At 40.6% G+C, this 72,089-nt stretch overlaps 1 protein-coding gene across 3 annotated transcripts; it reads left to right on the plus strand.

Moving 5' to 3' along the window:
- The first annotated feature begins 36,893 nt into the window (after window positions 1-36,893).
- LOC133645893 (intraflagellar transport protein 20 homolog) lies at window positions 36,894-41,910 on the plus strand. Of its 3 annotated transcripts, none has more exons than XM_062040822.1 (2): window positions 36,894-36,950; window positions 41,401-41,910. In XM_062040822.1, exon 2 carries the CDS (start codon window positions 41,412-41,414, stop codon window positions 41,808-41,810), a length of 399 nt encoding a protein of 132 aa, XP_061896806.1. In that variant the 5' UTR covers window positions 36,894-36,950; window positions 41,401-41,411; the 3' UTR covers window positions 41,811-41,910. The 3 variants fall into 3 exon arrangements, with proteins under 3 accessions (XP_061896806.1, XP_061896805.1, XP_061896807.1); XM_062040821.1 differs by lacking the exon at window positions 36,894-36,950 and adding an exon at window positions 37,015-37,050; XM_062040823.1 differs by lacking the exon at window positions 36,894-36,950 and adding an exon at window positions 38,658-38,924.
- The last annotated feature ends 30,179 nt before the right edge of the window (window positions 41,911-72,089 follow it).

The following is a 72,089-nucleotide window of genomic DNA, read 5'->3' on the forward strand; positions in this document are numbered from 1 at the left end:
TACATAAATAAATAAATGACGGTATATATCCAACTCTAAATAAATAAATAAATGACGGTATACATCCAACCCTAAATAAATAAATAAATGACAGTATACATCCAACCCTAAATAAATAAATAAATGACGGTATACATCCAACCCTAAATAAATAAATGAATAAATGACGGTATACATCCAACCCTAAATAAATCAATAAATGACGGTATACATCCAACTCTAAATAAATAAATAAATAAATGACGGTATACATCCAACCCTAAATAAATAGATAAATAAATGCCAGTATACATCCAACCCTAAATAAATAAATAAATGATGGTATACATTTAACCCTAAATAAATAAATAAATGACAGTATACATCCAACCCTAAATAAATAAATAAATGACTGTATACATCCAACCCTAAATAAATAAATAAATAAATAAATAAATGACGGTATACATCCAACCCTAAATAAATAAGTAAATGACGGTATACATCCTACCCTGAATAAATAAATGAATGACAGTATACATCCAACCCTAAATAAATAAGTAAATGACGGTATACATCCAACCCTAAATAAATAAGTAAATGACGGTATACATCCAACCCTAAATAAATAAGTAAATGACAGTATACATCCAACCCTAAATAAATAAGTAAATGATGTATACATCCAACCCTAAATAAATAAATAAATAAATGACAGTATACATCCAACCCTAAATAAATAAATAAATGATGGTATACATCCAACCCTAAATAAATAAATAAATGACAGTATACATCCAACCCTAAATAAATAAATAAATGACTGTATACATCCAACCCTAAATAAATAAATGAATAAATAAATGACGGTATACATCCAACTCTAAATAAATAAATAAATAAATGACGGTACACATCCAACCCTAAATAAATAAATAAATAAATGACGGTATACATCCAACCCTAAATAAATAAATAAATGACGGTATACATCCAACCCTAAATAAATAAGTAAATGACAGTATACATCCAACCCTAAATAAATAAGTAAATGACGGTATACATCCAACCCTAAATAAATAAATGACAGTATACATCCAACCCTAAATAAATAAATAAATGATGGTATACATCCAACCCTAAATAAATAAATAAATGACAGTATACATCCAACCCTAAATAAATAAATAAATGACTGTATACATCCAACCCTAAATAAATAAATGACGGTATACATCCAACTCTAAATAAATAAATAAATAAATGACGGTATACATCCAACCCTAAATAAATAAGTAAATGACAGTATACATCCAACCCTAAATAAATAAATAAATGACGGTATACATCCAACCCTAAATAAATAAATTACAGTATACATCCAACTCTAAATAAATAAATAAATGATGGTATACATCCAACCCTAAATAAATAAATAAATGACAGTATACATCCAACCCTAAATAAATAAATAAATGACTGTATACATCCAACCCTAAATAAATAAATAAATAAATAAATGACGGTATACATCCAACTGTAAATAAATACATAAATAAATGACGGTATACATCCAACCCTAAATAAATAAATAAATAAATGACGGTATACATCCAACCCTAAATAAATAAGTAAATGACGGTATACATCCAACCCTGAATAAATAAATACATGACAGTATACATCCAACCCTAAATAAATAAGTAAATGACGGTATACATCCAACTCTAAATAAATAAATAAATGACGGTATACATCCAACCCTAAATAAATAAGTAAATGACAGTGTAAATCCAACCCTAAATAAATAAATAAATAAATAAATAAATGCCAGTATACATCCAACCCTAAAAAATAAATAAATGATGGTATACATCCAACCCTAAATAAATAAATAAATGACAGTATACATCCAACCATTGTACACATCATTGTACATGCCATTTTACACGCCATCGTACACACCATTGTACACGCTATTGTACACACCCTTGTACACACCATTGTACACACCATTGTACACGCTATTGTACACGCCATTGTACACACCATTGTACACACCATTGTACACACCCTTGTACACGCCATTGTACACGCCATTGTACTTGCCATTGTACACACCATTGTACACACCATTGTACACACCTTTGTACACGCCATTGTACACGCCATTGTACACATAATTGTACACATCATTGTACACACCCTTGTACACACCCTTGTACACACCCTTGTACACACCATTGTACACACCCTTGTACACGCCATTGTACACGCTATTGTACACATCATTGTACACATCATTGTACACATCATTGTACACATCATTGTACACACCCTTGTACACACCCTTGTACACACCATTGTACACACCCTTGTACACGCCATTGTACACCCCATTGTACACATCATTGTACACATCATTGTACACATCATTGTACACACCCTTTTACACACCCTTGTACACACCCTTGTACACACCATTGTACACACCATTTTACACACCATTTGGGGCGGCATGGTGTAGTGGGTAGAGCAACTGTGCCAGAAACCTGAGGGTTGCAGGTTCGCTCCCCGCCTCTTACCAGCCAAAAATCGCTGCCGTTGTGTCCTTGGGCGGGATGCTTCACCCTTTGCCCCCGGTGCCACTCACACCGGTGAATTGAATGATGAATGATAGGTGGTGGTCGGAGGGGCCGTTGGCGCAAATTGCAGCCACGCTTCCGTCAGTCTACCCAGGGCAGCTGTGGCTATGAAAGTAGCTTACCACCACCAGGTGTGAATGAATGATGGCTTCTACATGTAAAGCGACTTTGGGTACTTAGAAAAGCGCTATATAAATCCCAGGTATTATTATTATTATTGTACACACCCTTGTACACACCCTTTTACACGTCATTGTACACGCCCTTGTACACACCTTTGTACACACCCTTGTACACACCATTGTACACACCATTGTACACACCATTGTACACACCCTTGTACACACCATTGTACACGCCACTGTACACGCCATTGTACACACCATTGTACACGCCATTGTACACGCCATTGTACACATCATTGTACACGCCCTTGTACACGCCATTGTACACACCCTTGTACACACCCTTGTACACACCATTGTACACAGCCTTGTACACACCATTGTACACACCATTGTACACACCCTTGTACACGCCATTGTACACGCCATTATACACGCCATTGTACACGCCATTGTACACACCATTGTACACGCCATTGTACACGCCATTGTACACACCATTGTACACACCCTTGTACACGCCATTGTACACACCCTTGTACACACCCTTGTACACACCATTGTACACACCCTTGTACAAACCATTGTACACACCATTGTACACACCCTTGTACACGCCATTGTACACATCATTGTGCACATCATTGTACACGTCATTGTACACACCATTGTACACACCCTTGTACACACCCTTGTACACACCATTGTACACGCCATTGTACACACCATTGTACACACCCTTGTACACACCATTGTACACGCCATTGTACACACCATTGTACACGCCCTTGTACACGCCCTTGTACACGCCATTGTACACACTGTTGTACACACCCTTGTACACACCATTTTACACACCCTTGTACACACCATTGTACACACCATTGTACACACCCTTGTACACGCCATTGTACACGCCATTGTACACGCCATTGTACACACCATTGTACATACCATTGTACACAACATTGTACACACTCTTGTACACACCATTGTACACACTCTTGTACACACCATTGTACACACCATTGTACACACCATTGTACACAAGTGTGTCCCCACATCTCCACACATGATTTCAAATATGGTGAAACAGGAAAGATGTCCAGAATGTGAAGTGGCCTATTTTGCTTTATTCAACATTTATGCAACTTTTTCTTGAGACTGAGTCTGCAAAAGTCTCAAGTGAAGTTTCCAAGTCAAATCAGTCAATTATTCCTCAAAGAAATGTGCTTTGTGTCACAAAGTGTCCACTAATTTCAACATTTATGTTTGTGTCCTTTTTCAGCCATTTCCAAAAGACATTTGAGTTTGACACAGATGTACTGATGCTTTATTCATGAATGTGCAAAACAAAACAGCTTTTATTACATTGCATGTATCATTATTGTATACAATAGGCAGTTTGGGGCCCAGCATTGACCCCTGGGGGACACCCCAAACAAAGTCAAAGCGAGACATATTTTGTTCTGTTTTCCAGAACTGCTTCCATGTGGTTTCATCTTAAAATGTACTATTTGATGAGGCAGGGCACAGGTGTCCATCTGGCCTGCAAAAGCCTCCACATAATAGTCATTTAAATTTTCTTACCAAATGTAAATGTTGTTCTTAAACAATTTGCTCAGGCATTTGTTGACAAAGTGGTGCCCCTCGCCCCGTCCTTGTTTGTGAATGACTGGAAGCTACTTTTATAGCCAATCATGGCACCCACCTGTTCCCAATTAGCCTGTTCACCTGGGGGATGTTCCAAATAAGTCTTTGATGAGCATTCATCAAATTTCTCACTCTTTTTTGCCACTTGTGCCAGCTTTTTTGAAACATGTTGCAGGCATCAAATTCCAAATGAGCTAATACCGTATTTCCTTGAATTGCCGCATGGAATATAGTATTCACCTGCCTAGAATCACAGCCGGGTCAAACTCGTTTCGCAAAATAACTAGCGCATGCTTGGCACTTCCGCCGGGTCAAGTATGAGTCAACAAATGACTTCCGCCTCCTGGTGGTAGAGGGCGCTATTGATCCTTCTTGCGACTGCTGGTACTGCAGAAGAGCGGTGCTGCAGAAGAAGACAACAAGCAGCAAGAGTGAGGAGCCATTGTTTGCTTGCACTTTTACCATGGAGGATTACATATCTAAAATAAAACAGTTTTCTAAACTGGACTTTCAATGGAAGCAGGAGGTAATACTTAAAGGAAGATCTCCATCGAGACAGAGAGACTTTTAAAACTGAAGAAAGATAAGGAAGACTTCTATAGGAGCTGCACATGGACTCATTTATACCTAAAGGTAAGACCATAATAACGTGTAATGTGCTTTTCATGATAAGGTAAGCGCCGGAGTGAGAAGAGGTTTTAAAATAATTAACACATGCTTGCCAATCCTGCATGCTTTTGGTAAACGCAGGAGTGAGAAGAGGTTTTAAATTAATTAGCGCCCCTGCGGCTATTCAAGGAAATACGGTATTTGCAAAAAATAACAAAAGTTTCTCAGTGTGAACATGAAATATCTTGTCTTTGCTGTCTTTTCAATTGAATATAAGTTGAAAAGGATTTGCAAATCTTTGTTGTCAGGTTCAAACACTGATGACATCTATTAAACAAGACAAGAGGCAAAGAATTAAACAGAGACATCATTCAATTTGGACTCAATTGAGGAGACACGTCTGGACACACTGTACCCTTGTACAGTATCTCAGCACGCTCTGCCAAAACATTGGATAACTCCTTTTATTTTGGCTTTCTCCCCCCACCTGACCACAGCTGCTTCCAGAGGGAAGTGGGTCGTAAACAGCGTTGCCTTTGGTTACCGAACAGTTCAAAAGAAGAGGTCATAAAATAGTTCAAAAAGAGTTCCATAAAAACATTCAAAGAGAGGTCGTAAAATACTTCAAAAAGAGTTCGTCTGGAAATTGGGCAGATCCTGCCATCTGTCCGCTTTGAAGTCACAGTGGAGTTTTACGAGCCTTCCTCCTGGTAGGCCCCAAAGACAGCTCCCGTCCCCCTGCCAGGAACTCAGTGTAATACAAAGCTTTTGTGATCATTTAGAAACAATTATTCTAACAATTGTATTCTGTTTGTATTTACCATTTACAAAATGGGGGCAACTTTAATGCTGTTGGGGTTTGTAGTATATTGCTCTAACTTCTCCAGACATGCTTGTCCTTTTACGCTTTTGTGTCCGTAGAGTTTTCTCCTTCTCTACCAGGTCTATAATACTGCTCTGCTCTCAGAAATATCCTCAGAAACCAAATTCAGCGACTTTGGTCACCTGGTCACCTGCAAATTGTCCCTTTGGCCCCATTGCAATTATTATCTGATAGCATCCACTTGGTCTGGCGACTGCTTTGTTGAATAGCAACCATTTCTGTCACCAACTTGATGAACCCGAGCTGTAATCAGGTCGGTCTTCAACAAGACTTCTGTAGCTGTAATCAGGTCGGTCTTCAACAAGACTTCTGTAGCTGTAATCAGGTCGGTCTTCAACAAGACTTCTGTAGCTGTACTCAGGTCGGTCTTCAACAAGACTTCTGTAGCTGTAATCAGGTCGGTCTACAACAAGACTTCTGTAACTGTACTCAGGTCGGTCTTCAACAAGACTTCTGTAGCTGTAATCAGGTCGGTCTTCAACAAGACTTCTGTAGCTGTAATCAGGTCGGTCTACAACAAGACTTCTGTAACTGTACTCAGGTCGGTCTTCAACAAGACTTCTGTAGCTGTACTCAGGTCGGTCTTCAACAAGACTTCTGTAGCTGTAATCAGGTCGGTCTACAACAAGACTTCTGTAGCTGTAATCAGGTCGGTCTTCAACAAGACTTCTGTAGCTGTAATCAGATCGGTCTTCAACAAGACTTCTGTAGCTGTAATCAGATCGGTCTTCAACAAGACTTCTGTAGCTGTAATCAGGTCGGTCTTCAACAAGACTTCTGTAGCTGTAATCAGGTCGGTCTTCAACAAGACTTCTGTAGCTGTAATCAGGTCGGTCTTCAACAAGACTTCTGTAGCTGTACTCAGGTCGGTCTTCAACAAGACTTCTGTAGCTGTACTCAGGTCGGTCTACAACAAGACTTCTGTAGCTGTAATCAGATCGGTCTTCAACAAGACTTCTGTAGCTGTACTCAGGTCGGTCTACAACAAGACTTCTGTAGCTGTAATCAGGTCGGTCTTCAACAAGACTTCTGTAGCTGTAATCAGGTCGGTCTTCAACAAGACTTCTGTAGCTGTAATCAGGTCGGTCTTCAACAAGACTTCTGTAGCTGTAATCAGGTCGGTCTTCAACAAGACTTCTGTAGCTGTACTCAGGTCGGTCTTCAACAAGACTTCTGTAGCTGTAATCAGGTCGGTCTTCAACAAGACTTCTGTAGCTGTACTCAGGTCGGTCTACAACAAGACTTCTGTAACTGTACTCAGGTCGGTCTTCAACAAGACTTCTGTAGCTGTACTCAGGTCGGTCTTCAACAAGACTTCTGTAGCTGTAATCAGGTCGGTCTACAACAAGACTTCTGTAGCTGTAATCAGGTCGGTCTTCAACAAGACTTCTGTAGCTGTAATCAGATCGGTCTTCAACAAGACTTCTGTAGCTGTAATCAGGTCGGTCTTCAACAAGACTTCTGTAGCTGTAATCAGGTCGGTCTTCAACAAGACTTCTGTAGCTGTAATCAGGTCGGTCTTCAACAAGACTTCTGTAGCTGTACTCAGGTCGGTCTTCAACAAGACTTCTGTAGCTGTAATCAGGTCGGTCTTCAACAAGACTTCTGTAGCTGTAATCAGGTCGGTCTTCAACAAGACTTCTGTAGCTGTACTCAGGTCGGTCTTCAACAAGACTTCTGTAGCTGTACTCAGGTCGGTCTACAACAAGACTTCTGTAGCTGTAATCAGATCGGTCTTCAACAAGACTTCTGTAGCTGTACTCAGGTCGGTCTACAACAAGACTTCTGTAGCTGTACTCAGGTCGGTCTTCAACAAGACTTCTGTAGCTGTAATCAGGTCGGTCTTCAACAAGACTTCTGTAGCTGTAATCAGGTCGGTCTTCAACAAGACTTCTGTAGCTGTAATCAGGTCGGTCTTCAACAAGACTTCTGTAGCTGTACTCAGGTCGGTCTACAACAAGACTTCTGTAGCTGTACTCAGGTCGGTCTTCAACAAGACTTCTGTAGCTGTACTCAGGTCGGTCTACAACAAGACTTCTGTAGCTGTAATCAGATCGGTCTTCAACAAGACTTCTGTAGCTGTACTCAGGTCGGTCTACAACAAGACTTCTGTAGCTGTAATCAGGTCGGTCTTCAACAAGACTTCTGTAGCTGTAATCAGGTCGGTCTTCAACAAGACTTCTGTAGCTGTAATCAGGTCGGTCTTCAACAAGACTTCTGTAGCTGTAATCAGGTCGGTCTTCAACAAGACTTCTGTAGCTGTACTCAGGTCGGTCTTCAACAAGACTTCTGTAGCTGTAATCAGGTCGGTCTTCAACAAGACTTCTGTAGCTGTAATCAGGTCGGTCTTCAACAAGACTTCTGTAGCTGTACTCAGGTCGGTCTTCAACAAGACTTCTGTAGCTGTACTCAGGTCGGTCTACAACAAGACTTCTGTAGCTGTAATCAGATCGGTCTTCAACAAGACTTCTGTAGCTGTACTCAGGTCGGTCTACAACAAGACTTCTGTAGCTGTACTCAGGTCGGTCTTCAACAAGACTTCTGTAGCTGTAATCAGGTCGGTCTTCAACAAGACTTCTGTAGCTGTACTCAGGTCGGTCTACAACAAGACTTCTGTAGCTGTACTCAGGTCGGTCTTCAACAAGACTTCTGTAGCTGTACTCAGGTCGGTCTACAACAAGACTTCTGTAGCTGTAATCAGATCGGTCTTCAACAAGACTTCTGTAGCTGTACTCAGGTCAGTCTACAACAAGACTTCTGTAGCTGTACTCAGGTCGGTCTTCAACAAGACTTCTGTAGCTGTAATCAGGTCGGTCTTCAACAAGACTTCTGTAGCTGTACTCAGGTCGGTCTACAACAAGACTTCTGTAGCTGTACTCAGGTCGGTCTTCAACAAGACTTCTGTAGCTGTAATCAGGTCGGTCTTCAACAAGACTTCTGTAGCTGTACTCAGGTCGGTCTACAACAAGACTTCTGTAGCTGTAATCAGGTCGGTCTTCAACAAGACTTCTGTAACTGTAATCAGGTCGGTCTTCAACAAGACTTCTGTAGCTGTAATCAGGTCGGTCTTCAACAAGACTTCTGTAGCTGTAATCAGGTCGGTCTTCAACAAGACTTCTGTAGCTGTAATCAGGTCGGTCTTCAACAAGACTTCTGTAGCTGTAATCAGGTCGGTCTTCAACAAGACTTCTGTAGCTGTACTCAGGTCGGTCTTCAACAAGACTTCTGTAGCTGTAATCAGGTCGGTCTTCAACAAGACTTCTGTAGCTGTAATCAGGTCGGTCTTCAACAAGACTTCTGTAGCTGTACTCAGGTCGGTCTTCAACAAGACTTCTGTAGCTGTACTCAGGTCGGTCTACAACAAGACTTCTGTAGCTGTACTCAGGTCGGTCTTCAACAAGACTTCTGTAGCTGTAATCAGGTCGGTCTTCAACAAGACTTCTGTAGCTGTACTCAGGTCGGTCTACAACAAGACTTCTGTAGCTGTACTCAGGTCGGTCTACAACAAGACTTCTGTAGCTGTAATCAGATCGGTCTTCAACAAGACTTCTGTAGCTGTACTCAGGTCGGTCTACAACAAGACTTCTGTAGCTGTACTCAGGTCGGTCTTCAACAAGACTTCTGTAGCTGTACTCAGGTCGGTCTTCAACAAGACTTCTGTAGCTGTACTCAGGTCGGTCTACAACAAGACTTCTGTAGCTGTACTCAGGTCGGTCTTCAACAAGACTTCTGTAGCTGTACTCAGGTCGGTCTACAACAAGACTTCTGTAGCTGTACTCAGGTCGGTCTTCAACAAGACTTCTGTAGCTGTACTCAGGTCGGTCTACAACAAGACTTCTGTAGCTGTACTCAGGTCGGTCTACAACAAGACTTCTGTAGCTGTAATCAGATCGGTCTTCAACAAGACTTCTGTAGCTGTAATCAGATCGGTCTTCAACAAGACTTCTGTAGCTGTAATCAGGTCGGTCTTCAACAAGACTTCTGTAGCTGTACTCAGGTCGGTCTACAACAAGACTTCTGTAGCTGTACTCAGGTCGGTCTTCAACAAGACTTCTGTAGCTGTACTCAGGTCGGTCTACAACAAGACTTCTGTAGCTGTAATCAGGTCGGTCTTCAACAAGACTTCTGTAACTGTAATCAGGTCGGTCTTCAACAAGACTTCTGTAGCTGTAATCAGGTCGGTCTTCAACAAGACTTCTGTAGCTGTAATCAGGTCGGTCTTCAACAAGACTTCTGTAGCTGTAATCAGGTCGGTCTTCAACAAGACTTCTGTAGCTGTAATCAGGTCGGTCTTCAACAAGACTTCTGTAGCTGTACTCAGGTCGGTCTTCAACAAGACTTCTGTAGCTGTAATCAGGTCGGTCTTCAACAAGACTTCTGTAGCTGTAATCAGGTCGGTCTTCAACAAGACTTCTGTAGCTGTACTCAGGTCGGTCTTCAACAAGACTTCTGTAGCTGTACTCAGGTCGGTCTACAACAAGACTTCTGTAGCTGTACTCAGGTCGGTCTTCAACAAGACTTCTGTAGCTGTAATCAGGTCGGTCTTCAACAAGACTTCTGTAGCTGTACTCAGGTCGGTCTACAACAAGACTTCTGTAGCTGTACTCAGGTCGGTCTACAACAAGACTTCTGTAGCTGTAATCAGATCGGTCTTCAACAAGACTTCTGTAGCTGTACTCAGGTCGGTCTACAACAAGACTTCTGTAGCTGTACTCAGGTCGGTCTTCAACAAGACTTCTGTAGCTGTACTCAGGTCGGTCTTCAACAAGACTTCTGTAGCTGTACTCAGGTCGGTCTACAACAAGACTTCTGTAGCTGTACTCAGGTCGGTCTTCAACAAGACTTCTGTAGCTGTACTCAGGTCGGTCTACAACAAGACTTCTGTAGCTGTACTCAGGTCGGTCTTCAACAAGACTTCTGTAGCTGTACTCAGGTCGGTCTTCAACAAGACTTCTGTAACTGTAATCAGGTCGGTCTTCAACAAGACTTCTGTAGCTGTAATCAGGTCGGTCTTCAACAAGACTTCTGTAGCTGTAATCAGGTCGGTCTTCAACAAGACTTCTGTAGCTGTAATCAGGTCGGTCTTCAACAAGACTTCTGTAGCTGTAATCAGGTCGGTCTTCAACAAGACTTCTGTAGCTGTACTCAGGTCGGTCTTCAACAAGACTTCTGTAGCTGTAATCAGGTCGGTCTTCAACAAGACTTCTGTAGCTGTAATCAGGTCGGTCTTCAACAAGACTTCTGTAGCTGTACTCAGGTCGGTCTTCAACAAGACTTCTGTAGCTGTACTCAGGTCGGTCTACAACAAGACTTCTGTAGCTGTACTCAGGTCGGTCTTCAACAAGACTTCTGTAGCTGTAATCAGGTCGGTCTTCAACAAGACTTCTGTAGCTGTACTCAGGTCGGTCTACAACAAGACTTCTGTAGCTGTACTCAGGTCGGTCTACAACAAGACTTCTGTAGCTGTAATCAGATCGGTCTTCAACAAGACTTCTGTAGCTGTACTCAGGTCGGTCTACAACAAGACTTCTGTAGCTGTACTCAGGTCGGTCTTCAACAAGACTTCTGTAGCTGTACTCAGGTCGGTCTTCAACAAGACTTCTGTAGCTGTACTCAGGTCGGTCTACAACAAGACTTCTGTAGCTGTACTCAGGTCGGTCTTCAACAAGACTTCTGTAGCTGTACTCAGGTCGGTCTACAACAAGACTTCTGTAGCTGTACTCAGGTCGGTCTTCAACAAGACTTCTGTAGCTGTACTCAGGTCGGTCTACAACAAGACTTCTGTAGCTGTACTCAGGTCGGTCTACAACAAGACTTCTGTAGCTGTAATCAGATCGGTCTTCAACAAGACTTCTGTAGCTGTAATCAGATCGGTCTTCAACAAGACTTCTGTAGCTGTAATCAGGTCGGTCTTCAACAAGACTTCTGTAGCTGTACTCAGGTCGGTCTACAACAAGACTTCTGTAGCTGTACTCAGGTCGGTCTTCAACAAGACTTCTGTAGCTGTACTCAGGTCGGTCTACAACAAGACTTCTGTAGCTGTAATCAGGTCGGTCTTCAACAAGACTTCTGTAACTGTAATCAGGTCGGTCTTCAACAAGACTTCTGTAGCTGTAATCAGGTCGGTCTTCAACAAGACTTCTGTAGCTGTAATCAGGTCGGTCTTCAACAAGACTTCTGTAGCTGTAATCAGGTCGGTCTTCAACAAGACTTCTGTAGCTGTAATCAGGTCGGTCTTCAACAAGACTTCTGTAGCTGTACTCAGGTCGGTCTTCAACAAGACTTCTGTAGCTGTAATCAGGTCGGTCTTCAACAAGACTTCTGTAGCTGTAATCAGGTCGGTCTTCAACAAGACTTCTGTAGCTGTACTCAGGTCGGTCTTCAACAAGACTTCTGTAGCTGTACTCAGGTCGGTCTACAACAAGACTTCTGTAGCTGTACTCAGGTCGGTCTTCAACAAGACTTCTGTAGCTGTAATCAGGTCGGTCTTCAACAAGACTTCTGTAGCTGTACTCAGGTCGGTCTACAACAAGACTTCTGTAGCTGTACTCAGGTCGGTCTACAACAAGACTTCTGTAGCTGTAATCAGATCGGTCTTCAACAAGACTTCTGTAGCTGTACTCAGGTCGGTCTACAACAAGACTTCTGTAGCTGTACTCAGGTCGGTCTTCAACAAGACTTCTGTAGCTGTACTCAGGTCGGTCTTCAACAAGACTTCTGTAGCTGTACTCAGGTCGGTCTACAACAAGACTTCTGTAGCTGTACTCAGGTCGGTCTTCAACAAGACTTCTGTAGCTGTACTCAGGTCGGTCTACAACAAGACTTCTGTAGCTGTACTCAGGTCGGTCTTCAACAAGACTTCTGTAGCTGTACTCAGGTCGGTCTACAACAAGACTTCTGTAGCTGTACTCAGGTCGGTCTACAACAAGACTTCTGTAGCTGTAATCAGATCGGTCTTCAACAAGACTTCTGTAGCTGTAATCAGATCGGTCTTCAACAAGACTTCTGTAGCTGTAATCAGGTCGGTCTTCAACAAGACTTCTGTAGCTGTACTCAGGTCGGTCTACAACAAGACTTCTGTAGCTGTACTCAGGTCGGTCTTCAACAAGACTTCTGTAGCTGTACTCAGGTCGGTCTACAACAAGACTTCTGTAGCTGTAATCAGGTCGGTCTTCAACAAGACTTCTGTAGCTGTACTCAGGTCGGTCTACAACAAGACTTCTGTAGCTGTACTCAGGTCGGTCTTCAACAAGACTTCTGTAGCTGTAATCAGGTCGGTCTTCAACAAGACTTCTGTAGCTGTAATCAGATCGGTCTTCAACAAGACTTCTGTAGCTGTAATCAGGTCGGTCTACAACAAGACTTCTGTAGCTGTACTCAGGTCGGTCTACAACAAGACTTCTGTAGCTGTACTCAGGTCGGTCTTCAACAAGACTTCTGTAGCTGTACTCAGGTCGGTCTTCAACAAGACTTCTGTAGCTGTAATCAGGTCGGTCTTCAACAAGACTTCTGTAGCTGTAATCAGGTCGGTCTTCAACAAGACTTCTGTAGCTGTAATCAGGTCGGTCTTCAACAAGACTTCTGTAGCTGTACTCAGGTCGGTCTTCAACAAGACTTCTGTAGCTGTAATCAGGTCGGTCTTCAACAAGACTTCTGTAGCTGTAATCAGGTCGGTCTTCAACAAGACTTCTGTAGCTGTAATCAGGTCGGTCTTCAACAAGACTTCTGTAGCTGTAATCAGGTCGGTCTTCAACAAGACTTCTGTAGCTGTAATCAGGTCGGTCTTCAACAAGACTTCTGTAGCTGTAATCAGGTCGGTCTTCAACAAGACTTCTGTAGCTGTACTCAGGTCGGTCTTCAACAAGACTTCTGTAGCTGTAATCAGGTCGGTCTTCAACAAGACTTCTGTAGCTGTAATCAGGTCGGTCTTCAACAAGACTTCTGTAGCTGTACTCAGGTCGGTCTTCAACAAGACTTCTGTAGCTGTACTCAGGTCGGTCTACAACAAGACTTCTGTAGCTGTACTCAGGTCGGTCTTCAACAAGACTTCTGTAGCTGTAATCAGGTCGGTCTTCAACAAGACTTCTGTAGCTGTACTCAGGTCGGTCTACAACAAGACTTCTGTAGCTGTACTCAGGTCGGTCTACAACAAGACTTCTGTAGCTGTAATCAGATCGGTCTTCAACAAGACTTCTGTAGCTGTACTCAGGTCGGTCTACAACAAGACTTCTGTAGCTGTACTCAGGTCGGTCTTCAACAAGACTTCTGTAGCTGTACTCAGGTCGGTCTTCAACAAGACTTCTGTAGCTGTACTCAGGTCGGTCTACAACAAGACTTCTGTAGCTGTACTCAGGTCGGTCTTCAACAAGACTTCTGTAGCTGTACTCAGGTCGGTCTACAACAAGACTTCTGTAGCTGTACTCAGGTCGGTCTTCAACAAGACTTCTGTAGCTGTACTCAGGTCGGTCTACAACAAGACTTCTGTAGCTGTACTCAGGTCGGTCTACAACAAGACTTCTGTAGCTGTAATCAGATCGGTCTTCAACAAGACTTCTGTAGCTGTAATCAGATCGGTCTTCAACAAGACTTCTGTAGCTGTACTCAGGTCGTCTCCAACAAGATTTCAGACAGCCACAAATATAGAAAAGCATAGAAGTGCTTCTTTCAACGTTAATGATGTTTATTCAACACTGCTCTTGTTTTTGAGACTTTGATAAAAACAGATGTCTTAATGACTGAAACTGTGAAGTCAGACAGTATTGTTGTCTTAGTGTGTTGTTGTTGTTGTTGTCGCTGCCTTTTTACATCCAAAACAGAAGTGCAGGCCATTCCAGAGGATCCAGTATTGTTGGAGCACTCCCAGCTAAGTGGAAGCTTGGTGAAAAACTGAATAATTCACCACAGTCCCAGTACAAGGAAAGTCTCTCTTTATAATTTAGCTTGAATCTGACAGGACTAAAACTAACCCACAATCCTGAATTTTTTTTTATAACCAATGTTAGCCATTGCTAACACTTTTTACAGTAAGTCAACATAGTTTAACCCTCATTTATTTACTACAGATGTACAATACTACAACAATGTACAATACTACAACAATGTACAATACTACAACAATGTACAATACTACAACAATGAGCAATACTACAACAATGTACAATACTACAACAATGTACAATACTACAACAATGAGCAATACTACAACAATGTACAATACTACAACAATGAGCAATACTACAACAATGTACAATACTACAACAATAGAAAATACTACAACAATAGACAATACTACAGCAATGGACAATACTACAACAATGGACAATAATACAACAATGGACAATACTACAACAATGGAACATAATAAACAAAGGAACATACTACAACAATGTACAATACTACAACAATGTACAATACTACAACAATAGACAATACTACAACAATAGACAATACTACAACAATGTACAATACTACAACAATGTACAATACTACAACAATGGACAATACTACAACAATGGAACATACTACAACAATAGACAATACTTCAACAATGGACAATACTACAACAATGGACAATACTACAACAATGGACATTACTACAACAATGGAAAATACTACAACAATAGACAATACTACAACAATGGACATTACTACAACAATAGAAAATACTACAACAATAGACAATACTACAGCAATGGACAATACTACAACAATTGACAATACTACAACAATGGACAATACTACAACAATGGAACATAATAAACAATGGACCATACTACAACAATGTACAATACTACAACAATGTACAGTACTACAACAATAGACACTACTACAACAATGGACAATACTACAACAATGGACAATACTACAACAATGGAACATACTATAACAATGTACAATACTACAACAATGGACAATACTATAACAATGGACAATACTACAACAATGGACAATACTACAACAATGGAACATACTACAACAATGTACAATACAACAACAATGTACAATACTACAACAATGGGCAATACAACAACAATAGACAATACTACAACAATGGACATTACTACAACAATGGAAAAACTACAACAATAGACAATACTACAACAATGGACAATACTACAACAATGGACAATACTACAACAATGGACAATACTACAACAATGGACAGTAATACAACAATGTACAATACTAAAACAATGGACATTACTACAACAATGGGACATACTACAACAATAGACAATACTACAACAATGTACAATACTACAACAATGTACAATACTACAACAATGTACAATACTACAACAATGAGCAATACTACAACAATGTACAATACTACAACAATAGACAACACTACAACAATGTACAATACTACAACAATAGACAATACTACAACAATAGACAATACTACAACAATGGACAATACTACAACAATGTACAATACTACAACAATGTACAATACTACAACAATGGACAATACTACAACAATGCAACATACTACAACAATAGACAATACTACAACAATGGACAATACTACAACAATGGAAAATAATACAACAATGGACATTACTACAACAATGAAAAATACTAAAACAATAGACAATACTACAACAATGGACATTACTACAACAATAGAAATTACTACAACAATAGACAATACTACAGCAATGGACAATACTACAACAATGGACAATACTACAACAATGGAACAGAATAAACAATGGAACATACTACAACAATGTACAATACTACAACAATGTACAGTACTACAACAATAGACAATACTACAACAATGGACAATACTACAACAATGGACAATACTACAACAATGGAACATACTACAACAATGTACAATACTACATCAATGGACAATACTACAACAATAGACAATACTATAACAATGGACAATACTACAACAATGGACAATACTACAACAATGGAACATACTACAACAATGTACAATACAACAACAATGTACAATACTACAACAATGGACAATACTACAACAATAGACAATACTACAACAATGGACAATACTACAACAATGGAAATACTACAACAATAGACAATACTACAACAATGGACAATACTACAACAATAGACAATACTACAACAATGGACAATACTACAACAATAGACAATACTACAACAATGGACAATACTACAACAATGGACAATACTACAACAATGGACAATAATACAACAATGTACAATACTAAAACAATGGACATTACTACAACAATGGGACATACTACAACAATGGACAATACTACAACAATGGACAATACTACAACAATGGACAATACTACAACAATGTACAATACTACAACAATGGACAATACTAAAACAATGGATAATACTACAACAATGTACAATACTACAACAATAGACAATACTTCAACAATGGACAATACTACAACAATAGACAATACTACAACAATGGACAATACTACAACAATAGACAATACTACAACAATGGACAATACTACAACAATAGACAATACTACAACAATGGACAATACTAAAACAATGGACATTACTACAACAATGGAAATACTACAACAATGGACAATACTACAACAATGGACAATACTACAACAATGGACAATACTACAACAATGTACAATACTACAACAATGGACAATACTAAAACAATGGATAATACTACAACAATGTACAATACTACAACAATAGACAATACTTCAACAATGGACAATACTACAACAATGGACAATACTACAACAATAGACAATACTACAACAATAGACAATACTACAACAATGGACAATACTACAACAATGGACAATACTACAACAATAGACAATACTACAACATTAGACAATACTACAACAATGGACAATACTACAACAATGTACAATACTACAACAATAGACATTACTACAACAATGTACAATACTACAACAATAGACAATACTTCAACAATGGACAATACTACAACAATGGACAATACTACAACAATGGACAATACTACAACAATAGACAATACTACAACAATGGACAATACTACAACAATGGACAATACTATAACAATGTACAATACTACAACAATAGACAGTACTTCAACAATGGACAATACTACAACAATAGACAATACTACAACAATGGACAATACTACAACAATAGACAATACTACAACAATGGACAATACTACAACAATAGACAATACTACAACAATGGACAATACTAAAACAATGGACATTACTACAACAATGGGACATACTACAACAATGGACAATACTACAACAATGGACAATACTACAACAATAGACAATACTATAACAATGGACAATACTACAACAATGGACAATACTACAACAATGGAACATACTACAACAATGTACAATACAACAACAATGTACAATACTACAACAATGGACAATACTACAACAATAGACAATACTACAACAATAGACAATACTACAACAATGGACAATACTACAACAATGGACAATACTACAACAATAGACAATACTACAACAATGTACAATACTACAACAATAGACATTACTACAACAATGTACAATACTACAACAATAGACAATACTTCAACAATGGACAATACTACAACAATGGACAATACTACAACAATGGACAATACTACAACAATAGACAATACTACAACAATGGACAATACTACAACAATGGACAATACTATAACAATGTACAATACTACAACAATAGACAGTACTTCAACAATGGACAATACTACAACAATGGACAATACTACAACAATGGACAATACTACAACAGTAGACAATACTACAACAATGGACAATACTACAACAATAGACAATACTACAACAATGGACAATACTACAACAATAGACAATACTACAACAATGGACAATACTACAACAATGGACAATACTACAACAATGGACAATACTACAACAATGGACAATATTACAACAATGGACAATACTACAACAATGGACAATACTACAACAATGGACATTACTACAACAATGGAAAATACTAAAACAATAGACAATACTACAACAATGGACATTACTACAACAATAGAAAATACTACAACAATAGACAATACTACAGCAATGGACAATACTACAACAATGGACAATAATACAACAATGGACAATACTACAACAATGGAACAGAATAAACAATGGAACATACTACAACAATGTACAATACTACAACAATGTACAGTACTACAACAATAGACAATACTACAACAATGGACAATACTACAACAATGGACAATACTACAACAATGGAACATACTACAACAATGTACAATACTACAACAATGGACAATACTACAACAATAGACAATACTATAACAATGGACAATACTACAACAATGGACAATACTACAACAATGGAACATACTACAACAATGTACAATACAACAACAATGTACAATACTACAACAATGGACAAAACTACAACAATAGACAATACTACAACAATGGACATTACTACAACAATAGACAATACTACAACAATGGACAATACTACAACAATAGACAATACTACAACAATGGACAATACTACAACAATAGACAATACTACAACAATGGACAATACTACAACAATGTACAATACTACAACAATGGACAATACTAAAACAATGGATAATACTACAACAATTTACAATATTACAACAATAGACAATACTTCAACAATGGACAATACTACAACAATGGACAATACTACAACAATAGACAATACTACAACAATGTACAATACTACAGCAATGGACAATACTACAACAATAGACAATACTACAACAATAGACAATACTACAACAATGGACAATACTACAACAATGTACAATACTACAACAATAGACATTAGTACAACAATGTACAATACTACGACAATAGACAATACTTCAACAATGGACAATACTACAACAATGGACAATACTACAACAATAGACAATACTACAACAATGGACAATACTACAACAATGGACAATACTACAACAATGGACAATACTACAACAATGGACAATACTACAACAATAGACAATACTACAACAATGGACAATACTACAACAATGGACAATACTACAACAATGGACAATACTACAACAATGGACAATACTACAACAATGGACAATATTACAACAATGTATAATACTACAACAATGGACAATACTACAACAATGGACAATACTACAACAATAGACAATACTACAACAATGGACAATACTACAACAATGTACAATACTACAACAATGGACAATACTACACCAATGGACAATACTAAACAATGGACAATACTACAACAATGTACAATACTACAACAATGGACAATACTACAACAATGGACAATACTACAACAATGTACAATACTACAACAATAGACAGTACTTCAACAATGGACAATACTACAACAATGGACGATACTACAACAATGGACAATACTAAAACAATAGACAATACTACAACAATGGACAATACTACAACAATGGACAATACTACAACAATAGACAATACTACAACAATGGACACTACTACAACAATAGACAATACTACAACAATGGACAATACTACAACAATGGACAATACTACAACAATAGACAATACTACAACAATGGACAATACTACAACAATAGACAATACTACAACAATGGACAATACTACAACAATGGACAATACTACAACAATGTACAATACTACAACAATGGACAATACTACAACAATGTACAATACTACAACAATGGACAATACTACAACAATGTACAATACTACCACAATAGACAATACTACAACAATGGACAATACTACAACAATGGACAATACTACAACAATAGACAATACTACAACAATGGACAATACTACAACAATGGACAATACTACAACAATGTACAATACTACAACAATGGACAATACTACAACAATGTACAATACTACAACAATGGACAATACTACAACAATGTACAATACTACAACAATGGACAATACTACAACAATAGACAATACTACAACAATGGACAATACTACAACAATGGACAATACTACAACAATGGACAATACTACAACAATGGACAATACTACACTGCAAAAAGTCAGTGTAGAAAAACAAGAGAAAAAAAGAGGGGTATTTTACTTGAACTAAGCAAAAATGATCTGCCAATACAACAAGAACATTTGGCTTGTCAAGACTTTCCAAAACAAGTAAAGTTAGCTAACCTCAAAGAAAACCAAAAATAGCTTCAAATAAGTATATTCTCACTAATAACTAGTGCACTTTTATTGGTAGAATTTTTTTTAAAAAGTACATTTTTCTCAATATGTTGAAAATTGTTCTTAAATGAAGTAAATGCTAGTGCCATTATCTTGACATAATGATAAGCACTCGGCATTACTTTTCTTCAAACCAGCAAACTTGTACTAAAAACTAGTTTATTGTTCTTAATGGAAAGGAAGCAGTTAAGAATACATTTCTTAACAGCGAGACATCATTTAGGAGCAAAACACTTCAAACAAGTAAAACACTCTAAAATCTGCTTAGTGAGAAGAATGATCTTATCAGACCAAAAATAAGCAAATATCAGCCTTATTTGACATATTTCATCTTACTTGGATTTCAGTGTTTGCCGTGTACAACAATGGACAATAAACTGGGCATGTTTTGTTTTGCCAAGTAGAACAACTCTATCCATCTTGAATGTTGAAACACTTCCAATGTAAACACATTTTCAACAACGCCACAGAAGAGTGTTGGAATAAGTTTCAACACAGTCAACAAACGTGGTGGCCTCATGTTCAACTTCCTCTCTTCAATAATCCAAGGGATGATGACTCAGGATTGGAACTCAAGAAGAAAAACTAAAGTGATAGAAGAAGGCGTCTCCACCAAATGTTTGTTTTATTTCAATATGTCCACTTGAAAACGTGAAAAAGAACACAACAATTGTAACACGTTGCTGCTGATCCTTTCTTAAGGAGTTTGTTGGTTCTGTGGGGGGACTCAATTTGTAATGGATGTTGTTGGGAGGGACTAATAGTAACACATCCATCTAACAATACTAAATACATAAGCAGTGAAGTTGTCACGTTGTGTAAAAGGTAAATAAAAAGAGAATACAACAAATCCTTTTCAACTTATATTCAATTGAATAGACTCTCAAGACAAAATATTTCATATTTCATATTTAATTCATATATATATATATATATATATATATATATATATATATATATATATATACATATATATATATATATATATATATATATATATATATGTATATATATATATATATATATATATATATATATATATATATATATATATATATATATATATATATATATATATATATATATATATATATATATATATATATATATATATATATGTACTACCGTTCAAAAGTTTGGGGTCACCCAAACAATTTAGTGGAATAGCCTTCATTTGTAAGAACAAGAATAGACTGTCGAGTTTCAGATGAAAGTTCTCTTTTTCTGGCCATTTTGAGCGTTTAATTGAGCCCACAAATGTGATGCTCCAGAAACTCAATCTGCTCAAAGGAAGGTCAGTTTTGTAGCTTCTGTAACGAGCTAAAGTGTTTTCAGATGTGTGAACATGATTGCACAAGGGTTTTCTAATCATCAATTAGCCTTCTAAACCAATGAGCAAACACATTGTACCATTAGAACACTGGAGTGATAGTTGCTGGAAATGGGCCTCTATACACCTATGTAGATATTGCACCAAAAAGCAGACATTTGCAGCTAGAATAGTCATTTACCACATTAGCAATGTATAGAGTGTATTTCTAGACACATATAATATACATTATATATATATATATATATATATATATATATATATATATATATATATATATATATATATATATATATATATATATATATATATACTGTCAAGTTCTTTTTTCCTGGCCCCAGACTGAGTCCCTCCTAGTCTGGGATCAACTTTTTCCCCCCTACGCATCCTCTCCCCTTTGCATGTACATTTCTGTAGGTGTGGCGACCCATCAGCGTTCTTATTCTGTCGCCCTGGCAATGTTGCGTCTGCTCTTGAACATGTGACTCTGTTGTACATGTGACTCTGTTGTACATGTGACTCTGTTGTACTTGTGACTCTGTTGTACATGTGACTCTGTTGTACTTGTGACTCTGTTGTACATGTGACTCTGTTGTACATGTGACTCTGTTGTACATGTGACTCTGTTGTACTTGTGACTCTGTTGTACATGTGACTCTGTTGTACATGTGACTCTGTTGTACTTGTGACTCTGTTGTACTTGTGACTCTGTTGTACATGTGACTCTGTTGTACTTGTGACTCTGTTGTACATGTGACTCTGTTGTACTTGTGACTCTGTTGTACATGTGACTCTGTTGTACTTGTGACTCTGTTGTACATGTGACTCTGTTGTACTTGTGACTCTGTTGTACTTGTGACTCTGTTGTACTTGTGACTCTGTTGTACATGTGACTGTTGTACATGTGACTGTTGTACATGTGACTCTGTTGTACATGTGACTCTGTTGTACTTGTGACTCTGTTGTACATGTGACTGTTGTACATGTGACTGTTGTACATGTGACTCTGTTGTACATGTGACTCTGTTGTACTTGTGACTCTGTTGTACTTGTGACTCTGTTGTACATGTGACTCTGTTGTACATGTGACTCTGTTGTACTTGTGACTCTGTTGTACTTGTGACTCTGTTGTACATGTGACTCTGTTGTACTTGTGACTCTGTTGTACATGTGACTCTGTTGTACTTGTGACTCTGTTGTACATGTGACTCTGTTGTACTTGTGACTCTGTTGTACTTGTGACTCTGTTGTACATGTGACTCTGTTGTACATGTGACTCTGTTGTACTTGTGACTCTGTTGTACATGTGACTCTGTTGTACATGTGACTCTGTTGTACATGTGACTCTGTTGTACTTGTGACTCTGTTGTACATGTGACTCTGTTGTACATGTGACTCTGTTGTACTTGTGACTCTGTTGTACTTGTGACTCTGTTGTACATGTGACTCTGTTGTACTTGTGACTCTGTTGTACATGTGACTCTGTTGTACTTGTGACTCTGTTGTACATGTGACTGTTGTACATGTGACTGTTGTACATGTGACTCTGTTGTACATGTGACTCTGTTGTACATGTGACTCTGTTGTACTTGTGACTCTGTTGTACATGTGACTCTGTTGTACATGTGACTCTGTTGTACTTGTGACTCTGTTGTACTTGTGACTCTGTTGTACATGTGACTCTGTTGTACTTGTGACTCTGTTGTACATGTGACTCTGTTGTACTTGTGACTCTGTTGTACATGTGACTCTGTTGTACTTGTGACTCTGTTGTACTTGTGACTCTGTTGTACTTGTGACTCTGTTGTACTTGTGACTCTGTTGTACATGTGACTCTGTTGTACATGTGACTGTTGTACATGTGACTGTTGTACATGTGACTGTTGTACTTGTGACTCTGTTGTACTTGTGACTCTGTTGTACATGTGACTCTGTTGTACATGTGACTCTGTTGTACATGTGACTCTGTTGTACATGTGACTCTGTTGTACTTGTGACTCTGTTGTACATGTGACTCTGTTGTACATGTGACTCTGTTGTACATGTGACTCTGTTGTACTTGTGACTCTGTTGTACTTGTGACTCTGTTGTACATGTGACTCTGTTGTACTTGTGACTCTGTTGTACATGTGACTCTGTTGTACTTGTGACTCTGTTGTACATGTGACTCTGTTGTACTTGTGACTCTGTTGTACATGTGACTCTGTTGTACTTGTGACTCTGTTGTACTTGTGACTCTGTTGTACTTGTGACTCTGTTGTACATGTGACTGTTGTACATGTGACTGTTGTACATGTGACTCTGTTGTACATGTGACTCTGTTGTACTTGTGACTCTGTTGTACATGTGACTGTTGTACATGTGACTGTTGTACATGTGACTCTGTTGTACATGTGACTCTGTTGTACTTGTGACTCTGTTGTACTTGTGACTCTGTTGTACATGTGACTCTGTTGTACATGTGACTCTGTTGTACTTGTGACTCTGTTGTACTTGTGACTCTGTTGTACATGTGACTCTGTTGTACTTGTGACTCTGTTGTACATGTGACTCTGTTGTACTTGTGACTCTGTTGTACATGTGACTCTGTTGTACTTGTGACTCTGTTGTACTTGTGACTCTGTTGTACATGTGACTCTGTTGTACATGTGACTCTGTTGTACTTGTGACTCTGTTGTACATGTGACTCTGTTGTACATGTGACTCTGTTGTACATGTGACTCTGTTGTACTTGTGACTCTGTTGTACATGTGACTCTGTTGTACATGTGACTCTGTTGTACTTGTGACTCTGTTGTACTTGTGACTCTGTTGTACATGTGACTCTGTTGTACTTGTGACTCTGTTGTACATGTGACTCTGTTGTACTTGTGACTCTGTTGTACATGTGACTGTTGTACATGTGACTGTTGTACATGTGACTCTGTTGTACATGTGACTCTGTTGTACATGTGACTCTGTTGTACTTGTGACTCTGTTGTACATGTGACTCTGTTGTACATGTGACTCTGTTGTACTTGTGACTCTGTTGTACTTGTGACTCTGTTGTACATGTGACTCTGTTGTACTTGTGACTCTGTTGTACATGTGACTCTGTTGTACTTGTGACTCTGTTGTACATGTGACTCTGTTGTACTTGTGACTCTGTTGTACTTGTGACTCTGTTGTACTTGTGACTCTGTTGTACTTGTGACTCTGTTGTACATGTGACTCTGTTGTACATGTGACTGTTGTACATGTGACTGTTGTACATGTGACTCTGTTGTACTTGTGACTCTGTTGTACTTGTGACTCTGTTGTACATGTGACTCTGTTGTACATGTGACTCTGTTGTACATGTGACTCTGTTGTACATGTGACTCTGTTGTACTTGTGACTCTGTTGTACATGTGACTCTGTTGTACATGTGACTCTGTTGTACATGTGACTCTGTTGTACTTGTGACTCTGTTGTACTTGTGACTCTGTTGTACTTGTGACTCTGTTGTACATGTGACTCTGTTGTACTTGTGACTCTGTTGTACATGTGACTCTGTTGTACTTGTGACTCTGTTGTACATGTGACTCTGTTGTACTTGTGACTCTGTTGTACTTGTGACTCTGTTGTACTTGTGACTCTGTTGTACATGTGACTCTGTTGTACTTGTGACTCTGTTGTACTTGTGACTCTGTTGTACATGTGACTCTGTTGTACTTGTGACTCTGTTGTACATGTGACTCTGTTGTACTTGTGACTCTGTTGTACATGTGACTCTGTTGTACATGTGACTGTTGTACTTGTGACTCTGTTGTACATGTGACTCTGTTGTACATGTGACTGTTGTACTTGTGACTCTGTTGTACATGTGACTCTGTTGTACATGTGACTGTTGTACTTGTGACTCTGTTGTACATGTGACTCTGTTGTACATGTGACTCTGTTGTACATGTGACTCTGTTGTACTTGTGACTCTGTTGTACTTGTGACTCTGTTGTACATGTGACTGTTGTACATGTGACTCTGTTGTACTTGTGACTCTGTTGTACATGTGACTCTGTTGTACTTGTGACTCTGTTGTACATGTGACTCTGTTGTACTTGTGACTCTGTTGTACATGTGACTCTGTTGTACATGTGACTCTGTTGTACTTGTGACTCTGTTGTACATGTGACTCTGTTGTACTTGTGACTCTGTTGTACATGTGACTCTGTTGTACATGTGACTCTGTTGTACTTGTGACTCTGTTGTACATGTGACTCTGTTGTACTTGTGACTCTGTTGTACATGTGACTCTGTTGTACTTGTGACTCTGTTGTACATGTGACTCTGTTGTACATGTGACTCTGTTGTACATGTGACTCTGTTGTACTTGTGACTCTGTTGTACTTGTGACTCTGTTGTACATGTGACTGTTGTACTTGTGACTCTGTTGTACTTGTGACTCTGTTGTACATGTGACTCTGTTGTACTTGTGACTCTGTTGTACTTGTGACTCTGTTGTACTTGTGACTCTGTTGTACTTGTGACTCTGTTGTACATGTGACTGTTGTACATGTGACTCTGTTGTACTTGTGACTCTGTTGTACATGTGACTCTGTTGTACTTGTGACTCTGTTGTACTTGTGACTCTGTTGTACTTGTGACTCTGTTGTACTTGTGACTCTGTTGTACTTGTGACTCTGTTGTACATGTGACTCTGTTGTACATGTGACTCTGTTGTACTTGTGACTCTGTTGTACTTGTGACTCTGTTGTACATGTGACTCTGTTGTACATGTGACTCTGTTGTACTTGTGACTCTGTTGTACATGTGACTCTGTTGTACATGTGACTCTGTTGTACTTGTGACTCTGTTGTACATGTGACTCTGTTGTACTTGTGACTCTGTTGTACTTGTGACTCTGTTGTACATGTGACTCTGTTGTACTTGTGACTCTGTTGTACTTGTGACTCTGTTGTACATGTGACTGTTGTACTTGTGACTCTGTTGTACTTGTGACTCTGTTGTACATGTGACTCTGTTGTACTTGTGACTCTGTTGTACTTGTGACTCTGTTGTACTTGTGACTCTGTTGTACTTGTGACTCTGTTGTACATGTGACTGTTGTACATGTGACTCTGTTGTACTTGTGACTCTGTTGTACATGTGACTCTGTTGTACTTGTGACTCTGTTGTACTTGTGACTCTGTTGTACTTGTGACTCTGTTGTACTTGTGACTCTGTTGTACTTGTGACTCTGTTGTACATGTGACTCTGTTGTACATGTGACTCTGTTGTACTTGTGACTCTGTTGTACTTGTGACTCTGTTGTACATGTGACTCTGTTGTACATGTGACTCTGTTGTACTTGTGACTCTGTTGTACATGTGACTCTGTTGTACATGTGACTCTGTTGTACTTGTGACTCTGTTGTACATGTGACTCTGTTGTACTTGTGACTCTGTTGTACATGTGACTCTGTTGTACTTGTGACTCTGTTGTACTTGTGACTCTGTTGTACATGTGACTCTGTTGTACTTGTGACTCTGTTGTACTTGTGACTCTGTTGTACTTGTGCAATGACAACAAAGTGCTAACTTATCCTATCCCAATGACACCTGTCCTCATCTTGAAATGTGCTCGCGTTGTCCCTAGGGCCGTGTGCGCTGACAGACTGGCATGCTGTCCACGCACACGTAGAAGATTCACTCACCTAAGCACTTCCTGTCTGTGGCTCTCAGACTTAAGTACCCTCGTTCTCCTGAGTGTTCAGCACTGAAGTGGACACTCAACTGGGAATCCTTTTTTTTAAAGTGAATGCTTTTTGTGGATTAAGTCTCCACTTATTACAATTATAATGAAGTCATTCTCTGAAGTAGAAGTTGTGCTGCAGCCATTAACTGGTGAATCAGGCAGAAGACATTCCAATAAGTCAAGTAATTGAAATGTTTTGAGCAGTGAAGTTGTCACGTTGTGTAAATGGTAAATAAAAAGAGAATACAACAAATCCTTTTCAACTTATATTCAATTGAATAGACTGCAAAGACAAGATATTTCATGTTCACACTGACAAACTTTGGTATTGTTTGCAAATATTAGCTCATTTGGAATTTGATGCCTGCGACATGTTTCAAAAAAGACTGAGGATGTTGAGGAATGCTCATCAAAGACTTGCCAAAGGCAAACAATATCATGTGCAAGCACAAAGAAAAAGCACATTTGGTAAATGTGTCATCCAGTCACCATTCAGGACTCAGCCTGTTCACATTCACGGCTCCACAGACAGTTGGATGTGATCATTTCCCTTACTCTGTTGAAAGAAAGACAGATCACCAAGCTCTGGGAAGACTAGGAGGCTGCACAGTGTGTACACACTGGATAGTTTCCTGGTGGGAGGGCACAACTACCACTTTAACAAACTCTCGTCAAAACCTCAGTTTCAGCCTAAATGTTTGTGTTGTGGTTTCTTCTCCTTAGCTGCCAGTGCCTTGGTTTTGTCAGAGATAGAACACTTTTATGACCCTTCCTCCTATTCTGGGGGCTTGTTGGGGATAACTCCAAACCCCCATCTCCTCCGTGAATAGGACAAAGACTGCTGTGATGTTGGTTGATCACTAACTTGTGTTGTATTTTGGTCAAAAGGTTCCTCTCCAAATGTGAGTTGCCTTACCCAATGCTTGACGGAACCATTCCTATCCACATTCAACTTGACTCCTACGTACTTAACGTGTCTCAGTGGACGTGCTAGCATGCAATGACTAATGTTTTGGTTACAAAATGGGACATTATCTAATCTGTTTATTGACTGTCACACCCTTTCAGTCTTCTCTCAGTTTCCCATTTCAAAGTCTGCAGGAGTTCTGAGCACTGCTGTCGCTCTCATTGTCTCTGTCAGACCATGTCTGCAGGGTGTTGCTGGACCATTACCCAAATCCATGTGGTCAACATAGCATGTGAGCACTATCCGACAGCCGGTGTCTCCACGTGAACACAGCATGTCTTTAATGTCTTCACAGCTTCTCTTCTTCATTCCGGTCCCCAACAAATCTGGTCCTGGGCTTTTCCTCTCAGCTTTTCCCAGGTTGCCCAATTCTGTTTTGGTCGACCGACTCTCCTCTCTAGTGCCTGCTTGGTGATGTTGGATGAAGATTTTCCTTTCTCAAACGTCCATCTCAAGCAGATTCTGGTCGGTTCAAGCCCACAGGTCGTGATTTGAAATAACGCCTGGCCTTCGGATCTGGAGCAGGTTTCTGAGGCATCTGTTGACCAATGACTGTAACTTGTCGGTGGAGCTTTTCGTAAGGCGGCATGTCTTGGACCTGTAGAGCAGGACGGACTTAACATTTGTGTTGAAGGGACATATCTTGTTGTGAAGTCAGAGCGCCGTGTCTTCACAACATGATGGATGTCGCTAGAAAAAGGCAGCAGGTCAGCTGAGAGTCGAAATCACTCTTTTGTTTTGTTTTGAGCAATAAAGGCTAACGTTTTGGCCGCCAGAGTACTTTAGCCCCTTTAAAGAGTGGTAGTCTATATTTAGAGACTAAACCCATCATGAGAAGAAAGAAGCTGTCCAAGTTTCACTGACTGCAAAAGAGAAAGCTGAGAGACACCAGGCAGGCGGTGACTTGCTCGGGAGAGCTTGCCGTTTGTGTTGTGAAAAGGAATTAGAATAATTGGATGAGGCAATCATGGTGGATGGACAATGGGAACATTTCTGTGTGCCGCCAAGCACAGCAAATTGCTTTTTTGTACACAATTTCAAAGGAAGGGAAAGAATTGCGACGGTGTATTGTGCTCCAAGTAGAAGTGGAACCTTCTCAAGTCCACATCCCTCCCATTGGCTGACTCGCGTCGACATAAGCGGAACTCGCCATTGGTTGTCCAGATGGGATTTATGGCTCTTTAAAGGGAGCCGGATCTGGAGAAGTCATTCTCTTCGTTATTATCGGCTGAAAGAAAAGCAAACTTGTAACCACTGAGTCAGAAACATAAGACTCCATACTTACATGTTGATGTACTGAGTCAGAAACATAACACTCCATACTTACATGTTGATGTACTGAGTCAGAAACATAACACTCCATACTTACATGTTGATGTACTGAGTCAGAAACATAACACTCCATACTTACATGTTGATGTACTGAGTCAGAAACATAAGACTCCATACTTACATGTTGATGTACTGAGTCAGAAACATAACACTCCATACTTACATGTTGATGTACTGAGTCAGAAACATAACACTCCATACTTACATGTTGATGTACTGAGTCAGAAACATAACACTCCATACTTACATGTTGATGTACTGAGTCAGAAACATGAGACTCCATACTTACATGTTGATGTACTGAGTCAGAAACATAAGACTCCATACTTACATGTTGATGTACTGAGTCAGAAACATAAGACTCCATACTTACATGTTGATGTACTGAGTCAGAAACATAACACTCCATACTTACATGTTGATGTACTGAGTCAGAAACATAGACTCCACATTGTGACCACTTCTTGTCTCTCATAGACTCCACATTGTGACCACTTCTCGTCTCTCATAGACTCCACATTGTGACCACTTCTTGTCTCTCATAGACTCCACATTGTGACCACTTCTTGTCTCTCATAGACTCCACATTGTGACCACTTCTCGTCTCTCATAGACTCCACATTGTGACCACTTCTCGTCTCTCATAGACTCCACATTATGACCACTTCTCGTCTCTCATAGACTCCACATTGTGACCACTTCTTGTCTCTCATAGACTCCACATTGTGACCACTTCTTGTCTCTCATAGACTCCACATTGTGACCACTTCTCGTCTCTCATAGACTCCACATTGTGACCACTTCTCGTCTCTCATAGACTCCACATTATGACCACTTCTCGTCTCTCATAGACTCCACATTGTGACCACTTCTTGTCTCTCATAGACTCCACATTGTGACCACTTCTCGTCTCTCATAGACTCCACATTGTGACCACTTCTTGTCTCTCATAGACTCCACATTGTGACCACTTCTCGTCTCTCATAGACTCCACATTGTGACCACTTCTTGTCTCTCATAGACTCCACATTGTGACCACTTCTTGTCTCTCATAGACTCCACATTGTGACCACTTCTTGTCTCTCATAGACTCCACATTGTGACCACTTCTTGTCTCTCATAGACTCCACATTGTGACCACTTCTTGTCTCTCATAGACTCCACATTGTGACCACTTCTTGTCTCTCATAGACTCCACATTGTGACCACTTCTTGTCTCTCATAGACTCCACATTGTGACCACTTCTTGTCTCTCATAGACTCCACATTGTGACCACTTCTCGTCTCTCATAGACTCCACATTATGACCACTTCTCGTCTCTCATAGACTCCACATTGTGACCACTTCTTGTCTCTCATAGACTCCACATTGTGACCACTTCTCGTCTCTCATAGACTCCACATTATGACCACTTCTCGTCTCTCATAGACTCCACATTATGACCACTTCTCGTCTCTCATAGACTCCACATTGTGACCACTTCTCGTCTCTCATAGACTCCACAGTGTGACCACTTCTTGTCTCTCATAGACTCCACATTGTGACCACTTCTTGTCTCTCATAGACTCCACATTGTGACCACTTCTCGTCTCTCATAGACTCCACATTGTGACCACTTCTTGTCTCTCATAGACTCCACATTGTGACCACTTCTCGTCTCTCATAGACTCCACATTGTGACCACTTCTTGTCTCTCATAGACTCCACATTGTGACCACTTCTTGTCTCTCATAGACTCCACATTGTGACCACTTCTTGTCTCTCATAGACTCCACATTGTGACCACTTCTAGTCTCTCATAGACTCCACATTGTGACCACTTCTTGTCTCTCATAGACTCCACATTGTGACCACTTCTTGTCTCTCATAGACTCCACATTGTGACCACTTCTTGTCTCTCATAGACTCCACATTGTGACCACTTCTTGTCTCTCATAGACTCCACATTGTGACCACTTCTTGTCTCTCATAGACTCCACATTGTGACCACTTCTTGTCTCTCATAGACTCCACATTGTGACCACTTCTTGTCTCTCATAGACTCCACATTGTGACCACTTCTTGTCTCTCATAGACTCCACATTGTGACCACTTCTTGTCTCTCATAGACTCCACATTGTGACCACTTCTTGTCTCTCATAGACTCCACATTGTGACCACTTCTTGTCTCTCATAGACTCCACATTGTGACCACTTCTTGTCTCTCATAGACTCCACATTGTGACCACTTCTTGTCTCTCATAGACTCCACATTGTGACCACTTCTTGTCTCTCATAGACTCCACATTGTGACCACTTCTTGTCTCTCATAGACTCCACATTGTGACCACTTCTTGTCTCTCATAGACTCCACATTGTGACCACTTCTTGTCTCTCATAGACTCCACATTGTGACCACTTCTTGTCTCTCATAGACTCCACATTGTGACCACTTCTTGTCTCTCATAGACTCCACATTGTGACCACTTCTTGTCTCTCATAGACTCCACATTGTGACCACTTCTTGTCTCTCATAGACTCCACATTGTGACCACTTCTTGTCTCTCATAGACTCCACATTGTGACCACTTCTTGTCTCTCATAGACTCCACATTGTGACCACTTCTTGTCTCTCATAGACTCCACATTGTGACCACTTCTTGTCTCTCATAGACTCCACATTGTGACCACTTCTTGTCTCTCATAGACTCCACATTGTGACCACTTCTTGTCTCTCATAGACTCCACATTGTGACCACTTCTTGTCTCTCATAGACTCCACATTGTGACCACTTCTTGTCTCTCATAGACTCCACATTGTGACCGCCTCCCAAGTGAAATGGTGATAGAGCATCTGTGTCATAAAGAAATGTTTAATTAGACAAATGACATTTCCAAATGATAAAGTGCGGCGACATGATCTAGTCGCCTGCATCGCCACGCACCAACACAATTAAAACCTCCAAAAAAGGATTAATGGATTAGTGCAGGACACAAGATCCACTTGGGTGCATTGGGACTTCATCTTGAATCCATTTTTACACCCTTTGTCTGACAGTGCGTGCGTGCGTGTGTGTGTGTGTGTGTGCGTGCGTGTGTGTGTGTGTGTGTGTGTGTGTGTGTGTGTGTGTGTGTGTTTGTGTGTGTGTGTGTGGGTGTGGCCACTAATACACCCCCACACCATCACACGTGCTGACTTTTACACTTTCACCCTAGAACAATCCGGATGGTTCTTGTCCTCTTTGGTCCGAAGGACACCACGTCCACAGTTTCCAACAACAATTTGAAATGTGGACTCGTCAGACCGCAGAACACTTTTCCACTTTGCATCAGTCCATCTTAGATGAGCTCGGGCCCAGCCAAGCGTTTCTGGGTGTTGTTGATAAATGGCTCTGGCTTTGCATAGTAGAGTTTTAACTTGCACTTACAGATGTAGCGACCAACTGTAGTTACTGACAGTGGTTTTCTGAAGTGTTCCTGGGCACATGTGGTGATATCCTTTACACACCGATGTGGCTTTTTGATGCAGTGAGGGATCCAAGGTGTGTAATATCATGGCTTACGTGCAGTGATTTCTCCACATTCTCTGAACCTTTTGATGATATTACGGAGCGTAGATGGTGAAATCCCTAAACCAGGGGTCACCAACGCGGTGCCCGCGGGCACCAGGTAGCCCGTAAGGACCAGATGAGTAGCCCGCTGGCCTGTTCTAAAAATAGCTCAAATAGCAGCACTTACCAGTGAGCTACCTCTATTTTTTAAATTGTATTTATTTACTAGCAAGCTGGTCTCGCTTTGCCCGACATTTTTAATTTTAAGAGAGACAAAACTCAAATAGAAAATATTTTAAAGACTTGGTCTTCACTTGTTTAAATAAATGCATTAATTTTTTTACTTTGCTTCTTATAACTTTCAGAAAGACAATTTTAGAGAAAAAAAATACAACCTTAAAAATGATTTTAGGATTTTTAAACACATATACCTTTTTACCTTTTAAATTCCTTCCTCTTCTTTCCTGACAATTGAAATCAATGTTCAAGTACATTTATTTTTTTTATTGTAAAGAATAATAAATACATTTTAATTTATTCTTCATTTTAGCTTCTGTTTTTTAGACGAAGAATATTTTTGAAATATTTCTTCAAACTTATGATTAAAATTCAAAAAAATTATTCTGGCAAATCTAGAAAATCTGTAGAATCAAATTTAAATCTTATTTCAAAGTCTTTTGAATTTCTTTTAAAATGTTTGTTGTGGAAAATCTAGAAGAAATAATGATTTGTCTTTGTTAGAAATATAGCTTGGTCCAATTTGTTATATATTCTAACAAAGTGTAGATTGGATTTTAACCTATTTAAAACATGTCATCAAAATTGTAAAATTAATCTTAATCAGGAAAAATTACTAATGATGTTCCATAAATTATTTTTTTTATTTTTTGAAAAAGATTCGAATTAGCTAGTTTTTCTCTTCTTTTTTCCGGTTGAATTTTAAATTTCAAAGAGTCGAAATTGAAGATAAACTATGTTTCAAAATTTAATTGTCATTTTTTTCGTGTTTTCTCCTCTTTTAAACCATTCAATTAAGTGTAAATATCATTAATTATTAATAATAACATAGAGTTAAAGGTAAATTGAGCAAATTGGCTTTTTCTGGCAATTTATTTAAGTGTGTATCAAACTGGTAGCCCTTCGCATTAATCACTACCCAAGAAGTAGCTCTTGCTTTCAAAAAGGTTGCTGACCCCTGACCTAAATTCACTGCTTTTGTAAAACAAACAAAATGTTCTTGGATGACATCCTGAGAACAAAATTGCTTTTGTCTACAAGCATTGGGATATTTTTTCATTTAAATTCATTCATGCAAGCGAGTAATAACCTGTGAATAATTTGATTAAAAAGTAAATTTTCACAGCACTACTAATAATTTCCCAGCACTATAAGACTTGATTGGATATATTTAGTGAGCAGGAGGGAATAGAAAGTATGAAGAAAGAGGGGAGGTGTAGATCCGCTATGAATGCATAGAAGAGGCAGGGTGAATGGTGTGTTAAAGGCCTACTGAAAGCCACTACTAGCGACCACGCAGTCTGATAGTTTATATATCAATGATGAAATCTTAACATTGCAACACATGCCAATACGGCCGGGTTAACTTATAAAGTGACATTTTAAAATTCCCGGGAAATATCCGGCTGAAACATCGCGGTATGATGACGTATGCGCGTGACGAAGTCAGAGTAACGGGAGTTATGGTACCCGTAGAATCCTATACAAAAAGCTCTGTTTTCATTTCATAATTCCACAGTATTCTGGACATCTTTTGCAATTTTTTTAATGAACAATGAAGGCTGCAAAGAAGACAGTTGTAGGTGGGATCGGTGTATTAGCAGCGGACTACAGCAACACAACCAGGAGGACTTTGTTGGAGCGCTAGCCGCGCTAGCCGCAGACTTCACCTTGACTTCCTACGTCTCCGGGCCGCCAAACGCATCGGGTGAAGTCCTTCGTCCTTCTGCCGATCGCTGGAACGCAGGTGAGCACGGGTGTTGATGAGCAAATGAGGGCTAGCTGGCGTAGGTGGAGAGCTAATGTTTTTAGCATAGCTCTGTGCAGTCCGGTTGCTAAGTTAGCTTCAATGGCGTCGTTAGCACAGCATTGTTAACCTTCGCCAGCCTGGAAAGCATTAACCGTGTATTTACATGTCCACGGTTTAATAGTATTGTTGATTTTCTATCTATACTTCCAGTCAGGGGTTTATTTCTTTTGTTTCTATATGCAGTTAAAGCAAGATGCTATCACGTTAGCTCGTAGCTAAAGCATTTTGCCGATGTATTGTCGTGGAGATAAAAGGCACTGAATGTCCATTTCGTGTGCTGGACTCTCATTTTCAAGAGGATATAGTATCCCAGGTGGTTTAAAATACAAATCTGTGATCCACAATAGAAAAAGGAGAGAGTGTGGAATCCAATGAGCCAGCTTGTACCTAAGTTACGGTCAGAGCGAAAAAAGATACGTCCTGCACTGCCTCTCAAGTCCTTCACTGTATCGTTCCTCATCTACGAATCTTTCATCCTCGCTCAAATTAATGGGGTAATCATCACTTTCTCGCTCCGAATCTCTCTCGCTCCATTGTAAACAACGGGGAATTGTGAGGAATACTAGCTCCTGTGACGTCACGCTACTTCCGCTACAGGCAAGGCTTTTTTTTTATCAGCGAGCAAAAGTTGCGAACTTTATCGTCGATTTTCTCTACTAAATCCTTTCAGCAAAAATATGGCAATATCGCGAAATGATCAAGTATGACACATAGAATGGATCTGCTATCCTCGTTTAAATAAAAAAAAAAATCATTTCAGTAGGCCTTTAATGATGTGGCTGATGAAGGATTAGGAAGTCAGACATGATGTTGAGACTTTGATCCTTTGTGTCATAAAACACATCTTAGTCCACGTTACGTGACGCAGTCCTAAACGAGGTAATGATCCATACAGCCTGCAGCAGGTCAGTCCATGTTGATACTAACACAAGATAATACAAAGTTTGTATTTAATCATGTAATATACTATCTTATATATACTATATATATGTACATAGATGCTAGGTACGTGTGTCACCATTTTCAAATTAAAGCCGCTATTATCGAACAGGTCTTGTTTTAGTGATAGAAGTATCATTCTCATCTGAAAAATAGCAAGAAGGGTATTCATTTTTTTGACTTGGTGAAAAAGCACTAATTTATGGTCAACAAAAAGTCAACGGGGCTCCAGATTTTAGGTGTGACCTTTATGTTAAATAACTCGATATTTACCCCATTTTGAAAAGGTTGGTATGTTTGGAAGAATCGGCTTCACAGTCAAGGTACACTACAGTTCAAAAGTTTGGGGTCACCCAAACAATTTAGTGTTCGAGCCTTCATTTCTAAGAACAAGAATAGACTGTGGAGTTTCAGATGGAAGTTCTCTTTTTCTGGCCATTTTGAGCGTTTAATTGAGCCCACAAATGTGATGCTCCAGAAAGTCAATCTGCTCAAAGGAAGGTCAGTTTTGTAGCTTCTGTAACGAGCTAAAGTGTTTTCAGATGTGTGAACATGATTGCACAAGGCTTTTCTAATCATCAATTAGCCTTCTGAGCCAATGAGCAAACACATTGTACCATTAGAACACTGGAGTGATAGTTGCTGGAAATGGGCCTCTATACACCTATGTAGATATTGCACCGAAAAGCAGACATTTGCAGCTAGAATAGTCATTTAGCACATTAGCAATGTATAGAGTGTATTTCTGTAAAGTTAAGACTAGTTTCAAGTTATCTTCATTGAAAAGTACAGTGCTTTTCCTGCAAAAATAAGGACATTTACATGTGAACCCAAACTTTTGAACGCTAGTGTATATTTTTAAATGACCAAATGTATGAAATTAGCGTAGGAAGCTAACATGTAAGTAAACATGATTAGTCCGACTCGACTTGTGACGTGAATCCCAGCGACCAGGAAGAGGAAAACAGCGAGTCTAAAAATAATCAGTGTGCAAATGTATCAATTAAAAAGATATTTGTCAGACTGACAGATAAATGTATAACTTCTACTTTAAAAGGAATTCCCATTAAGTTTTCACTCACTGTAGATCTTTTGCAGAGTTTTGTCCAGTTCAAACGTGCCAAATGTGGTCGTAGCTTTGTGGCTCGAGTACTTGTCCGATGCGAAAATGTTGATGTTGTGTATAAACAAGGACGTGTGTTCTCTGTCATGAGTTTAGGTGTAAAGTGGTGACGATAACCACGTGAACTCAGAAAAACAGCGGTCCGCTTGCTACTCTCGATGGTGTATTCAAGAGTGAAACGCTCTGAGTCACCACTGCGGAGAACAAATACAAACATACCTAAACATGGTGGCATATCTTTAAATCTCAAACTTGATGTTGTCTCTTTGTTAGTGTGGCTACTACGGGCTGGTAATTACTAATGTCGGTATTTTAGCGATCTTTAGCATGAAGTGAGTATTTAGGCAAAAGTAGGCGGTTTGCGTCATCATGTTGATGTTGTCAAGGTTACAAAACATAAATCTTTACGCACGTGTACATCTTTATGATGTCAGTCTCGTGGAAGTGTCCAGATGGAAACTTATTAGCATAGCAGTTCAACAAGTTGACTTGAGCTCCGTCCCCGCCCATTAGGATGTTCCAAGGTCTAAGATACCATCCGCCTTGAACACAGTATTTCATTTTGAAAGTCAGCCGGATCGTTTATTTTGTGTGTGTTCATGACTTCCTGTCTCACACGAGCATATTTTAGCTAAATTGTTCCGCCGCGTTTCAGCGACCAGCAACAATAATAGCTCTGCATGTATTTATAGCGCAGGGAGGCGGTACAGCATCGGCATGGCGGCCCACGGTGGAAACTGGGACGTTGACTAGAAATGAGAGGGAACAATTCCGTGGCGGCACTGGAAATTTGGTGTTAGTCGTTCCAACAGTTAAGGTATCTAAACCGTATCAAACAAGCAACTTCACCCAGTTGCATTAATATGTGACTTCCACTTTTCTAATGAGCAACAGGGTTGCCCTTTGCGTTCATAGCAAAACCAGTCCATGCACAGGAAATGTCATTCATTTAGATTTTTTTTTAAATGTTCAAAAGTTTAAACTTCCAATCCACCAAAGAATGAAAGGAATCGTAATACTTTTGTTTTCGTTGTAAAGGAAAAGTAACTTAATTATGTTATAATATCAACAGTATAGAATAATAACTCAGTAGAACTCTAATGGTACAACATAGTAACGGTTTAATGTGTTCTTCGGTTTTATGGTCAGGTTTAGGCTTGGTTTAGGGTTAACAAGTAAACTCCAATAATTATAATTCTCGAAAAAATGAATACGTAGATCACTAGAAAATTTGAAGGACGCGGAGATCCACTTTGATACATTTTGTGCATTAAAGTCCTACTGAAAGCCACTACTAGCGACCACGCAGTCTGATAGTTTATATATCAATGATGACATCTTAACATTGCAACACATGCCAATACGGCCGGGTTAACTTATAAAGTGACATTTTAAAATTCCCGCCACACTTCCGGTTGAAAACTCCTTTGGATATGATTTATGCGCGTGACGTCACAAAATCCACGGAAGTGGTTGGACCCCATCGGACCCGATAGAAAAACCTCTTGTTTTCTTCGACAAAATTCCACATTATTCTGGACATCTGTGTTGGTGAATCTTTTGCAATTTGTTTAATGAACAATGGAGACTGCAAAGTAGAACGTTGTAGGTGGGATGGATCGGTGTCTTAGCGGCTAAGTACAATACTTACAGCAACACAACAAGGACTACTTACGGTACTTAGCAGACGCCTAGCCGATGCTTGCCTCCAAACCCACGGATGAAGTCCTTCGTCGCGCCGTCGATCGCTGGAACGCAGGTGAGCACGGCTGTTGATGGGAAGATGAGGGCTGGCTGGCGTAGGTGGAGCGCTAATGTTTTTAGCATAGTTCTGTGAGGTCCGGTTGCTAAGTTGCTAAATTAGCCTTAGCGTCATTAGCAACAGCATTGTTAAGCCTTACCAGGCTGAGAATGTTTAACCGTGTAGTTACATGTACATGGTTTAATAGTATTGTTGATCTTCTGTCTATCCTTCTAGTCAGGGGTTTATTTATTTTGTTTCTATCTTCATTTGAGAACGATGCTATCACGTTAGCTCAGTAGCTAAGTGTGTCGCCGATGTATTGTCGTGGAGATAAAAGGCACTGAATGTCCATTTCGCGTGCTCGACTCTCATTTTCAAGAGGATATAGTATCCCAGGTGGTTTAAAATACAAATCCGTGATCCACAATAGAAAAAGGAGAGAGTGTGGAATCCAATGAGCCAGCTTGTACCTAAGTTACGGTCAGAGCGAAAAAAGATACGTCCTGCACTGCCTCTCTAGTCATTTACTGTAACGTTCCTCATCTACGAATCTTTCATCCTCGCTCAAATTAATGGGGTAATCATCACTTTGTCGCTCCGAATCTCTCTCGCTCCATTGTAAACAACGGGGAATTGTGAGGAATACTAGCTCCTGTGACGTCACGCTACTTCCGCTACAGGCAAGGCTTTTTTTATCAGCGAGCAAAAGTTGCCAACTTTATCGTCGATTTTCTCTACTAAATCCTTTCAGCAAAAATATGGCAATATCGCGAAATGATCAAGTATGACACATAGAATGGATCTGCTATTCCCGTTTAAATAAACAAAAATCATTTCAGTAGGCCTTTAAAGATGCTACTGGACTCCCTTTGGCTAATGGCTGCACTATTTTGGATTATTGCTATAATTTGATGCCTGATATGTAGCCAACCCAAAATTATGGATGGAAAAATCTTTTTATGAATTCATGCATATCATCCTACTGTCAGTGCATGTTGTTCTGGCACAGGTGTCCTGACAGCCAGTGCATGTTGTTCTGACACAGGTGTCCTGACAGCCAGTGCATGTTGTTCTGACACAGGTGTCCTGACAGCCAGTGCATGTTGTTCTGACACAGGTGTCCTGACAGCCAGTGCATGTTGTTCTGGCACAGGTGTCCTGACAGCCAGTGCATGTTGTTCTGACACAGGTGTCCTGACAGCCAGTGCATGTTGTTCTGACACAGGTGTCCTGACAGCCAGTGCATGTTGTTCTGGCACAGGTGTCCTGACAGCCAGTGCATGTTGTTCTGACACAGGTGTCCTGACAGCCAGTGCATGTTGTTGTGACACAGGTGTCGTGACAGCCAGTGCATGTTGTTCTGACACAGGTGTCGTGACAGCCAGTGCATGTTGTTCTGACACAGGTGTCGTGACAGCCAGTGCATGTTGTTCTGACACAGGTGTCGTGACAGCCAGTGCATGTTGTTGTGACACAGGTGTCGTGACAGCCAGTGCATGTTGTTCTGACACAGGTGTCGTGACAGCCAGTGCATGTTGTTCTGACACAGGTGTCGTGACCATGGCTAAAGACGCTCTGTCAGAGGCCGGCTGTTATTTCGACGAGCTCAACAAGCTCCGTGCTCTGGAGCCTGATGTCAGCCAGAAGACGTCGGAGCTCAAAGAAGACTGCAAAGACTTTCTGGACAAAATCGTGCAGTTCCTGAAGATTGTGGGCGGCCTCATGGAGCTGGTGGATGACTTGGCAAATGAGACGGAGAGAGAGAAATTGAAGGCTCTCGGGACGAGGAATCTTCTGAAGTTTGTGGCGAAACAAAGGGAGGCCCAGCAGCAGCAACTCCAAGTCCTCATTGTGGAGAAGATGATGCAGCTGGAGCGATATCGCATCGAGTACGAAACCTTGTCCAAAGTGGAAGTGGAACAGAACGAGTTTATCAATCAGTACATTCTGCAGATGTAACGGAGGAACCATCAGCAAGTGCCAGGAACTAACACACCTTTTCAATGTATCCTTGTTGTTAATGTAACTACATGGTGAATAAAACCAAACAAAGGTTGTTAGGAACGTCCCAGATCTCCATGCAATTATTGTGTCCTCAAAGCTGATTTGGCTTCCCGATCCAATACTTTGACTTTAATTGTATTAGTTATTATTATGGAACTGAACATGTTTTTAGCTGGTCTTGTCATCCTTGTCCGGACCTGAGGACGACTTGGTGGTGTGAATGGACCAAATATAACGCAAATGAGGAATCGTCGAACAAAAAGCGGAAAAATATTTGATTCAGCGAGCCTCAGACTGGAACTGCAGCTTCCAGGAGAATTTCCTTAAATACCTTTTACACGAATACACTTACTCTATGTTGTTCTAGCCTTGGGGCCGGCCAGTATGGACAACACCCAGTTTGTTTGTACAAATTCAGACCACACCCGGGCGTTGTCACTTTGCTAAATTTGAGTCAGGTGACCTCCAACCCCAGATCTGTACTCCTACCGGTGGGGGCTCCTATCACATAAAGTAAAGTACCAATGATTGTCTCACACACAATAGGTGTGGCAAAATTATTCTCTGCATTTGACCCATCACCCTTGATCACCCCCTGGGAGGTGAGGGGAGCAGTGAGCAGCAGCGGCAACCGCGCCCGGGAATCATTTTTGGTGATTTAACCCCCAATTCCATCAGATGTCATTAATGTGTTTACACTTCCTCCTAAAATCCAACTGCTGCTATCATTTAAGTTCCCCATCGTCCTGGGGGCAAGAGCAAGCACTCTCTGGATGATCTTTGTTTGACATCTGGACCTGAAGCTTTTTTAGGGCATATTTCCTTCATGGAATAATCCCCTAAAATATTCTGTGACCAAATACAAATGCATGCTAGTTTACAATCGTATAATAAATATGTACATGTTACAATTGACCTCACAAGTAAGCATTTATTTGTTTATACAATAGATATAAAGGGGATATGTCAATGTTTTTTTTTTAACATTTTATTAAACCTATTGTTGTAAAATGAAAGTAAAGAGCTCTCCAAGCTGCACTTTAAAGTGACAAACGAGATGTGCGTGCCACCCTCATTAGTCATTAGCAGCACTAATGACTAATCAATCAAAGCTGAACATCAAAGATAAGACAATCATCTTAAACAAGTCACTGAGGGGCATACTAAATAGTTTGAGGGATCCACCCAGTGTGCAGTCAGGCTCACTAGCAACGTGGTGCAAACTCCACATAGCCCTTGCAAAACTCACTTTTTTTGTTTTGGATCACATTTTCTTGTACTTTCTTGTACATCTGCATGAAGGCGGTCATAACCCAAAGCTCATGACCATAGGTGAGGATGGGAACGTAGATCGACCGGTAAATTGAGAGCTTTGCCTTCCGGCTCAGCTCCTTCTTCACCACAACGGATCGATACAGCGTCCGCATTACTGAAGACGCCGCACCGATCCACCTGTCCATCTCACCATCCACTCTTCCCTCACTGGTGAACAAGACTCCCAAGTACTTGAACTCCTCCACTTGGGGCAGGGTCTCCTCCGCAACCCGGAGATGGCACTCCACCCTTTTCCGGGCGAGAACCATGGACTCGGACTTGGAGGTGCTGATCCTCATCCCAATAACAATATATAAATAACAAAGTTCAGTGTTTATCTGTAAAAACCAACATATAAAACATACATGTCAGTGTTTATCTACAAATAACAATAAATAAATAATAAATGTCAGTGTTTATTTCATGCCGACAACACGAACACATCGAATTTTGCGTTAGCTTGCTAGCATTAGCATTCTGTTCACTGGGGTTGAGGCTAATAACTCCACAAATGTAGTGTCACTGACTACTTTTACAACATGTAATAAAGTAAATAGTTAATATTTGATGTTATTTACTTTGTGTGCTGCCTCCTTTACTTCACATTTATCCTACAAAGTCAGAGTGGTAAGCAGCTGAAGTCGATGCTTCGAGTCCGGCTTCATACTCTTCAGTAAATACGTTTAAAAGAGTCCGTCCACTTCTTTTAGCTTCGCGTATCGAAATGAAGTTTGTAAAAGTATTAAACAATAAACTGCATGTAGTTGAAAGACTACGGCTGAGTAGAAACACAGCAAGATAGTTCCTCTGACCAACATTCTTCAGCACAAAGATGCCTCACAAAAGTTGCTGCAAGTCCAAAGTTCCTCTCTTCTTCTTTCTCTTTGTTTGTTGTAATAGAAATACACAAGAAATAGGAAATAAACAAGTGGTGCACAAATACTGTAAATGGTGGTCGTGTTACCTTTTAGGAACTCTCCAACAGTGTTCGACCAATCAGCGGTCGACAGTACAGCCCGCCCACCAAGAGGTTCCTGAAGAACTAACTCTACCCGGGTAGTTTTTGGTGGAAACACAGGGAGAACTTTATTGACCCGGGTAGATAGGAAAGTTCCTGCGGTGGAAAAGACTCCATTGTAAATATATATCAGTTTGGAAAGTACAAGTGTAATTTCAGGAGTGAATGAAGCTGCCGATCGGCTTTTTCTCACTTAGAAAATCACATTTTGTGTAAGTCTGGACTTATATCTAACTTTTACCTAATCAATAATAGTATTGGGAATCTTTGGGCAACTCATGATTCAATTAGGATTATTGTTAATAAATCAACAATTTTTCAGAGCAAAAAATAACTGACCTAAATACCTTTTTCAACATTATTAAAGCCCTCTAAAGTTGAAATAAATCCCATATGGTCACCTTTAAACACATTCCACCCGATATAGTAACCTTGTACTCACCAGTACTCACCAGTACTCACCAGTACTCACCAGTAACTCGCAGAATCCTACACGCCTCAGTCATTGCTATGGCCGACCACATGGTCACATATTGGGTAATTCCTCTACGTTGGAAGGAAGGAAGGAAGGAAGGAAGGAAGGAAGGAAGGGAAGTTGGAAGGAAGGACAAAAGGAAGCATCTTTATAGTCTGATGATTGTATTCATGGATAGTGAAGCCGCAATATTGGAAGGAACGACTGTAGATCATAACTTTGCTAACTTAGAGTTCTCCATCAGCCACACAGCAGCTGTTTACCTTCCAAGACGGGCTTTTTTTTCTCTCCTGGTTTACACTTGTGCTTTGTCTCTGAAGACTTACCACTCTTCTAATGTGGGTGAGTGGTAGAAGGAACCCAGAAGGGCAATTGTAGATCTTCCATACCACTTCAAATCCAATCCTTCAGGGGGTTGTTATGCTCTACATCTGCAGATTCTTCAAACAGTCTGTGCTTAGTGCTGAGGTGTTAGCGCTGCTTCTGTGCACGTGTGCTTAGTGCTGAGGTGTTAGCGCTGCTTCTGTGCACGTGTGCTTAGTGCTGAGGTGTTAGCACTGCTTCTGTGCACGTGTGCTTAGTGCTGAGGTGTTAGCGCTGCTTCTGTGCACGTGTGCTTAGTGCTGAGGTGTTAGCGCTGCTTCTGTGCACGTGTGCTTAGTGCTGAGGTGTTAGCACTGCTTCTGTGCACGTGTGCTTAGTGCTGAGGTGTTAGCGCTGCTTCTGTGCACGTGTGCTTAGTGCTGAGGTGTTAGCGCTGCTTCTGTGCATGTGTGCTTAGTGCTGAGGTGTTAGCGCTGCTTCTGTGCACGTGTGCTTAGTGCTGAGGTGTTAGCGCTGCTTCTGTGCACGTGTGCTTAGTGCTGAGGTGTTAGCACTGCTTCTGTGCACGTGTGCTTAGTGCTGAGGTGTTAGCGCTGCTTCTGTGCACGTGTGCTTAGTGCTGAGGTGTTAGCGCTGCTTCTGTGCATGTGTGCTTAGTGCTGAGGTGTTAGCGCTGCTTCTGTGCATGTGTGCTTAGTGCTGAGGTGTTAGCGCTGCTTCTGTGCACGTGTGCTTAGTGCTGAGGTGTTAGCGCTGCTTCTGTGCACGTGTGCTTAGTGCTGAGGTGTTAGCGCTGCTTCTGTGCACGTGTGCTTAGTGCTGAGGTGTTAGCGCTGCTTCTGTGCATGTGTGCTTAGTGCTGAGGTGTTAGCGCTGCTTCTGTGCACGTGTGCTTAGTGCTGAGGTGTTAGCGCTGCTTCTGTGCACGTGTGCTTAGTGCTGAGGTGTTAGCGCTGCTTCTGTGCACGTGTGCTTAGTGCTGAGGTGTTAGCGCTGCTTCTGTGCACGTGTGCTTAGTGCTGAGGTGCTAGCGCTGCTTCTGTGCATGTGTGCTTAGTGCTGAGGTGTTAGCGCTGCTTCTGTGCACGTGTGCTTAGTGCTGAGGTGTTAGCGCTGCTTCTGTGCACGTGTGCTTAGTGCTGAGGTGTTAGCGCTGCTTCTGTGCACGTGTGCTTAGTGCTGAGGTGTTAGCGCTGCTTCTGTGCACGTGTGCTTAGTGCTGAGGTGTTAGCACTGCTTCTGTGCACGTGTGCTTAGTGCTGAGGTGTTAGCGCTGCTTCTGTGCACGTGTGCTTAGTGCTGAGGTGTTAGCGCTGCTTCTGTGCATGTGTGCTTAGTGCTGAGGTGTTAGCGCTGCTTCTGTGCATGTGTGCTTAGTGCTGAGGTGTTAGCGCTGCTTCTGTGCACGTGTGCTTAGTGCTGAGGTGTTAGCGCTGCTTCTGTGCACGTGTGCTTAGTGCTGAGGTGTTAGCGCTGCTTCTGTGCATGTGTGCTTAGTGCTGAGGTGTTAGCGCTGCTTCTGTGCACGTGTGCTTAGTGCTGAGGTGTTAGCGCTGTGCATGTGCATGTGCCTCCTGCATCAATTATTAAAGCCGTGCTTGTGTCTGTAGTTTCTTCACAGAAAGAGACAACATCATCAAGGTCAAGGATTAGTCTAATGTTTTGTTTCTAACCTCTAAAAACACAATAATAGCAGTTAGAACACCCCATGTTTTGCATGTTTGTATTTATGCTTCATTGATAAGTCTAGTTTGCGAGTGATGTGTTGTCCTACTATTTTCAGCGGTCCTTGAACGCACCCTGGTCGTATGGTTACATGTATAACTTTCTCCGACGCTGCCACAGAAAGATGTGTTTCATGCCACTCCGGCTTTGTCTCATTTTGTCAACCAAACGTTTTATGCTGTGCCAGGATGCACAAAAGTGAGCTTTGTTGATGTTATTGACTTGTGTGGAGTGCTAATCAGGCATGTTTGGTATACATTGTATAATGACACTTTGTTTGTAATATTGGTTGCATTTCTAATTGTGGTTTGTGTGCCATTTTGTTCCAGACCACAGCAAACGTTAGTTACCCAGCAATATATCCACTAGAAGAAGAGAGTCTGTGGTTTCCTTTAACTTGGACACACCCATCTATATCATTGGCCACTCTAAGCCAGTCATTTCCAGGAGTGATCTCACCCTCTAAGAATCTCTGTTTTAGGCACATAGAGGGTTACATACTATTGCATTAGTCCTTGCCGTGGTTTTTTTCTAGATTTTAATTCTTAGAAAATGAAACTAGAAGTTTGACCTTTATATTTCCTTGGAGTGAAGCAGTCTTTAACATATTTTCCCATTTATTTGGGAGTGAAACTGACCTACTAGGTTTAAGTGGATGTATCCAAGTATTGATATTGATACCAAAGGTAATATCAGTATCCGATCGATCGAGATGGTTTGATGGATTTTGTGCCCAAAAGAGATAAGCGGTAGAAATGGATGGATGGATGGATGTCACATTGTTAATTTTGTTGTATAATACATTTTTAAAAAGTGTTATATTGCTTACAAACTAAGAACAACATCCTGTACCCAACAGTGCTCTGGTGGTTGTAGCTGTGACTTGCAAATTAGGTCGGTCTGAAGCTTTTTGTGGCCCTAAACAATATTTAGGTTTACTATTTCAAGGTTTGATTTTACAAGTTGCTAATCAAAGTGACCCTTCCAAGTCTACAAATGTTTGGTTAAAGTAGAGCTTCAAAATACAAAAGAAGACATTGGAATGAAACAAAACAATCATTGAAGTGCTGTTTACCCGCTAATCAAACGTTTAAAGACCACAGCTTTAAAAGTCAAAATCATGGCAAACATTCATGGTCTTTTTCTGTCAGGTATTCACAATCCTAATCTCTTGATGGCAAGCATAAAACAAATCTTACTTTCTATAAAAGTGGTCGCATTGTTGAGCTGCAAAGTCGTTTTAAACTTCTCAAAAGATCCTGAGGGTTGCGGAACAAAAACGTCAAGTGGTAGACCCAAAGAATTTCCGCAGCCGTGAGCCGGAAGATCCGATTGGCTGTCCGTCAAGCAACAGGTCAATGGTCCGGCCAAGTCAAGGTTGTTACAGGTGCAGTCCAATTACTATCATCTACGACAGAAAGGTTTTAAGATGAATGTCATCTTTCAAGGCCTCGTCTCTTTCGACGCCACACCATTGTCTGTTTGGAATTGGCACAAGATCACCAAACAACGGACATTGGAAGGTGGAAGAAGGTTGTTTTCTCTAAATAGAAAAATTAAAAAAATGCAACTTTGAAGATCCTAATGACTTCCAAAGTTGCTGGCATGACAAGGAAACCCCAGCTGGGATAGTTTCTACACCACATCGTGATCTGGGGTGCAATTTTCCTTCACTGGAACAATGGAGCTTCAGGTTGTGTCAAACGGCTGCTGGCTATGTGGGGATGCTGCACGGACCATTACTCATGACTGAAGGCCCTTGACTGGGTGGGGTTTTTTTTCAACAGGACTACGCTGCAGTTCACAATGTTTGCCTGACAAAGAATTTCTCCCAGAGGAATCTGTTGGACCATCCTGCGTCTTCCACTGATCTTAACATCCAGCAGTACAAAATGTCACTTCTTGCAATTTTTCAACTGGTCTTAAAATTTTGAACAGGCATATTTAAAACGTTCACCCCCCCGTAGTTGTGGGCGTAAACAGGCGTGTGGTGTTCATGGCAGGAGACGACTCTTCTCAGTGGATAAAGTGGGTGGTTTAATAACTGGTGGGTCAAACCTTGCTGTTTATCCCAGTCGCTGTTGTTATTTCTTCGGGTTCGACATCCAACCCAGCTTCCCCAGGGTCGTCCACACATTGACCAAGACGCTGAGCTACAACCTAGTTCGACTACAGTCCTCCGGCACTGCATCATCAATCAATCAATCAATGTTTATTTATATAACCCTAAATCACAAGTGTCTCAAAGGGCTGTACAAGCCACAACGACATCCTCGGTACAGAGCCCACATACGGGCAAGGAAAACTCACCCCAGTGGGACGTCAATGTGAATGACTATGAGAAACCTTGGAGAGGACCGCATATGTGGATAACCCCCCCACCCCCTCTAGGGGAGACCGAAAGCAATGGATGTCGAGTGGGTCTGACATAATATTGTGAAAGTCCAGTCCACAGTGGATCCAACACATCAGCGGAAGTCCAGTCCATGGTGGGGCCAGCAGGAACCATCCAGAGCGGAGACGGGTCAGCAGCGTAGAGATGTCCCCAACCGATGCACAGGCTAGTGGTCCACCCCGGGTCCCGACTCTGGACAACCAGCTATTCATCCGTGGCCACCGGACCTGTGCAACTCCCCCTCCATAAGGGAGAGGGAAGCAGAGGAGAAAAGAAAAGAAAAGAAACGGCAGATCAACTGGTCTAAAAAGGGAGTCTATTTAAAGGCTAGAGTATACAAATGAGTTTTAAGGTGGGACTTAAATATTTCTACTGAGGTAGCATCTCTAACTGTTACCGGGAGGGCATTCCATAGTACTGGAGCCCCAATAGAAAACGCTCTATAGCCCGCAGACTTTTTTTGGGCTCTGGGAATCACTAATAAGCCGGAGTTCTTTGAACGCAGATTTCTTGTCGGGACATATGGTACAATACAATCGGCAAGATAGGCAGGAGCTTGACCGCGTAGTATTTTATACGTCCACTTCATATCGGAACCAAAAGAGTAGTTAAGATATGATTTTTTTCCAGTGAAAAACATCAGTATACTAGAACTGTATTTACTCCTGGGTCGATACTAACATTTGCTGTACCTCCCACCTCTTGCCCATACATGACGACGTAGACTTCACGCTGCCAGGATTATAGCTAAAGAAATTGAATGAACAAATGGCTTAATGGGGGTGGGGGGGGGGGGGGGGGGGGTTCGTAACACAACATGCACAAACAAATCAGAGATATTTTAAGCAGTTAGATTAGAATAAAGATGGTGGTTTCATTGAATCAAGTGAGACAATGTGAATAGCAGAGTAAAGCAGGTAGTCCCAGCAAGATCAAGCGGAGGACTGCAGAGTCAGCATTCATGTCCCCGGGGTCATCAGACATAAAAAACAGATCTCACCCATGCATAGCCATGGCCACCAGAAAAAGGTATCCTTTGTGCTTGACTTGTACCCAAGTGCTCTATAGGAAACATTTCCCCAAAGTGTCAGCTAAGCTAGCTGCTAATGTTACTGGTCTGAGTTAGTGCCGCTATTTGGTGAAAGGGTGATGAATGTGTTGGCCACAGAGGTTGTGTCCTTATGGCCTAAAGGCAACATGAACAAGCACCTTCTATATGAGGATTGCAACTTTTTATAGTCTTACATTTTGTTCTAAGAGCACATCGCAGTATGTGTACAATCATCACTTGGATGGATTGACTAAATGACTGTTTTATTCTAATTATCATGTTCAGCCAATTAGAAAAGACAAAACCACAAAATAATGATGACGAAGTAAAATGATCGACATCCGTATCCGTATTAGTGCTGTTACACACAAATGTACACTAAAATTCACTCTGTGTAGTTTGAAACTGGAGTGACTTCTGTTTGATTGACAGCACACATGAAACTCTCACTTGGACCTTGGCTAGACCCAAGTTGACTCTTTTGTTCTAAACTCCATCTGGCGGATGCATCTTGGGCCTTCACCCTGGTGAGGATTGTGTAACTCCAAGTCTTAAATATGGTACAAGAGTCACATTCTTAGGAAAAGGAGGGACTTGTCTCAGATAGGAATATTTTGAAATGATGATTTCATGCTCGTGTCATCGATAGCCTTGGAGTGGCCCCCACCTTCATCATTGTTTCTTATTCCTTGGACTGGCCCCCACCTTCATCATTGTTTCTTATTCCTTGGACTGGCCCCCACCTTCATCATTGTTTCTTATTCCTTGGACTGGCCCCCACCTTCATCATTGTTTCTTATTCCTTGGACTGGCCCCCACCTTCATCATTGTTTCTTATTCCTTGGACTGGCCCCCACCTTCATCATTGTTTCTTATTCCTTGGACTGGCCCCCACCTTCATCATTGTTTCTTATTCCCTGGACTCGCCCCCACCTTCATCATTGTTTCTTATTCCTTGGACTGGCCCCCACCTTCATCATTGTTTCTTATTCCTTGGACTGGCCCTCACCTTCATCATTGTTTCTTATTCCCTGGACTAGCCCCCACCTTCATCATTGTTTCTTATTCCCTGGACTAGCCCCCACCTTCATCATTGTTTCTTATTCCCTGGACTAGCCCCCACCTTCATCATTGTTTCTTATTCCCTGGACTAGCCCCCACCTTCATCATTGTTTCTTATTCCCTGGACTAGCCCCCACCTTCATCATTGTTTCTTATTCCTTGGACTGGCCCCCACCTTCATCATTGTTTCTTATTCCCTGGACTGGCCCCCACCTTCATCATTGTTTCTTATTCCTTGGACTAGCCCCCACCTTCATCATTGTTTCTTATTCCCTGGACTAGCCCCCACCTTCATCATTGTTTCTTATTCCTTGGACTGGCCCCCACCTTCATCATTGTTTCTTATTCCCTGGACTAGCCCCCACCTTCATCATTGTTTTTTATTCCTTGGACTGGCCCCCACCTTCATCATTGTTTCTTATTCCCTGGACTCGCCCCCACCTTCATCATTGTTTCTTATTCCTTGGACTGGCCCCCACCTTCATCATTGTTTCTTATTCCCTGGACTGGCCCCCACCTTCATCATTGTTTCTTATTCCCTGGACTGGCCCCCACCTTCATCATTGTTTCTTATTCCTTGGACTGGCCCCCACCTTCATCATTGTTTCTTATTCCTTGGACTGGCCCCCACCTTCATCAACTCTCATTTCTTATTCCTTGGAGTGGCCCCCACCTTCATCAACTCACATTTCTTATTCCTTGGAGTGGCCCCCACCTTCATAAACTCTCATTTCTTATTCCTTGGAGTGGCCCCCACCTTCATCATTGTTTCTTATTCCTTGGACTGGCCCCCACCTTCATCAACTCTCATTTCTTATTCCCTGGACTGGCCCCCACCTTCATCATTGTTTCTTATTCCCTGGACTCGCCCCCACCTTCATCAACTCTCATTTCTTATTCCTTGGACTCACCCTCACCTTCATCATTGTTTCTTATTCCTTGGACTGGCCCCCACCTTCATCAACTCTCATTTCTTATTCCTTGGACTGGCCCCCACCTTCATCATTGTTTCTTATTCCTTGGACTGGCCCCCACCTTCATCATTGTTTCTTATTCCCTGGACTAGCCCCCACCTTCATCATTGTTTCTTATTCCTTGGACTGGCCCCCACCTTCATCATTGTTTCTTATTCCCTGGACTAGCCCCCACCTTCATCATTGTTTCTTATTCCTTGGACTGGCCCCCACCTTCATCATTGTTTCTTATTCCCTGGACTGGCCCCCACCTTCATCATTGTTTCTTATTCCTTGGACTAGCCCCCACCTTCATCATAGTTTCTTATTCCCTGGACTAGCCCCCACCTTCATCATTGTTTCTTATTCCTTGGACTAGCCCCCACCTTCATCATTGTTTCTTATTCCCTGGACTAGCCCCCACCTTCATCATTGTTTCTTATTCCTTGGACTGGCCCCCACCTTCATCATTGTTTCTTATTCCCTGGACTAGCCCCCACCTTCATCATTGTTTTTTATTCCTTGGACTGGCCCCCACCTTCATCATTGTTTCTTATTCCCTGGACTCGCCCCCACCTTCATCATTGTTTCTTATTCCTTGGACTGGCCCCCACCTTCATCATTGTTTCTTATTCCCTGGACTGGCCCCCACCTTCATCATTGTTTCTTATTCCCTGGACTGGCCCCCACCTTCATCATTGTTTCTTATTCCTTGGACTGGCCCCCACCTTCATCATTGTTTCTTATTCCTTGGACTGGCCCCCACCTTCATCAACTCTCATTTCTTATTCCTTGGAGTGGCCCCCACCTTCATCAACTCACATTTCTTATTCCTTGGAGTGGCCCCCACCTTCATAAACTCTCATTTCTTATTCCTTGGAGTGGCCCCCACCTTCATCATTGTTTCTTATTCCTTGGACTGGCCCCCACCTTCATCAACTCTCATTTCTTATTCCCTGGACTGGCCCCCACCTTCATCATTGTTTCTTATTCCCTGGACTCGCCCCCACCTTCATCAACTCTCATTTCTTATTCCTTGGACTCACCCTCACCTTCATCATTGTTTCTTATTCCCTGGACTCGCCCCCACCTTCATCAACTCTCATTTCTTATTCCTTGGACTCACCCTCACCTTCATCATTGTTTCTTATTCCTTGGACTGGCCCCCACCTTCATCAACTCTCATTTCTTATTCCTTGGACTGGCCCCCACCTTCATCATTGTTTCTTATTCCTTGGACTGGCCCCCACCTTCATCATTGTTTCTTATTCCCTGGACTAGCCCCCACCTTCATCATTGTTTCTTATTCCTTGGACTGGCCCCCACCTTCATCATTGTTTCTTATTCCCTGGACTAGCCCCCACCTTCATCATTGTTTCTTATTCCTTGGACTGGCCCCCACCTTCATCATTGTTTCTTATTCCCTGGACTGGCCCCCACCTTCATCATTGTTTCTTATTCCTTGGACTAGCCCCCACCTTCATCATAGTTTCTTATTCCCTGGACTAGCCCCCACCTTCATCATTGTTTCTTATTCCTTGGAGTGGCCCCCACCTTCATCAACTCTCATTTCTTATTCCTTGGACTCACCCTCACCTTCATCATTGTTTCTTATTCCTTGGACTGGCCCCCACCTTCATCAACTCTCATTTCTTATTCCTTGGACTGGCCCCCACCTTCATCATTGTTTCTTATTCCTTGGACTGGCCCCCACCTTCATCATTGTTTCTTATTCCCTGGACTAGCCCCCACCTTCATCATTGTTTCTTATTCCTTGGACTGGCCCCCACCTTCATCATTGTTTCTTATTCCCTGGACTAGCCCCCACCTTCATCATTGTTTCTTATTCCTTGGACTGGCCCCCACCTTCATCATTGTTTCTTATTCCCTGGACTGGCCCCCACCTTCATCATTGTTTCTTATTCCTTGGACTAGCCCCCACCTTCATCATAGTTTCTTATTCCCTGGACTAGCCCCCACCTTCATCATTGTTTCTTATTCCTTGGACTGGCCCCCACCTTCATCATTGTTTCTTATTCCTTGGACTGGCCCCCACCTTCATCATTGTTTCTTATTCCCTGGACTCGCCCCCACCTTCATCATTGTTTCTTATTCCTTGGACTGGCCCCCACCTTCATCATTGTTTCTTATTCCCTGGACTGGCCCCCACCTTCATCATTGTTTCTTATTCCTTGGACTGGCCCCCACCTTCATCATTGTTTCTTATTCCTTGGACTGGCCCCCACCTTCATCAACTCTCATTTCTTATTCCTTGGAGTGGCCCCCACCTTCATCAACTCACATTTCTTATTCCTTGGAGTGGCCCCCACCTTCATAAACTCTCATTTCTTATTCCTTGGAGTGGCCCCCACCTTCATCATTGTTTCTTATTCCTTGGACTGGCCCCCACCTTCATCAACTCTCATTTCTTATTCCCTGGACTGGCCCCCACCTTCATCATTGTTTCTTATTCCCTGGACTCGCCCCCACCTTCATCAACTCTCATTTCTTATTCCTTGGACTCACCCTCACCTTCATCATTGTTTCTTATTCCTTGGACTGGCCCCCACCTTCATCAACTCTCATTTCTTATTCCTTGGACTGGCCCCCACCTTCATCATTGTTTCTTATTCCTTGGACTGGCCCCCACCTTCATCATTGTTTCTTATTCCTTGGAGTGGCCCCCACCTTCATCAACTCTCATTTCTTATTCCTTGGACTGGCCCCCACCTTCATCATTGTTTCTTATTCCTTGGACTGGCCCCCACCTTCATCATTGTTTCTTATTCCTTGGACTCACCCTCACCTTCATCAACTCTCATTTCTTATTCCTTGGAGTGGCCCCCACCTTCATCATTGTTTCTTATTCCTTGGACTGGCCCCCACCTTCATCAACTCTCATTTCTTATTCCCTGGACTCGCCCCCACCTTCATCAACTCTCATTTCTTATTCCTTGGACTGGCCCCCACCTTCATCATTGTTTCTTATTCCCTGGACTGGCCCCCACCTTCATCATTGTTTCTTATTCCCTGGACTCGCCCCCACCTTCATCAACTCTCATTTCTTATTCCTTGGACTCACCCTCACCTTCATCATTGTTTCTTATTCCTTGGACTGGCCCCCACCTTCATCAACTCTCATTTCTTATTCCTTGGACTGGCCCCCACCTTCATCATTGTTTCTTATTCCTTGGACTGGCCCCCACCTTCATCAACTCTCATTTCTTATTCCTTGGACTGGCCCCCACCTTCATCATTGTTTCTTATTCCTTGGACTGGCCCCCACCTTCATCAACTCTCATTTCTTATTCCTTGGACTGGCCCCCACCTTCATCATTGTTTCTTATTCCTTGGACTGGCCCCCACCTTCATCAACTCTCATTTCTTATTCCTTGGAGTGGCCCCCACCTTCATCATTGTTTCTTATTCCTTGGACTGGCCCCCACCTTCATCAACTCTCATTTCTTATTCCTTGGAGTGGCCCCCACCTTCATCAACTCTCATTTCTTATTCCTTGGACTGGCCCCCACCTTCATCATTGTTTCTTATTCCTTGGACTGGCCCCCACCTTCATCAACTCTCATTTCTTATTCCTTGGAGTGGCCCCCACCTTCATCATTGTTTCTTATTCCTTGGACTGGCCCCCACCTTCATCATTGTTTCTTATTCCTTGGACTGGCCCCCACCTTCATCATTGTTTCTTATTCCCTGGACTAGCCCCCACCTTCATCATTGTTTCTTATTCCTTGGACTGGCCCCCACCTTCATCAACTCTCATTTCTTATTCCCTGGACTCGCCCCCACCTTCATCAACTCTCATTTCTTATTCCTTGGACTGGCCCCCACCTTCATCATTGTTTCTTATTCCTTGGACTGGCCCTCACCTTCATCAACTCTCATTTCTTATTCCTTGGACTGGCCCCCACCTTCATCATTGTTTCTTATTCCTTGGACTGGCCCTCACCTTCATCAACTCTCATTTCTTATTCCTTGGACTCACCCTCACCTTCATCAACTCTCATTTCTTATTCCTTGGACTGGCCCCAGCCCTCTTGGAACCATGGACTCTCTGACCCGGTGGACTCATTTGCTCTTTTACTATAAAGCCAGTGAAGAATTAGTCATTAGGCTCACTTTTGGTAGAGTCTTGCTTTTCAAGGCACCTTCTTCCATACCCAATCCACAGACTTTGACACCAACGCTGGTCACATTTGCCTATGACCTGTGTTAATAAATGCTTGTTCAATATTTCAGACGACCCAATCAATAAAAGTATGCGGGTAGAGTCTTCAACAGTATGTACTTGGTATCTAATTGATGCTAACTATGGAACATACCTTTTTACTTCCATTTACTGAACACACTTTTATATCCAAACTTAGCTCAGTTGAAATAAATCTCTTCAGGTACTCGTGTTCTTGTCCACGTGTGCTTTTGTGTAATTGTGTAAAGAATATACTCGGATGGACGAGCTGATGAATGTCTGTGATTAGTGGTGAGGGTAACTTTGCAGCATCCCACAGGATTACAAGGCATCGCCAGCATTAGGGAAACAACCACTCAGGCAGAAAATCACTTTCAGGTAGTGACACACACACACACACACACACACACACACACACACACACACACACACACACACACACACACACACACACACACACACACACACACACACACACACACACACACACACACACACACATACACACACACACACACATACAGTGAGTACAGTAATTTGCAGCACAGTTTACAGAGACTATGACCTTCTGGACCTGGAATGTGTGTATGGCGTTTTAAAATCATACAGCAAGTCAGACATCAACTAAATGATTACATGAATATTATCATTTAACATCACATACTTTATACAAAGTTTGTCAATACCTTTTTTTGCTTTAAAATATTAAAAACAAATGCTATCCCAGCAGGCACAAGACATTGATTCACGTTGATTTTACGTACATGTCCTTTAAAGTGACTTTGAAACAACCTTGCAAAATAGTTGTGTTTGTAAACTGAGACAACGTTGATGTCCAGCGTTGTTGGTTGGGAGATGACCAAATGTCAATGTCAAATCAACGTCAGAACCCAACATTGATTAAACCTTGTCAAAAATCATGTTGTTTCAACGTTGTATTTGTGTTGTAGAATATTGGCTGGGAAATGACCACATTTCAATGTCAGATCAACGTCATAACCCACAATTGCTAGTGGTGAAATGGTTGACGGTCTGTATCCATACAGCCTTTACTGTAGCAACGTGATACCCAAAGTATGGTGAGCATCGCTAAAGTGTTTTGCCCAAAGACACAACGGCCGTGACTTGGATGGCGGAAGCTGGATTCGAACCAGGAAATTCCTCCCTACATTTGCACCAACAATGAAATGTAAAAAGTCCCTGCAGGAAGTTTAGTATGTGCTGTCAAACACTGATTGGTAGAATCTGTTGGAGCATTCCTAAAATGTTGACAATTAGGTCACCATTTGACTGTACTTCAATGTATAATAGACTGTATTTATGTTATTCACATGTGAATAATGCTGTATACTAGACTGCATTTATATTATTCACATGTGAATAATGTTGTATAATAGACTGTATTTATGTTATTCACATGTGAATAATGCTGTATAATACACTGTACTTATATTATTCACATGTGAATAATGCTGTATAATAGACTGTATTTATATTATTCACATGTGAATAATGCTGTATAATAGACTGTATTTATATTATTCACATGTGAATAATGCTGTATAATAGACTGTATTTATGTTATTCACATGTGAATAATGCTGTATAATAGACTGTATTTATATTATTCACATGTGAATAATGTTGTATAATAGACTGTATTTATATTATTCACATGTGAATAATGCTGTATAATAGACTGTATTTATGTTATTCACATGTGAATAATGCTGTATAATAAACTGTATTTATGTTATTTACATGTGAATAATGCTGTATAATAGACTGTATTTATGTTATTCACATGTGAATAATGCTGTATAATAGACTGTATTTATGTTATTCACATGTGAATAATGCTGTATAATAGACTGTATTTATGTTATTCACATGTGAATAATGCTGTATAATAGACTGTATTTATGTTATTCACATGTGAATAATGCTGTATAATAGACTGTATTTATGTTATTCACATGTGAATAATTCTGTATAATAGACTGTATTTATATTATTCACATGTGGACCACACTACTCCTCCTGAATCTGAGGTTCGACTCATCTTAAAGGACCCTATCAGGAAGGCTGAGGAGTGTGGAACACACTCTCTGGTTTCCCCTTAAAGAGAGGAACCACCATCCCTGTCTGCCAATCAAGAGGCACTGGCCTTGATATCCACACTAAGCTGCAGAGTCTTTTCATCCCAGCCAGCCCCACAACATCCAGTGCCTCAATGAGTTCTGGTGCACATCTCATCCACCCTGGGAGCCCCAAAGATAGGAGAGACCCACCAAAGAGTCCCAGGCACTGGTTCCTCAGAGGGTTTCCCAGTCTTATCACAGTCATAACCAACTAACTAGAGAAAAATTCACCAACAAATTCAATGATTCTGATGTTTTAAGTCATAGTAAAAGTATCCAGATACTAGCCCTGTACAACATAACACTGCTCAGTGCAAAACATGATTTCAGAGTAAAAGCATTGCAGTTTTAACCTGGATTTTACAGTATGCATTTATTTGAGATTGTTAGCCACTAGAAACAAAAGGTGAATGCATGTATGGAAGCTTTACTGTCATTGTAGTCAACACATCAGCTCTGTCTGATAAGGCTCTTAAATAGATGACTTGGCACAAATCAGCCTTTTGTCCGTGGTCTACACAACAGGACTGAAGACCTTTTGTCCGTGGTCTACACAACAGGACTGAAGACCTTACAGCAGCACACTTCAAAGCTCGCCAGTTCTCAGGCTAGCTCCCATTAGCAGGCAAATACCAGCGCTCCCTATTGTACGTAAGGAACGTATTGAATACGACGTCCAACTACAACGGTGAACTCTCGCAAAGCTCTTCAGGCAAAACTTGACCATATATGGAGATACTTCCTCCAAACAGCTCGTTTGGAGGAAGTATGAGGATTTTTTTTTTTTTTTTAGATATCCCCGCCGTACCTTTATGGTTTGATTTCAACATTTCGGGACTTATGCAGATCCCAAATACACAAAACAAGTACCAGTAGGTTAGAAAAGTGTTTTGTTTTTTTGCAAGATCAGCACTATCGGTCATGAGTCTTGCTAAAATGTGTTTAACTTACGGTGCTGTAGATGCTTATGTTGCTACAACCCCGTCTAAGGATATGGGTTTTGATTCCTCCCATGCACATACAGTACATGTACAGTACCTGCTAACTCAGGTGACAAACTCCTTTTAGCTCAGGGGCCACATGGAGGAACATCTATGTCAAATCATGACATAACAACTTACAAATAAAAACAACTGATTGTTTTCTCTGTCTTATTTTTGAAATTGTACATATTACAAATAATCCTCTTGGCAAAACACTTCAAGTTAGTTGAACATTCTGATGAAAATAATTGGTGCAGTTTCAAAAAGCCCATGAAAAACACAATGACCTTAGACTTTGTCTCAGTATATTTACAATGACCTTAGACTTTGTCTCAGTATATTTACAAGACCTTAGACTTTGTCTCAGTATATTTACAAGACCTTAGACTTTGTCTCAGTATATTTACAAGACCTTAGACTTTGTCTCAGTATATTTACAAGACCTTAGACTTTGTCTCAGTATATTTACAAGACCTTAGACTTTGTCTCAGTATATTTACAAGACCTTAGACTTTGTCTCAGTATATTTACAAGACCTTAGACTTTGTCTCAGTATATTTACAAGACCATAGACTTTGTCTCAGTATATTTACAATGACCTTAGACTTTGTCTCAGTATATTTACAAGACCTTAGACTTTGTCTCAGTATATTTACAAGACCTTAGACTTTGTCTCAGTATATTTACAAGACCTTAGACTTTGTCTCAGTATATTTACAAGACCTTAGACTTTGTCTCAGTATATTTACAAGACCTTAGACTTTGTCTCAGTATATTTACAATGACCTTAGACTTTGTCTCAGTATATTTACAAGACCTTAGACTTTGTCTCAGTATATTTACAAGACCTTAGACTTTGTCTCAGTATATTTACAATGACCTTAGACTTTGTCTCAGTATATTTACAAGACCTTAGACTTTGTCTCAGTATATTTACAAGACCTTAGACTTTGTCTCAGTATATTCACAAGACCTTAGACTTTGTCTCAGTATATTTACAATGACCTTAGACTTTGTCTCAGTATATTTACAAGACCTTAGACTTTGTCTCAGTATATTTACAAGACCTTAGACTTTGTCTCAGTATATCTACAAGACCTTAGACTTTGTCTCAGTATATTTACAATGACCTTAGACTTCATCTCAGTATATTTACAAGACCTTAGACTTTGTCTCAGTATATTTACAATGACCTTAGACTTTGTCTCAGTATATTTACAATGACCTTAGACTTTGTCTCAGTATATTTACAAGACCTTAGACTTTGTCTCAGTATATCTACAAGACCTTAGACTTTGTCTCAGTATATTTACAATGACCTTAGACTTCATCTCAGTATATTTACAAGACCTTAGACTTTGTCTCAGTATATTTACAATGACCTTAGACTTTGTCTCAGTATATTTACAAGACCTTAGACTTTGTCTCAGTATATTTACAATGACCTTAGACTTTGTCTCAGTATATTTACAAGACCTTAGACTTTGTCTCAGTATATTTACAAGACCTTAGACTTTGTCTCAGTATATTTACAATGACCTTAGACTTTGTCTCAGTATATTTACAATGACCTTAGACTTTGTCTCAGTATATTTACAAGACCTTAGACTTTGTCTCAGTATATTTACAAGACCTTAGACTTTGTCTCAGTATATTTACAATGACCTTAGACTTCGTCTCAGTATATTTACAAGACCTTAGACTTTGTCTCAGTATATTTACAATGACCTTAGACTTTGTCTCAGTATATTTACAAGACCTTAGACTTTGTCTCAGTATATTTACAAGACCTTAGACTTTGTCTCAGTATATTTACAATGACCTTAGACTTTGTCTCAGTATATTTACAAGACCTTAGACTTTGTCTCAGTATATTTACAAGACCTTAGACTTTGTCTCAGTATATTTACAAGACCTTAGACTTTGTCTCAGTATATTTACAATGACCTTAGACTTCGTCTCAGTATATTTACAAGACCTTAGACTTTGTCTCAGTATATTTACAATGACCTTAGACTTTGTCTCAGTATATTTACAAGACCTTAGACTTTGTCTCAGTATATTTACAAGACCTTAGACTTTGTCTCAGTATATTTACAATGACCTTAGACTTTGTCTCAGTATATTTACAAGACCTTAGACTTTGTCTCAGTATATTTACAAGACCTTAGACTTTGTCTCAGTATATTTACAAGACCTTAGACTTTGTCTCAGTATATTTACAAGACCTTAGACTTTGTCTCAGTACATTTACAAGACCTTAGACTTTGTCTCAGTATATTTACAATGACCTTAGACTTTGTCTCAGTATATTTACAATGACCTTAGACTTTGTCTCAGTATATTTACAAGACCTTAGACTTTGTCTCAGTATATTTACAATGACCTTAGACTTTGTCTCAGTATATTTACAAGACCTTAGACTTTGTCTCAGTATATTTACAAGACCTTAGACTTTGTCTCAGTATATTTACAAGACCTTAGACTTTGTCTCAGTATATTTACAAGACCTTAGACTTTGTCTCAGTATATTTACAAGACCTTAGACTTTGTCTCAGTATATTTACAAGACCTTAGACCTTGTCTCAGTATATTTACAAAGCCGTTCAACTTCAAGCGCTTCCTGTTTAGCATTGTCATGTTGGGCAGTTCACTAATAAAAACTTGTTTGGTCAAACCGCTGCATTGGTGATATCCGCAAATGCCACAACACATTCATTTATCTTCATTCAAACATTACAATTATAATACAAACAAAACATTTATCAAAATGACACCATAGCTGAAATCAAGGTAACATAACTGCAAACTTTACCGACGTGAACATGGTAGATTTAGGCTTGAAAAAAAATAGAACAAACAACAAATGTACAAAGACACATTTTTACAATGGAGTTCATGGTGTGCAAGCAATTGTGAGCGCTGCATGGAACTCTAACTACAAAGATGGCGGTCATGTTGACTTAAACCTGTACGTCTTACCATTTCGTTACTTTATCCATTGGGTGGATAATTGACAATGAAAGAAGGTCTGCATCAGTCTGCCGCCATCTGCTGCCAGCCACAACAGGAGCCGCTGATTGCTGGCACCTGCGCTGATTGGAGTAGCGGCAGCCTATCCAGAGGGCGCTTCAAGTCAGCTGACACGCCATCTTCAACAGCGTCACGTGTGCCGCGGGCTACACTTGAATCGCCATTGCGACATCCAGTGGACACGTTTAGAACTGCAGTTTCCTTCATTAAAAAACTGCAGTGAATTTGTATAAATAACAAAGTCACTCTTCGCGGGCCTGACATGGCCCACGGGCTGCAGGCTTGGCAGCCATTGTGCTAACCCAATGTCATTTGTTAGCTAGCAGAGTAGCTGCCAAGAAATAATGAAATGTGCATGTAGCACATTGATCCTGCTCGGTGGCCCCACTCGTAGAGTTACGTCCATCCATCACGCACTTGATTAAGAAAAGTGGTTGGCTGCTGACGGAGACTCTCCCGGTCCTGGTATGTTTGTGTGTGTGTGTGTTTGTGTGTGTGTGTGTGTGTGTGTGTGTGTGTGTGTGTGTGTGTGTGTGTGTGTGTGTGTTTGTGTGTGTGTGTGTGTGTGTGTTTGTGTGTGTGTGTGTGTGTGTTTGTGTGTGTGTGTGTGTGTGTGTGTGTGTGTGTTTGTGTGTGTGTGTGTGTGTGTGTGTGTTCATCTCTTCACCATTCATGTGTTCACAACCCCTGCTGCCAATCTGAAGACACGTGTGTGTTCATCTCTTCACCATTCATGTGTTCACAACCCCTGCTGCCAATGTGAAGACACGTGTGTGCTCATCTCTTCACCATTCATGTGTTCACAACCCCTGCTGCCAATGTGAAGACACGTGTGTGCTCATCTCTTCACCATTCATGTGTTCACAACCCCTGCTGCCAATGTGAAGACACGTGTGTGTTAATCTCTTCACCATTCATGTGTTCACAACCCCTGCTGCCCATGTGAAGACACGTGTGTGTTCATCTCTTCACCATTCATGTGTTCACAACCCCTGCTGCCAATGTGAAGACACGTGTGTGTTAATCTCTTCACCATTCATGTGTTCACAACCCCTGCTGCCCATGTGAAGACACGTGTGTGTTCATCTCGTCACCATTCATGTGTTCACAACCCCTGCTGCCAATGTGAAGACACGTGTGTGTTCATCTCTTCACCATTCATGTGTTCACAACCCCTGCTGCCAATGTGAAGACACGTGTGTGCTCATCTCTTCACCATTCATGTGTTCACAACCCCTGCTGCCAATGTGAAGACACGTGTGTGTTCATCTCTTCACCATTCATGTGTTCACAGCCCCTGCTGCCAATGTGAAGACACGTGTGTGTTCATCTCTTCACCATTCATGTGTTCACAACCCCTGCTGCCCATGTGAAGACACGTGTGTGTTCATCTCTTCACCATTCATGTGTTCACAACCCCTGCTGCCAATGTGAAGACACGTGTGTGTTCATCTCTTCACCATTCATGTGTTCACAACCCCTGCTGGCAATGTGAAGACATGTGTGTGTTCATCTCTTCACCATTCATGTGTTCACAACCCCTGCTGCCCATGTGAAGACACGTGTGTGTTCATCTCTTCACCATTCATGTGTTCACAACCCCTGCTGCCAATGTGAAGACACGTGTGTGTTCATCTCTTCACCATTCATGTTCACAACCCCTGCTGCCCATGTGAAGACACGTGTGTGTTCATCTCTTCACCATTCATGTGTTCACAACCCCTGCTGCCCATGTGAAGACACGTTTGTGTTCATCTCTTCACCATTCATGTGTTCACAACCCCTGCTGCCAATGTGAAGACATGTGTGTGTTCTCCAACTGTGCTAACATTTAGTCACAATTAAAGTTGTTGTCATGATCTGTGGTCTGGATTATGTTTTTGTTATTTTCTGTTTGTTTTGGACTCTTTTAGTTCCTGTTTGCGCTCCCTTGTTTGTTTAGTTACCATGGCGACTTATTAGTTTCACCTGCCTCATGTGTTCGGGACCACGCACCTTCTCTAACTAAGAGACTATTATTTAAGCCTGTCGTTGCCAGTTAGTCTGGCTGGCCACATTGCTCCTTCCATGCTGGTTTCATGCCATTGCTTCATTCATGCCGCAGTAAGTCTTGTTCCTTCCATGCCGTAGTTTGCTTAGTTGTTTTCTATGTCCATAGTTCAGTCTAAGTGTTAGCGTATGTTTCCTGCGTTAACTTTTATGTTCCTGTCTTTTGTCCTGTGTAGTTAGATTAATAATAAATATGTTCCTACCTTGCTGCCTTTGTCCGGAAAAGTCCGATTGCATCCCGGGAGAACAATCCTCGCAGTAAGTTGCAAAAACCCCCTCGTCGTGACAGTTGTAAAATATGTTCATTTGCACGTCCATCTTGTGAATGTCATTAAAATAATGATATATTGTTTTTCCACTAAATACCGCAAAAAAAGAGGTGATTTGATGGCTGTGATGTGTCAGGTTTCCGCAGACTTCAGTCACACAGAACACGATCGACACTCAAAGAAATCTCTTTCAGGTGTGAACAAACCGCAGTAGAACACTCAGCAGGTAATGTTTACTTATATAGCCCTAAGTCACCAGTGTCTCAAAGGGCTGCACAAGCCACAAGGATAAATAAACAGCAACATTTTACAAGGACTACTACTCTACTTGGTGATGATCCAAACATTTCCTTTTCCTGAACCAAAATATAAACACAGCGCTTTTGTTTTGGCTCCCGTTTTTCATGAGTTGAACTCAAAGATCTAAAACTTTTACCATATACACAAATATTGTTGACAAATGTGTCTAAATCTGTGTTAGTGAGCATTTCTTCTTTTGCAGAGATAACCCCTCCTAGCTCACAGGTGTGGCATATCAGCACGCTGATGAAACCACATGATTATTGCACAGGTGTGCCTTAGGCTGACCACGGTAAAAGGCCACTCTGAAATGTGCAGTTTTCTCGCACAGGGATGTTGCAAGTTTTGAGGAAGGGTGCAGTTGGCATGCTGACTACAGGAATGTCCACCAGAGCTGTTGAATTGAATGTTCATTTCTCTACCATAAGCTGTCTGCAATGGCGTTTCAGACAATTTGGCAGTACATCCCACCGGCCTCACAACCTCTTCCTGCCAATATCCAGCAACTTGGCACAGCCATTGAAGAGGAGCGGACCGACATTCCACAATCAACAACCTGATCAACTCTATGCCAAGGAGATGTGGTGCACTGTGCGAGGCAATGACCCCGCCCACCAGATCCCCAAAACCATGCGTCTACCGCGTGTCTTTCTCACCATCTCCGGGTCTACAATGAACTTTCACAAGCTCAGAGGCGAGAAAGCAGCTCACCATCTATTGATGACAATACAGCAGCATAAGCTAGTTACCTTCTCTAGTCAATGCGCGGCTAAAAAAGGGAATTAACGTTAATATAATAACAATATTGCTAATACTTGTGTAATATTCAGGTTACCAAATGTAAATGGAGTTTTGTTGGCGCTTTTTGAAAAGTTATTTATAGTTTTTTTGATGGGACTAGACCAGGAGTGTCAAACATACCACAGGTGTTATACTAATGAGCTGGGATTGTTGAATGAAAGAAAGTGCTGTTCTAAATGTGTCCACTAGGTGTTGAAATAGTAATCCTTTGTATCCCCTGCCACTATGACTTCAGAGGGGGCGGAGCTATGTGCCGTGTTGAGATAGAGGCAACACTTCCTGTTTGGACACGACGTACTTACGCTGCTTTTTAGTGATCATGATAGAAAATGTGGATTGTTGCGTTCATGGTGGGATTTGTAAATATGTTGAAATGTAACACGTGACATTAATAGACAAAGTAAAGGCTTTTAAAGGCATAATCGTGTTGTTCCAATGACTGGGGACACATTTTCTGGGCGCACATATTTATGCTGCAATAATATGCATCCCCTTCTAACTTCATGTGATCAATAAAATGAGTCCAAATTGAGGAAAATTAGTCAAATTCATTAATAACATCCTGACATTTAATGTTGATATTTTTATCCATTTCATCTTCTGATAGATTAAAAAATAACATCAACGCGGGCATTTTAAAACTCTGCCAGGCTCAATTCCACCTAATGGACTGATGAACATTAATTATCACATCATTTATTCACAAAGTATAAATAAGATAGAACAATATTCATGTGTGCATTTATAGAATGTGCTCAGTCTATTTTAAAACAAAGAAAGCAATTGGAAGTTGTCTTCATTTTTAATAATGATATTAGCAGTCATAATAGATCAGCGGGGTCCAAACTACGGCCCGCGGGCCAAGTGCGGCCCACCGACGTCTTCAAAACTTTCATTAGGAATCTTGCCCTCAGAAAGATTGCATTTTTGTTACAATTCTTACGTCCATGCTGCCATTTAGTCGCCATTAAAGGCCTACTGGAATGATTTTTTTTTTATTTAAACGGGGTTAGCAGATCCATTCTTTGTGTCATACTTGATCATTTCGCGATATTGCCATATTTTTGCTGAAAGGATTTAGTAGAGAAAATGGACGATAAAGTTGGCAACTTTTGCTGGCTGATAAAAAAAGCCTTGCCTGTAGCGGAAGTAGCGTGACGTCACAGGAGCTAGTATTCCTCACAATTCCCCGTTGTTTACAATGGAGCGAGAGAGATTCGGAGCGACAAAGCGACGATTACCCCATTAATTTGAGCCAGGATGAAAGATTCGTAGATGAGGAACGTTACAGTGAAGGACTTGAGAGGCAGTGATGGACGTATCTTTTTTGGCTCTGACCGTAACTTAGGTACAAGCTGGCTCATTGGATTCCACACTCTCTCCTTTTTCTATTGTGGATCACAGATTTGTATTTTAAACCACCTGGGATACTATATCCTCTTGAAAATGAGAGTCCAGCACACGAAATGGACATTCAGTGCCTTTTATCTCCACGACAATACATCGGCAAAATGCTTTAGCTACGAGCTAACGTGATAGCATCTTGCTTTAACTGCATATAGAAACAAAAAAATAAACCCCTGACTGGAAGGATAGATAGAAAATCAACAATACTATTAAACCGTGGACATGTAAATACACGGTTAATGCTTTCCAGGCTGGCGAAGGTTAACAATGCTGTGCTAACGACGCTATTGAAGCTAACTTAGCAACTTAGCAACGGGACCTCACAGAGCTATGCTAAAAACATTAGCTCTCCACCTACGCCAGCCAGCCCTCATCTACTCATCAACACCCGTGCTCACCTGCGTTCCAGCAATCGGCAGAAGGACGAAGGACTTCACCCGAAGCGTTTGGCGGCCCGGAGACGTAGGAAGTCAAGGTGAGGTCGGCGGCTAGCGCGGCTAGCGCTCCAACAAAGTCCTCCTGGTCGTGTTGCTGTAGTCCGCTGCTAATACACTGATCCCACCTACAACTGTCTTCTTTGCAGCCTTCATTGTTCATTAAACAAATTGCAAAAGATGTCCAGAATACTGTGGAATTATGAAATGAAAACAAAGCTTTTTGTATAGGATTCTACGGGGTACCATAACTTCCGTTACTCTGACTTCGTCACGCGCATACGTCATCATACCGCGACGTTTCAGCCGGATATTTCCCGGGAAGTTTTAAAAGTCACTTTATAAGTTAACCCGGCCGTATTGGCATGTGTTGCAATGTTAAGATTTCATCATTGATATATAAACTATCAGACTGCGTGGTCGCTAGTAGTGGCTGTACAATATACAAAATACTGTACAAAATACTGTACAATATACAAAATACTCTACAAAATACTGTACAATATACTGTATAATATACACAATACTGTACAATATACTGTACAACAGGGGTCACCAACCTTTTTGAAAGCAAGGGCTACTTCTTGGGTAGTGATTAATGCGAAGGGCTACCAGTTTGATACACACTTAAATAAATTGCCAGAAGTAGCCAATTTGCTCAATTTACCTTTAACTCTGTTATTATTAATAATTAATGATATTTATCTTTGTGGAAACACTGATCATCTTAATGATTACTCACAATAAATATATATAGAAACAGATAAATATCAATATGCAACACTTTATTTTTATATTTTCTCTAAGTGCACATTTTTCATATTGAACATTTTCAAATGATCACTTCTAAGACAGTCTTGGGAAATCACAATATTCCATTTTAACTAGCTAGCCACTAACATTTGTTAACAAATCATGAATTACTTTGCACCATGTTTGTACAAATAATAACTCATGTAAAATACAAAAGTCAACTCTCAAATTTTTAAATCATGTCACACTTTGAACTGGACACCAAATCTGTTATCTGTTTCTTTGTCAGTTAGTGGGAAGCCTGGCATTGCATGCTGTTAACTAGTGTGTTGTACTCTGGTGTGTAACTTGACACTGCAACTCTGAGTGGGTCTTGCAGATGTGCATCAGTGAGGCGTGTTCTGTGTTTGTTCTTGATGAAGTTCATGTCAGAAAAGGCTGATTCACAAAGATAAGAATTTTCCTCATTGTTTGCGGAACCTTCTTAATCTTTTGGACATATTTTCACAGCAATCTGGCCTTAAGCTTAATTATGATAAATGTAAAATATTAAGGATCGGAAATCTAAAGGGAACATCCTTTCGAATGGAATGCAAAGTGCCTGTTTTGTGGACAGATGGACCAGTTAACATACTTGGTGTTGTTGTCCCAGAAAATCTGGAAGATCTAGGCTCAGTAAATTATGATAATCGACTAAGAAAGCTGGACAAAATTATGCAAATATGGAAAGGGAAATCCCTAACCTTGTATGGTAAAATGTCTATTGCCAACTCGTTAATTATTCCTCAATTTATTTATTTGTTTTTGTCATTACCAGCTCCATCACAAAACTTTTTTAAGATTTATGAGCGGAGGGTCTTCGATTTTGTCTGGAACGGCAAACCAGAAAAGATTAAAAGAAAGGTTTTGTACAAAGAGTATGAATATGGGGGCCTGAAACTTCTCAACCTTGAAGCTATGTGTCTGTCTTTAAAAGCATCAATTGTTCCAAAGATGTATTTAAACATTGAGTGGTACACAAATGTCCTGTTGGACAAAAAACATGTACTGTATCAAAAGAAATTGTATCCTTTTTTACAAGTGATCCCCTTCCAGAGAGTCTGATGGGAAACATGGCGGGGTTCATAAAGGAAACAATCCACTCATAGTGGTGTTTTCAATTTTATGTGCCAGAAAAAAGGGACAATATTTTGCAGCAGTTAATATGGATGAACTCTAATATTGTAATAGATGGAAAGCCTTTCTTTTGGAAAAATATGTTTGAAAGAGGAATCATTTTTGTCAATGATATTATCAATGAGAATGGTAAAATGATGAAGTATGATGAATTTACAACTATGTATGGTGATGCTTGCTCAAGCTTTTCATTTGATCAACTAACTGGAGTAATTGGGAAAAGATGGAAACAAATAATTAATTATGGAACTACTAAATTATTAGTTTGTAAACCTCTAATAAGAAATTCTAGTTGGCAAAAAGGAACTAAAATAAATAGAAAAATATATAATTTTTATTTAATAAAGAAATCTCTGAAGGCTGCCTCATACAACACAAATGGAAAATGGGAGGACTTTTTTGACTGCCCGTTGCCATGGGATGCCATATTCAAACTAATCTATAAAACCATGATATACAAAATCGTTATTTTCAAATTAAAATTATTTATAACTTCTTACCCACAGGGAAAATGTTAAAATTATGGAATATGACAGAGTCAGATGATTGCCAATTTTGTTGTCAGGAGCCTGAATCCACCCTGCATTTGTTTTGGTATTGTCATATTGTGTCTTTGTTTTGGGTGGAAGTTGAAAAAATGTGTTTAAGGATTGGTTTGTTTATGAAGCTTAATGTAGTTTCTGTTATTTTAGGAGAGTTCATTGACAATCATGATTTAGTCAATTTAATTATAGTACTCGGTAAAATGTTTATTTTTAAGGCCAAAAACAGATATTCACTTAGTATTACTTTCTTTAAAACATTTATTCAGTATTTTCTAACTTTAGAAAGTTACATGGTTGAAAACGATAATGATGCCAAAAAACATTAAAAAAAGATGAGAAGTCCTCAAAGGCTTATTTTGAAAGTATAATTATGTTTATAGATTATATGATATCTGTTGTTGTGTTCCCTCATTTGAGTGACCTGGACATAATCTGGACTGTACATAAATGCTTATTTTGAAAATGTAATTTTGTTTATAAATTATATGCAATCTGTTGTGTTCCCTAATTTGTTTCTGTGTACATGAATGAAGGTGTGTGTTGCTGAGTCCCACTTGGACATTATCTGGACTGGGCCTGCTTTAAAAAACCCTTTAAACAAATCTAATTTTATTGACAACCTGGTCTGTTGAAGATAAGGCCCTTTTTTTTTAAAAATAAAATAAAATAAGATAAATAAATAAAAAACATTTTCTTGGATAAAAAAGAAAGTAAAACAATATAAAAATAATTACATAAAAAATAGTAATTAATGAAAATGTTAGTGGACCAGCAGCCTATACAATCATGTGTGCTTCAGGGACTGTGGCCCTTGCAGATGTGTTGTCTGTGTTGTGTTCAGGGACTGTGTCCCTTGCAGATGTGTTGTCTATGTTGTGTTCAGGGACTGTGGCCCTTGCAGATGTGTTGTCTATGTTGTGTTCAGGGACTGTGTCCCTTGCAGATGTGTTGTCTATGTTGTGTTCAGGGACTGTGTCCCTTGCAGATGTGTTGTCTATGTTGTGTTCAGGGACTGTGGCCCTTGCAGATGTGTTGTCTATGTTGTGTTCAGGGACTGTGTCCCTTGCAGATGTGTTGTCTATGTTGTGTTCAGGGACTGTGGCCCTTGCAGATGTGTTGTCTATGTTGTGTTCAGGGACTGTGTCCCTTGCAGATGTGTTGTCTATGTTGTGTTCAGGGACTGTGTCCCTTGCAGATGTGTTGTCTATGTTGTGTTCAGGGACTGTGGCCCTTGCAGATGTGTTGTCTATGTTGTGTTCAGGGACTGTGGCCCTTGCAGATGTGTTGTCTATGTTGTGTTCAGGGACTGTGGCCCTTGCAGATGTGTTGTCTATGTTGTGTTCAGGGACTGTGGCCCTTGCAGATGTGTTGTCTATGTTGTGTTCAGGGACTGCGGTCCTTGCAGATGTGTTGTCTATGTTGTGTTCAGGGACTGTGTCCCTTGCAGATGTGTTGTCTATGTTGTGTTCAGGGACTGTGTCCCTTGCAGATGTGTTGTCTATGTTGTGTTCAGGGACTGTGGCCCTTGCAGATGTGTTGTCTATGTTGTGTTCAGGGACTGTGGCCCTTGCAGATGTGTTGTCTATGTTGTGTTCAGGGACTGTGGCCCTTGCAGATGTGTTGTCTATGTTGTGTTCAGGGACTGTGGCCCTTGCAGATGTGTTGTCTATGTTGTGTTCAGGGACTGTGGCCCTTGCAGATGTGTTGTCTATGTTGTGTTCAGGGACTGTGTCCCTTGCAGATGTGTTGTCTATGTTGTGTTCAAGGACTGTGGTCCTTGCAGATGTGTTGTCTATGTTGTGTTCAGGGACTGTGTCCCTTG

The sequence above is a fragment of the Entelurus aequoreus genome, linkage group LG03, assembly GCF_033978785.1.
Source record: "Entelurus aequoreus isolate RoL-2023_Sb linkage group LG03, RoL_Eaeq_v1.1, whole genome shotgun sequence".
Classification (NCBI taxonomy): domain Eukaryota; kingdom Metazoa; phylum Chordata; class Actinopteri; order Syngnathiformes; family Syngnathidae; genus Entelurus; species Entelurus aequoreus.